At 40.4% G+C, this 72089-nt stretch overlaps 1 protein-coding gene across 1 annotated transcript; it reads right to left on the bottom strand.

The window, feature by feature from the left end:
* Positions 1–13568: 13568 nt before the first annotated feature.
* LOC134368961 (heat shock transcription factor, Y-linked-like) lies at positions 13569–60679 on the bottom strand. Its single transcript, XM_063085198.1, has 4 exons — positions 60669–60679; positions 60303–60570; positions 59188–59834; positions 13569–13659 (listed from the first exon to the last, which is right to left on the bottom strand). The coding sequence occupies exons 1-4, from the start codon at positions 60677–60679 to the stop codon at positions 13569–13571; spliced, it is 1017 nt and encodes a 338-aa protein (XP_062941268.1).
* Positions 60680–72089: the final 11410 nt, after the last annotated feature.

Raw genomic sequence — 72089 nt, 5'->3', positions numbered from 1 at the left:
GTAGAAGCTTACTGGGAGAAGGCCATGAGAGCAAGGCATTGGGAAGGGAATGGGGCTTGGGAGTGACTGCTGTTTCAAAGAGGGTGAAATGGAAAGCCTCTTTTAAAAGAACAGAAAGAGGTAAGAGAATGCACCACTGGAGGTGTTCGGGGGGATAATGTTTCCAAAAGGTCTGTCTGCCTGTTAGGATGGGTGAGGATTCGGGGGGAGGCTTTTGCAAATCATATTGTACAGTCCCTGTCCTGAATGACTGACCCTCTCTGTATTCCTTCATGTTTGAACTCGCATATGAATGTAGAGCTGAATACAGCATCAAAAGGGGGCGAAGGTGCCACAGCCTGGTGGTCTCCTTTGCCTCTTGAGCTCCCCACTTAAGAGTGGACTTCCTGGGCCCAGAGCTGGGAACAGAGGAAGGGCTTTGTCAACAAAGTGTGCTGAGTTCCACATGAGAAAAGACTTAAATGACAGTACATCAAGTTACCTTTAAATAATTAAACTAATTAGTTAAAAGTTACCCTTAAATAGTTAAGCAGCATTTAAAATTAATTGTTCTGAAGGATAAAGTAACTGAGTTTTGCATCGAGCCCAAGTTACTGATTCAATAGCAAAGGGTTCGAAGAAGTTGGGTGAGGAATCCTGCAGGCACTTGAACTGAACCTTTTAGAAAGGGCAGGATTTCAAGATGAGGACAGTGTGCCCAGGGGCATGGATTCCTACCAACGAAGTTGGAGGTTTCATGGGAGGCAAGGGTCCTGCAAGGAAGAGACTGTGCCTGGCATAGTTGAGCTTAGGTGGTGTGGTCAGACTGGGAGAGACTGGTGAGTGGTTGAAGCCGAACAAAAGGCTGGGCCCTCTGAGGCAGAGAGGAGGGAGCTGATGTGAAGAAGGAGCTTTGTGAGAACCAAGATGCTTAAAATGCCAATGGTTTTCTGAGCAGGAATAAATGTGAGGTGTCTGTAAAACATGACATCCAGCCCTGAGGGTCCACATAGGAGAGATTTAGTAACTCAACTCATTTGATGGATTATTTGGTCTCTTCTTGGCACAGTTTGAACTCCAGGCAGTAGAAATCTGTGTTTCTTGTCCATTTTTTGTTCTTGTTTTTGAGATAGCTTAGGATACCCATTGTTTGGAGTGTTGCATTTGTGACCTGTCTCTGTCTCTTTCTGATTCATGTACTACTTCTGCTACTGCCATGTAGTGTCTGACCACTCTGGGCAGGCCACTGTTTCCTCACTTTTTAAATTGGATGAGAAGGCATCCTTTTTAAGAAGATTTGATGTGAGGCTATCACTCATTCTTGTGGGCTTCACTCCCTTTATGCCACTGTGAGCAAGTGGGGTTAATGACTGTTTATCTTTTTAAGAGGGGAAAAGTTGAGAAGGGTCTCTAGAAGGAGCATAAGAATGGTCTCCATTAAAAAGGATTTCTGTATGATATGGAGCTTGAGACCATTGGGGTATAAAGTTTACCTTAGCACAGCCCCAGACATTGAGTAGCTGCAGGCTTTCTACAAGCAATATAACACAGAGACTGGGAGAATATAGGATTAGTTGTAGTGTGAACCTGATGATACTTGAGCTCACAGGCAGTCAAGAAAGGAAGAAAGAAGCACAGTGGGTGTTGTTGGGGTGGTCTAGCAACATTGACAGGGCTTGTGTGGAACTTTGAAGACTGCAATAGTGAGGGAGTGCTAGCATCCACCATGGAAGGCTGTGGATATAGCAAGCCACAACCAAGATGTGGTGTGGGGTGTGGTGGAGAGTTGAAGGAAAACTCAAAAGTTCTGAGGAGGTGGTAGAAGTGACAGTGGTGCATGAGGCAGGGCAAACTGGAGGGAGATGTGGGTTTTGAGGCAGAATTACGGGGATAGGGGTCACAAAGTGGGATTTCCATCATTGGGGGCTCTGGACTATGGAGGATACTAACATTCATAAAGGAAATGTATTTCACAGGGCCTAACTTATAGCATAGTAGGACCACAGTCTTTAGTTTTTAGAAGGGCCAAAGCCCTTTAGGTTAAGGTATAGACTAACTTTTTAGTATTGCCCACAGAAATGCTAAGCTTGGGAAAAACAAAACTTTCCCAGGACTAAAGTCTCTGTTTAGATTTAAAAAATGTTAACACAGTAAAAATGCTTGCTATTATGGCAGTTATCCTTGGTGCAGCTAAACCTAATGATTGTTGCCAGGATGAATATCTCATTCTTTTTTAACCACTTATGCTCCTTTTCTGTAACTTTCTTGCCTGGAGAATAAAAACAGAGAGAAAACCTAATTCGGGGTTGTTTCATAGGAATTCTTCTTGCTTGAAAGAATTGCCTGGGATTAACCCCTTCTGGGCCTCTCAGTGCTCCAGAGAAATGAGTTTTGAGTAATCCTTTGCATCTCCATCACCTTGGGAGAGGTAACAAATGGTGTCCTGTTTGAGGAATTTATGACTCCAGGATCAGAGACTGACCTGCCAAATATTGGGGAAGAAAAGGATGTCCGACATGTATATTTATGCATCCTGTCAAGGGAAAGTCTCAGCAAGGGAAATCCCAGCAAGGGACATGAATCCTGGTAAGGGAATCACAGGCGGCTCTTGATTAATGGTCCATACCTGTGGCAGGACAATTTACGTCTTTTCAGCCCAAAGGTTTTTGTTTCTCTTGCTTTCACTTTTAAAATATGGGAGACTCAACATAACCTATAACTCCAATGTCTTCTTAAGGCAGCCAGTTTTAAAGTAACTGAACAGCAGCTTGTGAAACTGTCAGTGGTTATTAAACAACAATGTCCTTGGTACCACAGGGAAGGAAGCCTTGACATAAAAGTTTTGGAAACTGATTGATCACTGGCTAAAAAATGCAATGGGTCGTGTCAAGGCTTCCCACCTAAGAGTTTGGAATCTATTTCAAGTCACTCTGAGACCTCTTGTAGACCTTCACAAAAAACAAAGACATGCTTATGTCACCGAAAAAGGATAAAACTTAATCTTTGCCAGTGACTGAAAGAACTTTAAACTGGACAAACTAAAGTAAAAGAAGTTAATATTTCTTTGCAACATTGATTTTGTTTGAGCATATTTTCTTTTTCTTAACTGCATGTGCTTCTCTTCTTTGCCAGGGACTCTGAGGCTTTATGAGAAACACAGCCCTGGTGCCAACTGTATCTCCTTTTTGGTCTGCTGCCTTTCTCTTGAAACCCCAAAAGTCTATGGCCTTATCTCTATCTGCTCTTTGGCTCAGCCTTAACCTCTGTAACCCATTTGAAAAACAAAAAACCTGACTAAAATCAATCTGTTTTGTTACCTTTTTTCTCTAAAACAGGGTGTGGCCTCACAGATAAATTTTGACTTTTTTAAAAAAAGAAAACAATTTAAATCTGATTGTCCTTTTATACTAGTGAGTTATCTATTTTATCTGTCTGTTTATGTCTACATATATATGAATATAAATGTATGGTATGTCTATATGTTCATCTATATTGTCTACATGGTACCAAATTAGCTTATAATTAATGTGTACTCATTAAATAAATATGTATACTTTTCAAGTTCATGTGACTTTAGTTTTCTAAAGTTTTGGTAAAATAAATGTGTTTTCAAAATTTGATTGAACCTTCTGCCTAAAATTGCCTTCAAGTCAACACATTTTGTGGTATGTTTGGTACTTGTTTAATTTTTGTTTAAGGACTAAAACTATAAAAGAATTTGTCTGCTGTGTTTCTCCCAAAGCCCCACACATGCCTTGCTGTTAGCTTGTGTTTGCTTTACTAATCAAACAGGATTATATATGTCTTTGCTAGATGCTTTTAAGTTATGAACCCAACCTATAACAAAATGATCTTTAATTACAAAATTTTTAGGTAAATGAGGTTAATTTAATATTGTTGATGAGAAAGGAATCAATAAGTAAAATAAGAGATGTGAAAAAAAGGCTGTGGATGTAAAGATGTAGCTGTTGTTAGAAAGTCTAAGAGAGAGAAGATTTTTTATATGAGAAGTCATCTGGTACAATGTATTTTGTCCTCGAGTAAAATAGACAGCTATTTAAAAAGTAGGAAGTATGGGATAAAAACAGAATGTCTGAGTAAGTCATAACAACGTCATGTGAAAGGTAACTTTATGAAAGAACTTTGTGTGTGTGATTAAGTTGGCTATAATTTAAAAGGAATTTGTTGTCTTTCTAAGGATTGAACTTTGAGATTAAAAAAGATTCTGAAACAGAACTGAATTTCCCTCATGTCAGAACAAGGTTTTCTTAAGTATAGATCAGATTCTTAATAAAATTGCAAAACTTTTGATATTTCTCAAAAGGCATCTGCAATCAGATTCATGGAAAAGACTCTGATTACTCTTAAACACGTTTCATGTAACTTCAATGGACAGAATAAAAGTTTTTCAAAACTCTAAGAAGAAATCTAATGAGTTTATAGAACTACTAATTAAGATCAAGTAAAGCCAAAATTAATTACATAAAGTTAAATAACTGATAAAAATGTGTTGTAACTTTCATTGTTGTTTCTTTACTTAAATGTTTTGTTATCCAGATTTGAGAAAACTTTGTCTCTAAGCTATCTATCTCACAGCAATTGGGCAAAATGTACTTTATCAACATAGATGGAAATATTTGCTTTTTTTCCTCTTTGATTCCTCCAAAATTTGAAAACTGTTTGTGAGTATCCTTTTTATGGCAATATTGTTATTTAAATAAATGTAATAAGAATTTGCCCTCTCTTTATAACAAGATACCATTGGAAAGATTGATTATAAAATAGCATGTCTCTTCCAAGTTCCTCACCCCTCTTTGTGTTGCACTAATTTGGCCTAACTGCTGTTTCATCTTTCCTCCAACATGGGACATGACAATCTGGCAATGAGCCTTCCCAGTGCCGAGGGATCAGAACAAAGCCAGATTCCAGTAATCTTTTCTATCTGTTCTTGTTGGTAGGCATAGAGGCCTACCAAAACTGGTATGAGATGTTGACTTTTCCACAGAAGGCTGTTTCTGGACAGAGCACTAATTAATTCATTCACTGTCTGAGGGACAAGCTGTCTGTACTGGAATAGGTTATATGTGGTCTTGGAATCATGAAGGCCTGAGTAGAAATCCTAACTCCATAATTCATTAATTGTGTGATCTTACTCAAAAGTATAGAAATGTTCTTGTGCCTCTGTTTTCTCTACAAATATTGATAATATGCTTTCTTGCCAGGCAGTGCTGCCTGGCACTCACTAGACATAGAAGATCCCTGACTTCCTGCCTCAGCACCCCAAACCCCCTACTGTACACCGAATAGCCAAAGTTGATGCTCTCATCAACTTTGAGTTTTCTTTATGTGTAGACATCACTTTTCTTTCTTCTGTGTAGGGAACACCTGTGTGGAAACCTGGATTTCCCATGAATCATAATTTCCTCTTTTCCCTAGGTTAAACGTCTTGGCTTGACTTACCTCTTCTCATTTTACGTATAACCTCATCACCTTTACAGTGACCAAATGACATCTAAATATGACATGCATTCTGTGGGTGAGTTTCAATATATCCCATCAGAAATTGCTTACAGTTTACTCAACTAGTTTGTTTTGCTTTTCTATCAGCAGTTCATTTCTTTGGGAGAAAATACATTGGAGTCTGTTTTAATCTGTTTTCTGTTGCTATAACAGAATGCCTGAGACTAGGTAATTTATAAAGAAGAGTTTTATTTTGGCTCTTAGTTCTGGAGCCTAGTCAGAAGTTTGAGATCTGGCAGCTCCATCTGGTTGGCCTCTGGTAAGGGCCCAGCACTGCACCATCACAGCTGAGAAGCAGAAGGAGCAGAACAGGAGAGGCAGCCTCACTTGCAATTACCTACTCTGGTGAGAACTCACACACTCCTGGGAGAAATTAACCCCATCCCTCGAGAGTGCCACTGTTCCCTCTTCATGACCTAATCACCTTTTGAAGGCCTAGCTTTCCATACCACCACACAGGTGGACCAAATTTCCATGCTCAAACCATACCAGAATCCTTAGAGGAGTTCACAAGTATTATTTTCATATCTGGGTAATCACTCAATTGGTTCATTGGTTGTTTTTAACTCTCTTGGTAGCGTCCTTCCAAGCAGGGTCCATTCTGTTTTTGTATGGCTCTCATGAGGAAACAGTTTGTTTCAGATGGCAAGGACTAGGCCCAGAATCCTGCAGGGTGTTTAGTTGCCCAGGATTTGAATCCTGTTGGGCCTAAAACTTAAAAGGCACAAGAGGAATCTCAATTCTGATGACTGGTGTCCTGCTTTTATAAAGAGTATGGGTCTTTGTTCTTTCTTTCCTTGTTTCTTATTTTTGGCAGCTTACCTGTACAGGGATGGAATGCTGGACCTTGGAGTTATCAGCATCACACTCTTGAGATAACTATCCAGCCCTACAGTGTGAATCTTAAAAGACAACACAGATTGGAAGTCCCTGTAAATTTCTAAAGAGGGGGGAGATGATGAGGGAGAAGGAGAGATGGAAGAGTTGTGTTTACCCACTGGCCCTATGGAATTGGCCAGCTGCTACATGAGAACTTGCATCTGGTGGAATATGTACGAGTAGCAGAAGTACCAAAGCTGAGAAATTCGGGGAGCTGATGGTTGAGGTTGTTCATTGTCTGGTTGTTTTTGAGGCAGTTGGCAGCTGAGCATTCCCTATCATTACCCTCACCCACCTTGGCTTCAGTGAAGGGTTAAATGGCGTGGAAACTGTGGAGCCAAAACTGCAGGCTTCTGGGACCTCAAGGGTGTCTGGAGCACACAAGGGAGCTTTTTCATGCACACTGTTAGTCCACTAGGTTGCATAGCTTAGTGGAGGAGGCAGAACATCTGATGAACTATCTAAAGAAAAAAAAGGAAAAGAAAAACCAGAAAGGGGTATTTTTGGGAAAACTAAGCCTGATGGCTTTAAAATATAACTTTTGGGCCGGCCCCGTGGCTCACTCGGGAGAGTGTGGCGCTGGGAGTTCAGCGGCGCTCCCGCAGCGGGTTCGGATCCTATATAGGGATGGCTGGGGCGCTCACTGGTTGAGTGTCATGCAAGCGACACCAACCCAAGGGTTGCGATCCCCTTACTGGTCACAAAAAATAAATAAATAAATAAATAAAAATAAAAAAAAATAAAATGAAATATAACTTTCTCCTTTTACAACTCTGTATGAATTGAAGACCAAGGAAGTGGAAGTCATTTGATCTGAGACTAGGAGATCAGGTCTTTCTGGGATTGCGGGTACAGCAGATGGGAGAAAAGGAGAAAATTTGGAAGAGCACATGATGAGCCTAAGGCAGTACTTGTTCCCATTGGGAATGGGGGGTGGGAGGCAGAAATAGCAAGCAAACAAGGCAAGGAGTTTCGATTACAAAGGGAATGTTGCTGAAGTTGGTGGAAGCAAATGGAGGACAGGATGTTTGAGTATTTGGTGGTGAGGTGAGGTGGTAATTACAGATCTTGAACCACATGGATGCTTGAGAGAGCAGTGGGAGGATGATGCCTTCATGTTTTGGGTTCAGCTTGTTTTGGTGGGTCTTTCAGGCAGATAGGCAGTTATAAAGAAGTATCTGGTGATTGGAATAGGTGACTGAAGCAGTGCTGAAAGGGACTATCGTAGAGGCTGTGTGTGAATAATTGGCACAGAATCGTCATGGGTTTGTGTTCAGTGATGGGCGTGCATGGGGAGAGGGAGCTTTCCTAGTGAATAGGGTTCTTGAACAGTGGGTCTAGACAGTGCAGATTCAGTTCACTGGAAAGTACAAAATGCTGGCTAAAGAGATGAAAAAGGTGAACTCAGAGAGTATCTAACCAAAAGGAGAGATGTAAGTGTTCAAGATCACAATTCTTGAACATTAAGAAAACTCAACGTTTTAAGGTGGCATTTCTCCCCAGAGAAGAAGAGATAGGGCAGCGACTAGAAAGAGGTAGCTTGGTGAACCAGGTAGTTTCTTTTGGTAGTGAACCACATAAGGGGCAATGTTTGCTCATTCGTTTTAGAGAATTGGAGGTTGGTGCAAAAGGAGGTGATGGAGATCATGAGTGTAGAGAATGCTTTCTGGTAGGCAAGGAGGAAGAGGCAGGAGGAGGGGACAGGTTGCTGAAGTTAAGTTCCAGAAAAGATGGAACCTGGGCAGTTAGGTTTGTTTCTGAGGGAGGTCAGCAGGCAAAAGTTTTGAGTTTACTTGTGTAAGCAGCATACAAAGGGCAGTGGGAACTTACAGAGAAGAGTTTCTCAGGCTGTGGGGTATAAGATGCATTTTGGAGAACAAGAAAGGCCCTCACCTGGCAGTGAAGGTGGAGGCATTACAGAAAAGGTGTTCAAGACAGGAAGAATGCTCACAGTGTGTGCACAAAAGGAGTCTCTAGCACGACCAGGACGGTATTTGGAAGGAGCTCTGGTGATAAAAATGTGGGTGGGGATAGGTACAACGGTGGGTGCACAAGGAATGGGGGTGGGGGAACCTGTCCCTCACTGGCCAGATGTTGAAGGGTGGTGTTGAAGGGATGTGGGTCAGGCTTGTGAGGTTGCCTAGCCATGTGCTTGGTGCAAGACTTCAGTATTCTTTCCCAGTCTGTCTGTCTGTCTCAAATGCCACAGGTGTAGTAAGCAAAGGCTTCGTATACCAGTTATCCTGTTGGATTTTACATTTGGGGAAGATTACTGTAGTAGTACAAATTTGGATTGGTGATGGGGAGAGGAAGGAAGGTTGACTGAATGGCTGATTGAAGGGGCTGTAGGCAGTGGAGCTGAGCAGAGATGTTGAAGGTCTGCACCTGGAAAGCAGCAGAAAGGTCAGAGAGGAGAAAACAGTTTAGAGACATTGACTGGACTGGATGAAAAGGCTACAGGGCTTGTAGATAGGGAAGGCATGTTGGACATGGTGATGTGATTACAGGTCAGATGTCTTCACTGTCAAGATTTCTGAACAGACAGGTTGCAGAGTTGAGGTTTTATTTTGGCAGGGTGACCCTTGAGAGTAAGAATAAAGTCTTTTATTCTTCCAAATTTACTTATGCTGGGAGTGAGGAGAAATGGACATGTTCTGGAGGCTTTCTTGCCTGAGATTTTTGCTTGAATATCCTTGTTTTATATATACCTAGGTTAAGTTACCTTTTATTTCCCCAACTCCCAGCCCTCTCCTCCATTTGTCTCAGACATTTGACATGCATTCTGTTTTGGACCTTCCAGCTCATGTTCTCTTCTGTTCATCCAGTACTATCCTTGATCTTTTGAGGCCTTGAGTCTGCCTGGGTGCAGGGTGTCGTCCAAACCCCTATCCCTGATCTGGAGCCTTCCCCCACTATGCAGAGGCTGAGCCCCATGGTAGGAGCCAAGGAGTGAACAGAGAGCAATCTCCAGTTGGCAGTGGTTGTTGTGCCTTTTGTACTGGCCAGTTGTGACTTTAGAGAGTTCTAAAGTTTTAGAGGGAGTGGGGGGTGGAAGGAGAGAAGGTGAGGATATTATCTCTTTAAAATGTGGGCCAACTGGTTAAGTGGTTTTCTGCAGATGTTGAGTTTACCCCCGTGGCAGGCTGTTTAGCTCAACAGGAGGTCCTGTGCCATCCTGTTCCTTCCCGTCTTTTTCTGTTTTCCCCACGAAACAGGATCCTTGTGTTGACCGAATCTTGGCAGGCTGGGCCTCTTGTAAATGTGAAGACCCAAGATCTAAATCCTGAGCTGTTTTGGTCACATTACAGTTTGGTGGGCAAGAAAAGTGGCTTGAGGTTGACTTGATGAAAGCCGGCTTAGGCTGGTTTTTGTAGGCACGCTCCTCCTAATAAAGGTGTACTGTTAAAAGATTTTGCTGGCCATGGGCCTGGTCTTGAACGCACAGCAAACCTGGTCATTTGATTCTACATAAAGATTACATCCAGAAATCTTATCGGTTACTGTGGTGAGAGAGCTTACTGGCGTTTCACTCATTTGATGTTTAGTTACCTAGCATTCTCCGTGTTTCACAGTTGAGTGATTCTGTGGATGTTTCAAGGACTACCGTGCATCGTGGGGCTTGGGTTAATGGTTCCAGTGTAGACCTTCTCACAGGGTGATGGGAGGCCATTTAGAACTGGAAGCAGTTTTAAGGAGATAGGTGATGCATTTTCCAGAGGGAGTTTCGTGTGTAATGGGTAACAGTGACTGTTAGGCGGTTATGGGCAAATGACCTTTGTGTCCAAGCCTTCATGTCTGATGCTGTGGTGGAGAAAGAAAGAGATAGTGGTAGTGCTGTCCATATAGAAAAGGTTGGTTAGTGAGAGGATGTGCAAAGGATGTGGGGGAATAAAGTTTTTTTGTTAGTTTTATTTTGTTTTTGCAGTCTCTCTTCTGAGAGGTAGGGCTGAGGTGTGGACAGCCATCCCATAAGTACATGGCAGTAGAGTCTGCTTGGACCTGTCTAGCCTGGGATATATGGAGCTGATGAGCCAGGGTGGAAAGAGGTCAGGATTAGCTTTCTCTGAAGACATTTTAGAGTCTCCCAAGTAGGTTCAGGATGTCACATCCAGAAAGTGTGCCAGACAGTTGGGTGATAGAATTCATTCAGAGAGCAAAAAGAGCTTCAGAAAGAGTTGGAGGGGCAGAGGTAGGGAGGGCCAGGTTTTATTCTGAGTCGGGGGCAGTAATAGAAAAGAGGAACACTCAGTAACTGTGTGGAGCTGTTTTAGAACTAGAGCCTGGCATTTCAGAGCTCTCCTTTCTGGCCATCCAGGACAGAGAGTTTCTTAAATTTAGCACAGAGTGGTGCTGGGGGGATTGAGAATGCCCACTAGTAGCACTGCGTTTGTCAGAATAACACTGCATTTGTAAGTGATCAGTGTATGGAAGCAGTGAGGCACTGTGAAACACAGGGACTGCAGAGATGGGAGGAGGGCGGGAGAGGTACTCAAGACTGGATAAGATTGTTTAAAAGTAAAGTGTAGGCTGCTCTTCTAAATAGGGGTGGGAGAGGGTAGACAAATTGTTTCCAAGAACACTGTTGCTGGATCCAGGTCATGTGCTGCTCTGTTTCCTATGGTTTGGTCCTGGAGCCTCCAGGGGGTACAGGAAAAAATTGTTTCCTCTGTCCATTTACTCCCAGATTTACCTTAACTGGTTGAGTTAGTAAGGCCTAACTAACTGGGTGGTCATTGTTGCCTACCTGGGGTGCTGGGTGGTATTAAACACACTCACGCCTCTGTAATGCCTTGCACAGTGTTGGAGCTATGGCCATGGAAATAATATTAGCTGACATTTATCTTCTTTGCCAAGTCCTTTATGCTGATTTTTCTCATTGTGTGCTCTCATTGAGACTATCAGGTGCAGGAGTGTGCTGTAAAAATTCCTAATTCACACCTCCAAAGCTGAGGGGACAGTATTTGAGGCTGCGGCTGTCTCATAGTAGGGACAGCTCAAGCTCCGGTTGCTTTGCTTACCATGGCCCTCTTTCCCCACCTCCTGTGCAGATCAGAGCAATGCTGGAAGCAAACTGGAAAACCTCAGTCAGAGAGCCTAAAGATAGTGGCGAGAGAGTGGAGGATCTGTAGAGGAAGAAGGCGGGTTGCTCCTGGAGTCCATTTACTGTGTACTTTTAGGAGGTATTCTGTCACTCAGCTGACTCACCCCTTGTCCTTATCATTTTCACATTGACCCAAAATCCTGTCCTGAGACTTCAGAGGAGTTTGTGCTCAATTGAAGGGAGAGTGGAGTTTGCAGTAACTTAAATTTCTGTAAGCTTTTTTTCTCCCTGCAGAGCTGAAAGGAAACCCTGCTTTGTCACTTCTAAGTGCAGGGACACTCAGGGGGGAATCTGACTTACATAGGATGGGCTTTGTTAAACACAAATGGGTTATGTTTGTTTGAGGTTATGTGGCATACCCTTCAAAGCTCCTAAAAATCACTTGTGGAATATCAGATGGGACTTGGGTAACTGTTGGACTGACACAAATACTCGGTGTGAGGCATTCTGAAAAGCTCCTGCTGGTAGATATCTTTTTTTTTTTTTTTTTTTTTTGAGTGGCACCAGAATGTTACATGTTAAAGGGGAGAAATAGGAAGTAGATAACAGGGTGTGCCACATAAAAGCAAGTTGAGGGAGAGGACGATTGTCTACAGAAAGCATCTAGCTGGCTGTGGACAGCTGTTTTACTCAACCTAGTCATAAAAGCATGATGTTCTTAGCACTGGTAGAGTTAAAGTTGTTGCTGGGGCTCTCTGAAGCCGCCTTCCCAGAGTTGCAAGATGTGCACTATTAATTAGACATAACGTCTCTGAGAAGCATAACGTCTCTGGGTCATCTGTGGCTGTCATTCAGATGTATCAAGCAACAGGCTTTTGACCCATGGAAAAGGGCCAGAGGTTAATTCAGCTAGGTACTCCTCTAGCAGCTACCACAAGATTCTGAAATGAAGGTTCTGTCTTGGCCAAGTTTCCCAGATGTCTAAATTAGTAATTCAGTGTAGCTGAGAGGCTGGTTAACGTAGTTTTTCCCCGGACCTTCCTTGTCTAACTCAGGAAATGCTGAAAATAGATGGGATAGTGAACAGTGGTTAGATGTCCACTTTGGCTGGCTGTGCTTTTTAAACTTTAAGTTGGTTGTCCCTGCTGTGTGTTACGGTACAAGCTGTGCAAAGTGAGGAAGATTACTGTGGGTACAAATGGAAACCCACACCTGGTGACTCATGCTACCCAGATCTTCTCATCAAGATGAATGACACAGTTCATATTCATTTAGGGACTAGCAAGATAACAGACTTTATCAAATTTGACATAGGTAAGTCTTTTGTTCCTTGTCCTGTCCGTTTTCCTCCCTCTCTTTCTTTGTCGTTCTTTTCTTTCTTTCTGTCACTCCTATGTTATGTGCACCCTCATCTTCATTAGAAAGAACTGAAACACATTTGGTTCTCTCTACAAACCCAAGACAATCCGCTGCAAATCCCAGAGACCATCTGGCAGCCTTACTGATGAGAGCCAACTGTCTAGCTGTTGTTTCACCACAAGGAACAACGTGAGTGGTGTGACCTCCCACTGGGTTACATCCATCAGACCAATCTCTTTGGTGAATATAAACCATTATTATAGTCCAGCTATAGAAACTGTGTGTCTACAGATTGTCCCGAGAGGGGAACTTCATGTTTCGAGTGTGACAGATTTTAGGTGTGTTCCTTGGGGTGAGATGACCTTAAACTAGGTGGTGAAGAAAAGATTTGCCTATGCATTTGTTTCTCCTTCCCACAACCCACATTCCTCTGACAGAGCCTCTCACCCAGTGTTTGCTAGAATCTGACGTGCCTTAGGGAAGGAAAAATATTTGGCTCAACTTGTTTCAGCAGAAATTTCCAAAAATACAGAAAAGCTGAAAGTATAGGACAGTGACAACAAGCAGTGGCAACTTCATTTCTGGCTACATTCAACACTTGTTCACAGTTTGTTTCTTCTCTGGGTCTCTCTCATTCTGTGTGTGTCTCCCTGCCAGCAACCCGATCCAGGAACCAGCCAAAGTCCTCACACAGTATATACTTCCTTGTGATGTCTCTCTGGACCTTTTTTAACCTAAGAGTCTCCTTGCTGTTGATAAAGTGCCCTGGCTGGTTGTCTTACCCAGTGCTTCACAGCCTCGGGTTGTCTGGTTGTGCTTTGATCACGAGGACCTCGTACCTACACTGCCGGTGCTCCGGGTATTTTCTGTTGACCTGGAAACTGTAGACAAGAATGCTTCATGGGTGTCAAAATCTAAAGGTCTGTCCATTAAGCAAAAATGTTGAGAGGAGATATCAATGTTGAGAGATGGGTCAGGCTTTTTACAGCTAAACCTGTTGATTGATTTTGACATGGCACCACAGAGATAACCAGACAGCATGTGCTGCCATCCAGTGGCCGTTCGCAGTACTGCTCAGGAAGTATTCTTGTCCAAGTATCATCAAACTTGGAGAAAAAGAGAAAGAAAAGCATAGATTTGAAGACACATAGGACACCTGGCAATCACTAACCTTTTAGAGAGGATTACCACAGTATTTCAGGTTCAGACAACTTGACATACGGCATTTGTTTCAGAAGGATGCAGTGCAGGACTGTAGGTAAAGACACGAATCAAGGTTGGGTGGGAGTTGAAAAATGTTGAAGCTGAAGGAATGGGTAGGTCGAGGGTTGCTTATGCTGTTCTCTCAACTTTTTTTTGCATTCTTTTGAGAATAACTTTTAAAATTGAATCACACTTCTCATTTCCAATTAAATGAAATTTTATTATTCATTTATTAAATTAGATTGCTAAGTAAAATTTAACATTACACATTTCTTTCCATCCTACTTTGTTTATTTTAAATGTATGTCTCTTTCTCTTACAGTGCAGCTCTTAGCACTATTTTATTTACTTACTGTGGACATAAAATACTCTCAAAATTTGTCATATAAGTGGAATTCGTACAGTATTTGTCTTTTGGTGACTGACTCATTTTTCTTTGTAAAATGTCCTCAGGGTTCATCCATGCTGTGGCATGTGGCAGATTAATACTCCACTGTCCATGTATTCCACATTTTGTTTTTCCATTCATCTGCAGGTGGACCCCTGCTTCCACCCCTTGGCTGTTGTTGGTAATGCTGCTAGGGACATGGCTATGTGGATATGTCTTCCAGATCCTGCTTTGGACTCTTTTGGATATACACCCAGAAGTGGGATTGCTAGATCACATGGTAATGCTGTTTTCAAGTTCCTGAGGAGCCATAGCCACTGTACTATTTCTCATTCCCAGCCACAGTCCACAAGGGTCGCGATTTCTCTGTGTGCTCGTCAACCCTTTGCCATTTTCTGGTTTTCTTTTGTTTTCTTTTGGATAGTGACCATTCCTGTTGGGTGTGAGTTGGTTTTGATTTGAATTTGCCTGGTGATTAGTGATGTTGAGCATCCTTTCGTGTGCTCGAGTATCATCTTTGGAGAAGCGTTTCTTCAAGGCCTTTGCCCATTTCTTAGTTGGGTCACAGTCACAGGTTGCTTAGCAACACGTTCTGAGAAATGCGCTGTCAGGCAGTTTTGCCACTGTGTGAACATCATAGTGTGTACTTTCAAAAACCTAGATGGTGCTGTCTACTACATACGTAGGCTGAATGGTATATAGTCTGTTGTTCTGACTGCTGTCATATATGAGGTCCAGCATTGACTGAAAGGTCATTTTGCAGTGGGTGACAGTATTTGTTTTTTGGTGTTGTTGAAGTTGTAGGGGTGGTTTAGATATTCTGGATATTAACCCATTCCTTATCAGATGTGGTATTTGCACATATTTTCTCCCATTCCTTGAGTTGCCTTTTCACCCTGATTGATTGTTTCCTTTGACGTGCAGGCATTTTTGAGTTAGATGTAGCCCCACTTGTCCATTTTTGCCTTTGTCGTTTCCTGTGTCTTTGGTGTCATATTGAGGAATTCATTACCAAATGTAGTGTCATGAAGCTTTTGCCCTATGTTTTCATCTGGGGGGGCTTTACAGTTTCAGGCCTTACCCTTAAATCTTTAATCCGTTTTGAGTTGAATTTTGTGTCTGATGTAAGGTAGGTGTCGACGTTCATTCTTTTTATGTGTGGATGCGTACTTTTCCCAACACTGTTGAAGAGACTGTCTGTTCCCCCACTGAGAGGTCTGGGCATCCTGAAAACTGAAGATCATTTCACCATATACTCTTGGGTTATCTCTGGGCTCTCTGTTCTATTCCATTGGTCTATTTGTCTGTCTTTTTGCCAGTACCACACTGTTTGATGACTGTCATTTTTGTAGTACGTTTTGAAGCCAGGAAGTGTGAGTCCTCTGATTTTGTTGTTACTTTTCAAAATTGCTTATGCTGGGGAGGCAGGGGTCCCTTGAGATTCCATTTGAATTTTAGGAAGAACTCTTCCATTTCTGCACAAATTCCCATTGGGATTTTTTTTTTTTTTTTTTCCGTGACTGGCACTCAGCCAGCGAGTGCACCGGTCATTCCTATATAGGATCCGCACCCGTGGCGGGAGCGTCGCCGCTCTCCCAGCGCAGCACTCTACCGAGTGCGCCACGGGCTTGGCCCTGGGATTTTGATAGGGATTACATTGAATCTGTAGGTTGCTTTGGGTAATTTGGACGTGTTAACATCTTAAATCTTTGATATCTGAACACCGGATGTCCTTCCATCAATTTGTCTTTTTATATTTCTTTCAGCAATGTTTGTAGTGTTCAGTGTACTGTATAAGTCTTTCACCTCCTTGGTGGGGTTTTTATTCCCGAGGATTTCATTCTTTTTGATGCTATTGTAAGTACAATTGATTTATTAATTACCTTTCTATGTTCATTGTTCATTGTTAGCATATGGAAGTGCAATAGATTTTTGCATGTTGATTTTGTATACTGCCACTTTGCTGAATTTGTTCATTATTCCTTTTTCTTTGTGGGATTTTTAGGGTTTTCTGTGTATAAGATCATGTCATCTGAGAACAGATAATTTTGCTTCTTGCTTTCCAATCCAGGTGCCTTTTTTCTTGTCTAATTGCTCTGGCTAGGACTTCTAGTCCTACCATGGAAAGAAGGTGGTGAAGGTGGGCATCCTTGCCCAGTGTTCCTGATCTTCGAAGAAAGTCCTTCAGTCTTTCACCCTTAAGTGTGCCATTAGCTGTGGAGTTTTCATACATAGCCTTTATTCTGTTGAGGCAGTTTCCTCCTATACCTAGTTTGTTGCGTGTTTTTATCAGGAATGGGTATTGAATCTTGTCAAGTGCTTTTTCTGCATCAATCACAATGATCTTGTGGGTTTTCTCCATTCTGATAATGTCTCATATGACACTGACTGATTTCCATATGTTCCATTATTTCTTGCATTCCAGAAAAAAATCCCTCTTGAACATGGTGTATAATCCTTTCAATGTGCTGAATTCTCTTTGCTGGTGTTTTGTGTTGTGTTTCTGCCTCTGCGTTCATCAGGAATATTGGCCTGTGGTTTTCATTTCTTGGGCTTTGATAGCGGGTTAACACCGGCCTCTTAGAATGAGCCTCGAAGAGTACCTTCCTCTTTGAGTTTTTTGGAAGAGTTTCAGGAGGCTTGGTGCTAATTATTCTTTAGGTGTTCTCCAGTAACACCATCACCAGGTCCTGGTAGGTTTTTGATGACTGTTTCAGATGGATTCAGATGTCTAGTTACAGGTCTGTTTGGTTATTTTACTTCTTGATGATTTAGTCTTGGCACATTGTGTGTTTTCCACGAATTTGTCTCTTTTAGGTTCTCCAGTTTTGTTGGCTTGTGCTTGTTCGTAGTAGCCCCAGTCTCATCATAACTTTTTATTTCTGTCATCAGTTGTAATGTCAAGGAATCAGAGAAACCAGTAAGAACCCCGAGTAGGTCCTATCCAGTAACATAGCTGCAGAAGCAAAGTAAGAAAAGATCAGGGATATTCCTGGCTTCTGATGGTTGATTCACCAGCAAGCATAAACACAGTATTGGCGGTGGGTTGGGGGGGGGGCTGTAGAAGGCTCCCAAGCTTCTAATTTCCCAGAAAGAACATTAATTGTCAGAAATGTAATAGAGGATGTCCAGCTCAAGGTGGAACATTGAATCCAGTCATGTATTTCTTTCCCCTACTCAACTCTCACTGGAATAATGGAAGGAATAAAAAAGGTATAAGTCCTCGAGGACAAAGAATACTAGAGAGAACAGACCTTTAGACATTGATATTTGGAAGCCCTCACACAAAGGGCTGGTGATCATCAGCTGCTTTCATACTTTAAAGCCCACCAGGCAACAAGCCCCATGCAGGCACACAGGGCTCATAAGACTTCACTTTCAGATAGAGAACAGATGTCATCATGCATTTAAAAAGAGTCTCCCATAGGAGAGATAGTGACCAAAACAAGTAAACAAGAAAAAGAATTCTGAAAAAAACATAAATGAGAAAGGGAGAAGAAAAATGCAAAACACAAACAAACAATGCCTATAATTAAATGTCTTCATAGAGATAAGAGATAATAGTATATGAGGCATTTTCAGTGAGATAAGAGGTGATATAACATGGATTTTAAAATCTGATAAACAATTCCTTGGCAATCTCTAGATGCCATACTTCTTCTCTATCTATTTATCTCTACGACTTTTATCCCTTTTTCCTAATGCCTTTTCCTTCCTCACTTGGTTCTGATTTCCTGGGAGAGATTGGACAGGATTCAACACTGTGCTAAGGTTAGGAGAAACACAGTAGTGCTCTGTAGTGTTGGTTCAGGACGCTGGACAGCAAGCAATCACTTACCCCTATGGGAACTGTTGTTCCCAGATGCTCTGGGTAAGCCCAGAGAAACCCTGTTTGCACTGCAGCTTGTATCCCCTTAGCCACAGCTGATTGGGACAGAGATGGTACCTTGCCCAAGATGGGACAGTCATTCCCTCCTCCAGGAATTTGGAATTAAACTTGAGGGATAACCAGTTATTTAGTTCCCTTGTGTAGCTGAAACATGGTGACTCAGGAACTGAGGGTTATGCAGTTTGTCCCATGAGCTGAGGATCAGGAAATGCCAGTCTGCAGAGACAGGACAGTGAAGCAGATGTGCAGAGAGAATCAGAGAAAACAAATGGACTCAAAATCATGATGGCTTTCTAGTTCCACCTTCCATTTCTTTCTTGAGAAAGGCTGCAATCTTCCTCTTGGATTCTGCAAGACAGTTCAGTGGCAGTAAAATCAGTAAATCTCTCTCCCCTTTGTCTGGTTAAGCTAGATTGAGTGGGCTTCAGTTATTTGCAAGCATGAGAATACTAATGGGTATGACTTAATCTCTAGAATAGCATGATTCACTGGCACGTAGGACTGTTTATGTCTTCAGGGAGTGGGGAACACAAGAACCAGAAGTCCTGGGCAATGAGGAAGGTTTAATGGGTACTCAGAGGGGTTCTGTGTGGGTGAATTACACTAGACTTGGTGACTATGATAAGAAACTCCCCGACATAACAAGTATCCTTTGAAAGCGAGCCTGATAAAACTAGCTAAATGTTATTTTCCTTCAAGTTTTGGTTTTAGTGTTTGAAATACAGCCGATAGTTTAAAAGCCTAAATGAGTTCAGCTGGTATTTAACTGTAGTAAGGGGAGACACCTTTTTTGATGAAGATTTTTCTTTCTGGTCTTCAGACTGTGCAGTGTGGAATACATTTTAGGAAGCTCCTGTCTGTACTAATTTTTTCTTATGCTCGGTATTTTTCTTCTTTCTTTCTGCTCTGTCTTTCCTGATATGATGTCATCTGGGCTGTGTTAAACATTTTTTTTTTTTTTTGAAAAAGAGTGAACATTATACATTTCATCCCAAAAATGCTATCTCTAGGTCTACAATTCCTCTCGGCCACGGCATTTTCCTGGTTCCTAAAGGACTCCGATACAGCCCTACCCTCTCTACCGCCTCCCTTTCACCTTGGATTAAGCACTAAAAAATGTAGAAGACGTTAATAAGGCAGGAGGTGCTTTATGCCACACTGTATAGATGATACTATTGGAAATGAGGAATCTTCTTCCTGAATGTTGTCAGTTTGTTACTTTTCTGAGTCTGCAGGTGGCAGCTCAGCATGGGGCCCGGTTATCTCCCAGCCCAAGCAGGTGGCTTTGAGCGCAAGTCTGGACTCAGAGAGATTGATTCAGGGCCCCGGTGGGGCATTTCACGATTTTCTTTTCCTTGAGAAACTTTAAAAAGCCATCAAGACTCCACTACCTGTGGAGCTTCTACCATGTGACTCAGTTCAGAAAATGCAGCAGCCAGATTCCCTGCTGTGGGGGAGGGTGAAACATGGCTTTTAGCCATAGCTGTGCTGTGGGCTGGTGTCCGGGACCCACTGGGTGCAGTGGGGCTGGGACTCAGGCCAATTTGGCTGAACAAACACTTATTTGACACCTGCTGTGTGTGAGCAATTATGCAAAGCCTGAGGGCACAGAGGTCAGTACAATGTGATCTATGCCCTCAAAGAGCTCAAGGTTCAATGCTGAAGATGGAAAAATAAGAAATAATATATAATGGGTGAAATGCAGGGAGAGAAGGAAATACAGGAGCAAGAGAAAGGGGCATCTAGAGTTGAAGAGTGTGGAAGGGTGAGAAATGGATTGTGGAGGCAAGTGGTCATCCAATCAGAGTCTCAAAGAAGAAGTTGGACTAACCAGGAGTAAAAGTGGGGGGAAAGCATTTGAGGCACAGAAGCAAAACATGGAGGTGTAAAATGGATTGACCTATTTGAGAGACAAGTAGCTTGCTGGAGTGCTCAGAAGAAGGGGGTAGTAAAAGACAAGTCTGGAGAGCTAAGTGGGGTCAGGCAGCTGTGTAACATGTTGCAGGGGAGGGGGATAGGACTTTCTCCTGTAGGTGCTGGGGAGCCAGCAAAGCAAATGGTATACCTGGCATAGGCCAAGGAGCTGCACATCAGGAGTAGCCTGAGTGGGGAGGCTCAGGTTCAGAATCCCTGAACTGAAGGGCTGGTAGCAGGGGAGCCTGACACCTTCAAGGGCTGAGAGTCTAAGTGGAACCAGGGCAGTAGGGGACACCCAGGTGTGCAGATAGGCAAGGAAGAACCAAGCTGGATACACAGGCCTAGAAGGCCTTGAGTCTGAAGTCAGCACTGTGAGGTCAAGCTCAAAGGTTGGGACAGCTACAGAGGGTCAGGATAAACCTGAATAGGGCAGAAGTCAGAGGCCAACTTAGCAGCTGGCTCAGGAAGGACCTGTCAGGAGTTATGACCGCTGCCTCTTTACCACCTACCCCTAACGACCCCATCCTGTTTAGCCAGTGTTAGGCAATGACAAGTTTCTACTTGCAAGTTCATACCCAGTGTGCTGGAGGGGATCAGACCTGGTTAGCAGACAGCTCAGGAGGTACCTGTTAATAGATGTGTCGCTTGGAACAGGTGGTGGCAGCGGAGGTAGAAAAAGGTGGACAGTTTAAGATGTCCTTTATAAGCTGAGACACAGACTTGGTTATGGGTTGAATGTGGGAATGAACATGGTGTCTCAGGATTGACTTTGAGATTTCTGGCTTTTAGGTACTAGAGGTTGGTGAGGTGGTACCAATTGTTTATATGGTACATTAGTTTGTGAGGGCTGCTTTAGCAGAGTACCACAAACTGGATGGCTTAAACAATAGAAATTAATTTTCTCACAGTTCTGGAGAGCAGAAGTCTGAGATCAAGGTGTTGACAGGGTTGGTGTCTTCTAAGGGTCAGAATGGAAGCATCTGTTCCATACCTCTGTCCTCGCCTTGGAGAGGGCTGGCTTCTCCCTGTGTCTTCACATTGTCTTCCTTCTGTGTGTGTCAGTGTTCAAATGTCCTCTTCTCATGAGCATACCAGTCAACCTAATTCTTTAAAGACTCTTTCTCCAAATAAGGCCACACTCTGAAGTTCTAGAGGTTAGTGTTAGGTTTGAATCTTGAAGGTTTTAGTCTCAAGCCAGAGCAAAGAAAACCAGGAGGCAGGCAATAAATTTAGGGTAGGCTTTAATGGGGGCACTCCCAGGCGAGTTTCCACAGCCCGCAAGGGAGTGAGGCCAGGGAAGTCCTGCGCTCAGGGTGGCCACAAGCGGGTATTTATAGAGGAGGGCTGTTGGTGAGATTTTTGCCCATATATGGTGAGGAATTGAGCAGGGTTCAGTTTCCAGTCCCCACCTTCCAGGGAAGGGGTGGGGGAGAGGGAAGGGGAGTGGAGTTAACAAGATGGAGGCTCCATCACTACTTTGTTGCCGCTTTCAGGTCCTCCTGATCCCACCGGCCCAGGAGTTAGGACTTCTACATATGAGTTCTGGAGAAACACAATTCAGCCATAATAATGGAGTTGATCAAGAGAGGGAACAGTTCTGTGAAGAAACTCAGGAGTTTATTATTGAACGTATTAATTTTGAGATGCCTTTCATATGTCAAGTGAAAGAGTCAGGCAAGCAGTTGCATACACAGAATCTCGATCTCTGAGGAGAAGTCTGGGTGGAAATACAAATTGAGGAATTGTTGATGGATTTAAATTTTATTTAATGCCACAGGAATTGGCCCTGAGTGTGTGTGTGGGGGGAAGAGGACTAATATACAAGGAACCAAGAATCAAAGTTGTATCCCATGGAAGTCCACAGACGGTCTTTCCACCACCTAGAAGACTGGGGCCCATGTCCTCAGGCCTGTCACACAATTGCTCTGTGGGTCATTTACAATGTAGAAATGACTGAGATGAGGCTTGTGGAGTGCCAAGCAGAGAACCCCTCCATTGCAAATACATATTTATTTTGAAAAAGGAATCCTGACCGTTTATCTTTATAAATATAACACATGCCTGTTATAAACCGTTCCGGCAAATTAAAAAGTTTGATATAAGAAAGTGAAAAAAATCACTCCATGCTGGACACTTCATAGTCTCTCTGTCTCAGCCCTTATTCCAGATGGCTGTGGCAGATGGTTTTGCACAGACTTTGACCTCCCTCCATTGGCAACATCTTGGCTCAAGCCGTGTACACCCGACACCATGGCATGGGATGTCAGTGGAGCCTCCTTGACATTCACATGTGTGCCACCTTGGAATGCGGCAACCCTCAACCAATGGGGATGAGAGCCAGCAGGTAAATACTTCTCCATGTTGATCCCCAGCGGAGGGGGATAATGCTGAGATACCTCTGCATATTTCCTGAGGAGAATGTGGCCAGTTACACTACCAATTGCTTATGGTAATGCCCAAATAGATAGCATCTTTACATTAACTTTCCCTCCTTGACATTTCATTTTCCTTGGTCTCTAGAAATCACTTCCCAAATAAACGATCTGATCATTGCCCTTGTCTCAGGGAACGTAAGCCAGGCTACACCTCAACCGCTTAATCCAGAAATAACCATCCTCAATATAAATACCATTCAAGAATCTCTCTATGCACATACACAGGACTGGTGCAAGGTTGAAATAAGTTTATAAAAATGAGATAATTTTATACATCCTTGAATAGTACTTTTTAAGGAGATCCTTAAGGGAATCCAGAGCTGGGACTAGGAAGAGGTGACTGAGACTGGTAGGATGCCAAATTAAGGAGGCACTCATTCTCAGGCTGATACGTGCCAGGTCAGCCTCTCTGGTCTCACCCCACCTCCCAGCCCTAGGAAATTCAGTGGGGTCTCTTGATGACTATGGTCCCAAAGCTTGCATGGGACAGGGCACAATGCTTGTTGAGTGGGGGAGACCTTTGGAGGCAGAGCAAAGGTCCTCCTGTAGCACTCACAATGGTGAGTGAAGACAGCAGTTTCTAAGTTTCAAAGAGCAGAAGCTTTGGGACCAGATGGGCTGGACTTAAATCCAGCTAGTTACCCATCTAGTTAGTTACTAGGTGGGTATTGCCAGGCACCTACATGAGATTCAGCTGTTGGAGAGTGATGGGCAAAGCATGCCACATTGTTGGGAGGGAGTCTGCACCACTGGAGATGTGATTGTGCTTACTCATGAGATGGGTACTCTGGGAATCCCAGGACAGTGAAAATCACTTCTGCCTTGGGGAATTGGAGAAAAACATAGTGAAGGAGAGGACCACTAAGTCCATCTCAATTCAATAAATAATGACCACGGACTTGCTATGTACAAGGAATTGTGTTGAACTGTAGAGGACACAAGGATGGAGGGGCGGCTAAGGTAATACACACCCTTAAGTTCTCCTGTTGGGGGCTGTGCCTGGTCTGGCTGGTGTGATCTGCAGAGGCAGCTGGCCAGGGAGTCTGTCCCTTATCTGGAGTTGGTTTGGTTGCTGACCTTAAGAATGTGTTTCAGAATTGGCGATGCAGCAAAGAGACGAACTAAAAAATGGAGTTTGAATGGGTAAAAAATAAAATAAAATAAATGAGGAGGGTGGGAGGCATCTGCTGGAGCCAGGGAGAATATTGCTGGTGGACAAGAGTAGGGGATGGATCAAGGGAATAAAGGTGAAGATGGTCGTTCTGAATACTTGGGACAGAAGCTGCTCACCCAAGCTTGTTTTCACCTTCATGGCATGGCTTGTGGCAAAGTGCTGGGGCAGCTGCCTGTCACCTAATGTGGGAGTATTTTCCTGCTTCCTTCCTTCCCCCAGACTTGAGTGCTCCTGAGGAGGCATGACTATATTTTCTAGGGACCATAGAGACCCATTGTGTGGAGGCAGTAGCCTGAAAATTAAGTGTTCGTTTTCCTGCAAACTAGCATGGTTTGGGCATCAAGCCAAGTTCCTGTCCTCTGTTGCCCCAAATTATCTCATTACACTTAACTTTGCTGTGGCTGTGGTCTGTTGGTCAGGGAGTTTCAGCCATAAACAAGTATGTGAGCTTGTTTAGCAGAAATGTTAGCCAAGGCTGCTCATTGCCACCCCCCAGGAAATCATACTCAGTTTTACCAGATATTTAAAATAAAATACCCTTGACCCATTCTATCTACCTTTCTCTCTATTCCTTCTAAGCTCTTTGAGCATAGTTTGCTTTTGCTATCTCCATTTTCTCTTTTCCTCCTTTCCCTTACATGCATGCAACACTGGTTTTCACCACCATCACCCCATAGACACTTTCCCACCAAGATCTCCTCTAGATTGCTACATCCGATGGGCCTCTTTCAGTGTTTGCCTGAAGTCCTCACTGTTCATCACTGGATACTGCTGACCATTCGTCTCTTCTTGGTTTTCTCCTTTGGCTTCTGTATTACTGCTATCTCCTGTGTCTTTCTCCCTCTGTCTGACTGTCCTTGGTGGATTTCTTTTGTTTTTCCTGCCCTCAGATGTTGCTGTTTCTTAAAGTTTTGTCCTGGTCCTCTTCTTTCCTCTTTCACCCTGAGTGACTTTGACCATTCCTATAATTTTGACTATAAGCTATTAGTGGTTGCCTCCCACTCTATAGTTCAGATCTTGCTCCTGAGATTTCATGAGGCATATTTAACTGCTTACAGGATGTCCCAGAAATACTTCAAACATAGTGTGCTCCAAATTGGACTCATTCTTTCTTAGTAAGCCTGATCTGCATCCAGTATTACCTTTCCAAGTAAGTGTTAACCCTGTTTATTGAGCTGCCAGGGTCTTGGGAATCATCTTAGGTACCTCCCTCTTTTTTATCCGTCACATGAAACTGCTAACCAAATCCTGTTTTTTCTGCTTTCTTGGCATCTCTCCTGTTTATTTCCTCTTCTCTACGATCTAATTGATTTCCTTGACTCCTGTCTCACCACACCCAATGTATTCTTCACACTCCTGTTGGTGTGATCCTTATGAAAGACAAATCTGATCATTTCACTCTGTGGCTTAAAAGTAGCCAGAAGCTTCCCACCACCTAAAGAATAAAGCCTAAACATTTTAGCCTGGCCGCCCTGAGCCTCCATAGTCCAGCTTCTGTCCATCTTGCCACCCTTGTCTTTAGCAGAGCTCTCTTCACATACTGAGCTTAGTGAGTGAATCCATTGACTCCATCATACAAATCACTAATTAACACAAGTGTACCAAGCAGTTCAAGATCTGCCCCTGTAAAAGCCTACTCACCATATTGATAAGCCTATAGGATGTCCTGAATTAAAAGTTTTGAAATTATGGGCAAGATTTGTCCTTTGTGACTCTACAGGACAGTAGCATGGAATTTCAGAGAGATAGCTTTCAACTCAGCATCACTTTATAACAGTGACAGCTGGCCATAGGGGGATGGATTTCCCTAATGTAGTGAGATCTCTGCATCTAGAGATGACCAAACAGGCACAGCATGACTGTGGCTGGCAAGTTGGAGGAGGGGCCCCTACACTGTATGGAGTATTGGACTACAGGATCTTTCATCTTCCCTCTGTGAGAGGGAGAAGAGGAAGGGGAGAGAACTAATATTTACTTAGCACCTACTATGAGGGTACTTTAAAAAGTTCGAGGAAAAATAGAATTGAAAGATAATACAAATCTTTCCATGATCTTCATATGTGCCTGATGCTTTATATACAATAGTTCACTGTTCCTCTTAATCACCCTAGGGGAAATTGCTATTACTATCTCCATTTTATTGCTGAGGATCTAATGGTCAGGAAGGTGAAGTCACTTCCACAAGGCCACTCAAAAAGTAAATGATAGAGCTGGCCTTAGAGTGCTTTTTGGAAGTGGGTGAATTATAAGTCACACTTGAGTAAAAATACTTAATCAGCCGTCAAATACATCAACTATCACGTAAATCCCTTCCCTGTCCAGTTCCTGCTGTCACCCCTCTGTCGGAGGATTTTATCCCAGAAATGTTTATCTGAAGTATTTTCTCAGTAGCATTCTCTACCCACTGCCTGTCTTTTCGAGTCCAGTCTTCCCTGCATTTCACTACGTGGAGAGCACAGACACATTATCAACCCACGACTAAGTTATGTTTCTGAATGCCTTTTAGGTTTGTCTGGGGGTTCAGAGGTAGGGAGTCAGGGTTCTCACAAAATACCACTCCTTTGTTCTTTCTGATGTCTTGAACTGCATAGATACATCCACACACTGATCCTGGTCTTTGCTTCTGGGCCTACACAGCCCCAGGACCTGGCTTTCCATGGTCCCTGGTATGGGGGTCCTGATCTCTCCCACACTGGAGCCTTCCTGAGGCCTGGGGCCTTTGTGTTCAACCTTGTGTGAAGGTCTAGTTCCCCCTACTTAATGTGTGTACCAGGAGTGGTGGCAGAGCAGAAATGGCTGGAAGCTATGCGGGACAGCTTAGGAGACGCTGGGTGAGCCCTCTTGCTTCTGGCTACCTCTGCGAGGGAGGGTCAGGTGAGGAGCATCTGGCAAAGGTGGAAAGACTTCAGACAGGACGGGTATTGCCCCCAGCATAGCTGGCTGCTTTCTTACTGCTTCACAGCCAGGTTGGTCATTGGGTGCCCTGACTCAGCTGTGAAAACTTTCCCGGGGATGGAGGTCTGGACCGTGGCTCAGTCTGGGCTGAGGGTTCATGGAGAGTGAGGGAAGGGACACGAGGTAAGACTCAGGATGTACTGGATACCATGACATCCTCTCATGCCCGCATCCCTTCTGTCCCCACCACAGCCCTGGATGGTGTGCACACCCACTTTAGCTCAGAGAGGTGAATGATTGGTGTGGCCACACTCAGGCCTAGGTCTGACTAGCTAAAGCCCCCTTCTTGCTCAGGGACAGTTTCAGAGGAGTGAGGACTCCTCCTCTGGCCTTCACAGGCTCCTGAGTACCCAGATGACTTGTATGAGAATTGGGGCTAGCAATATCTCCCACACATTCCAGAAGAGGGCAAGATAAAGCAAGGGAGGGACCACTCTCTGAAAAGCTCTGGGGGAACCACTGTCTGCAAAGCTGTGAGCATCCCAGAAAGCCCCTGGCTCACTTCCTGCCTCAAGTGAAGTCACGACACCCAAGGCAGGTGGATTCCTTGGCCTAAGGCTTCTGTGTTTTCAGTGGTGAATTAGGCCAGGGTATTCTGCTGCCCTAGGTCGAAACACATATGGCTGAAACCAGCCAGCCTCATAGGCATCTCTTCTGGTGCAGCTTAAAAGAAACACTTGCCTTTCATTTTATTTTATTTTATTTAAAAAAATTTTTAAAAATTTTTATTGAATCAAAATTGACTAGACATATTTTGGGGGTTCAACATTGAGATATGTTGATCAAATCAATATTACTAGCATATATATTGGGACAAATCGTACTTATTCTTTATGCCCGTTGTCCAATCTCTCCTCATCCCCTCCCTCCCCCGCCCCCCTCTGATAACCCTAGATTTCTTCTCATCGTCTGAAAGACTAATGGTTACTCTGTTGATTTATTGCCTAGATGATCTGTCGAATGCTGAGAGGTGTGATCAGGTCCCCCATTATTATCATAAAGCAGATGCTTCTTCTATCATTCTGGAATGAGCTTTGTGGAGAGAGACATCCTATTCTTTTCTCTGGTTTCTGCTGGTAACTTTCCTTGTGTCAATGCACTCCAGTGGCTGGCGGACTATCTGCATGGTGGTTGTGGCGTCTAGCTGATTTCATGGCAGCCATGGTTATAGTGGTGGCTGTGGTGGGCCACCCATGTGGAGATGATGTCTTTGGCATGCTCCTTGGCATTGGTGGTGTGCCTGGTTGTGGGGAGTGTCTGGTCCCCAGATCCGTGCCTTGGTCCCTGGGCAGACACCGAGGCACTGGTGTGGTATGCCTGGTTGTGGGGGGAGGTGTCCAGTCCCCTTCTCTATGCCTCGGGTCCCTGGGCAGGTCTTGTGGTGCTGGCATGGTATGCCTGATTGTGGGAGGGTGGTCTGTTCCCATCTCCATACCTTGGGTCCCTGAGCAGGCCCTGAGGCACTGGCATGCTGTGCCTGGTTGTGGGAGGGGGGTCCAGTCCACTTCTCCGTGCCTCAGTTCCCAGACAGGCCCAGAGGCACTGGTGCAGTTTGCCAAGTTGTGGGAGGGAGTTCTGATCCCCGGTTCCATACCTCTGGTCCCTGGGTGGGCTCTGAGGTGCTGGTGCCGTGTGCCTGGTTGTGGGAAATAGGTCTGGTCCACTTCTCCATGTGTCAATTCCCTGGGCAGGCCCCAAGGTGCTGGCATGGTGTGCCTGGTTGTGGGATGGGGTCTGGTGCCCTTCTCCATGCCTTGGGTTCCTAGGCAGGCCCCAAGGTACTTGTGTGGTGTGCCTAGATGTGGGAGTGGGGTCTGATGTCTGGTTTCATGCCTCATGTCCCCTGGTGGGCCCCAAGGTGCTGGTGGTGTGCCTGAGCTGGAACTAATTTTTTGTCCTTTGCTTACTTCTTAAACAGGGGAACTTCCTTTGAGAACCAGCACTTGAGCTCTGTGGTTGAGCTAAATTGCTGTCTTGTTGCTGTTTTCCCTAGGGAAAGCTTTTTGTGCAGCTCAGGGCTTAATGGTTGACCTTATAGGTACTTCCAGCTCTCCAGAGACCTGATGCACCTGGGCTGTAGGAACTCTGATCTGGGCCTGAGTTTTTTCATCAAACTGCACCCCTTGCAATTCTGCATTCTTGACCAGTATCCTCTGGTTCTGCACTGATTGGGGGGTGGATTGGCTGTCCTTGCTGTGTCCCAGTGTTCCCCCAGTGGGCCTGTCTCCTCTACCGCCCATGCTGCAAACACTTCCCATGGGATGGGCCCTGCCCCGGTCCCTTGTGATGACTCTGCGGCCTCTGGATGACTCCTTTTTTTCAGCTGTTCTGGCTCCTTGCTCCTGCATGGGTCCACAGGAACCCTATTAGTAATCTTGCTGTCCTGGGGGCCACCAAAGTCCTCTTCTCCCCTTCGGCCTGCAAGTAATTCCATCAGAAGGGCACAGCTGTGGCTTCTGCTGGCTCCTGCTCCATGTGCTCAGGAGCTCCAGCCTTAAAGTGGCTGCAGCTTAAAACACTCAGAGCAGTTTTTAGTTTCTCTATCATGGTTTCTCCCACCTTCATGAACTCCATAGGTCTCTCCTCTTCCCCTAAGCTTCCGTGGCCCCAGCTTGGCTGATGTTACATTTTTATAGTTGTAAATTTGTTGATTTGTGGGAGAAAATGACACTGAGGACCATCTATTCTGCCATCTTGACGGTAACTAGTGCCTTCCATTTTAGAGTAGGGTTGAAATAATGCTGTAGAAATAAAGTCACACTAAAGTGTGAATGATGGATATAGGCCATTCCATCCTTTGGCAAGAGTTTATTGAAAGTTGACTGGGTAGAGTCAGAGGCTCCATCCTGGGCAATTTACTCACCTTCTTGTTTTTCTATATTGTGAGAAGTCAGAAAATGTGGATCAAGAGCCTGGCACATAGTAGAACCTCCTTGTATTTTACTTACCCATCTTTTTACACATTATGAAACGCAAAGAAAATAATACAATTATTTGCACATTGGGATTAAAATGGGGTAACTATATGGGCTTAGCAGAAGAATTCATCGTATTACCTTTCTATGTACATTAATTATAATGAAAAATAAAAAGTATTAAAGGAAAGACATTAAATCTGGACTTGATATGGAACATTAAAATAAAGTTTCTTCAAAAAAAAAAAAAAAAGGACTGAAAACTGACCATCCACAGCTCAGCGACAAACCAGCACAAACCACACTCATCCACTACAGAGCAAGAACAGCTTGGGTCCACGTGTATGTTCATGCGGCCAGTCCAAATACTTTATCCCAGCCCTAAAAGAGAGAGGGAGAGAAAAAAGAAAAGGGAGGAAGGTAGGAAATAAGGCATATTAGCCAGGGTTCTGCAGAAAGGTAGAATCAACAGGATATGTTATAAATATATGAGCAAGGATTTGTTAGGGGAATTAACTCCCATGATTGTGAAGAGAACTCCCACGAGAGGCTATCTGCAGACTGGATGCTGGTAGCGAGGCTCAGTCCAGGTCCAAAGGCCTCAAAACCAAGGAAGCCCATCATGTCCTGGGTGTACGTCCTGGAACCAAGAGGCCGAAGGTCTTGAGCTCTGATGTCCAAGGATGGGAGAGAAGAATGGATCCCAGCTCCAGCAGACAGAGAGAGAGATTTGCCCTTTTTCTCCATTTTTTGTTCTCTCTTGGACCCCAGTGGACTGGATGTTTCCCACTCATACTGAGGGCGGATCTTTCCCACTCAATCCTCTCAGGCTCTCATGCTAACCTCTTCTGGAAATAGCCTCATGGACACACCCAAAAAGGTAGCTTGACCAGGCTTCTTGGCCTTTCTTAATCTAATCAAGTTGACACCTGGAGTTAACCCTTGTATAAGGGAATCGGTAGTGTTCAGAAGTACAACTCAACTACACACAGAAATTTATACTTAAAAGCTAAACTTTATCATTTATTTGTTCTTGCAACAAATTTGTTCTGAGCACCTACTGTGTGGCAAGTACTGAACAGGACAGTCAGGAACACTGGCTTCTTGAAGCTGAAACTGTGGTACGGGAAATAGGCAAAAGTAACTTTTAAAAAGTCAACAGTCGTAAGCAAGGTTGTGTCAGTGACAAGCCCGTGAAAAAATAAAACAGAGCTGGGATAGAGGGCTCAAGGGCCTCTTTACATAGGCCATCCTGAAGGCCTCTGGGTGGTGACATTTGGACTGAATGTCAGCAGAATGAAGAACAGTTGGCCAAGGCTGCATCCAAGTCAACAGTGAGTTGACAGTTTTCCTCAATAAAAATGGGTGGGCACATGTTTCCCCTTCGTGTTAGTTGGTTAGGGCTGCCAAAACAAAGCACCACAAAATGGGTGGCTTACAAGGCAGAAATTTATTGTCTCACACTTCTGGAGGTGAGAAATCTAAAATCATCATGTCAGTAGGGCCACACACTCTGAAGACACCAGCAAAAAATATACAGAGCTGATAAACTTGCAGTTACAAAATCAGCATACAAAAATCAGTAGCACTTCAATACACTAACAACAAACTATCTGAAAAAGAAACCAAGAAAACAAACTCATTTACAAAAGCATCAAAACCCCAAAATACTTAGGAGTAAATCTAACCAGGAAGATGAAAGATCTCTATAATGAAAACTGTAAAACATTGATGAAAGAAATTGAAGATGACAAACAAATGTAAACGTATCTCATGTTCATAAACTGGAAGAATCAATGTTTTTTAAATGTCCACAGTATTTGAAGCAATTTACAGATTCATGCATTCCTTATCAAAATTCCAAATTATTTGTTCACAGGAGAGAATAAATATCCTAAAACTTGTGTGGAAACACAGAAGACCTTGAGTAGCCAGAGCAATCTTGAGCGAAAAGAACAAAGCTAGAGGCATCGCACTACCTCACTTCAAACTATATTACAAAGCTATGGTAATTAACACAGCATTGTGGTGGCTTAAAAACAGACACGTTGGCCAACTGAATAGGATAGAGAGCCCAGAAATAAATCCACTCATCTACAGCCAATGGATTTTTGACAAAGGTGCCAAGAACATGCAATGGGGAAAAAGATAGTCTCTTCAATAAATGGTATTGGAAAAGTTAGCTATGCACAGGCAGAATACAGAAACTGGACCCTTAATTCACCCCTTATTCAAGAAACAACTCAAAAGGGATTAAAGACTTAAATGTAAGACCTGAAACTGTAAAGTTACTAGAAGAAAACAGAGGAGAAAAGCAACACAAAGTCTGGACAATGATTTCTTGCATATGACCCCAAGAGCACAGGCAAGAGTAGGAAAAAAAAAAAAAATGACAAATGGATTGCATCAAACTAAAGTTTCTGCACAGCAAAGGGTGAATTTAACAGAGTACAAAGACAACCCATGGGTTGGTAGAAAATATTTCAAATTGTACATCAGGTATGGGGTGTCTATTCAAGATATGCAAGGAACTCAAACCACTTGATAGCAAGAAAACCAACACCTAAAATAGGGGCAGAACACATGAACAAGATATTTATCAGATGAATGCATATAAAAACAAGCCAACAGATACCTGAAAAAATACTAAACATCGGTAATCATCAGGGAAATGGAAAATAAAAACCACGGGACATCACTTCACATCTGTTAGAATGGCTGTTATTACAAAGCTGAAAGATTAACAAGTCCTGGCAAGGCTGTGGATAAAAGGAACCCTTACATGCTATTTTTGTTGGAAATGTAAATTAGTATAGCCATTTTGAGAGACAGTACGGAGATTTCAGAAAACTAAAAGTAGAACTATCGTATGATCCAGCAAACCCAATTCTGGGTATGTATCGAAAGGAAGGGAAATCAGCATGTCAAAGAGGTGCCTGCAGACCCACGTCCATTGCAGCACTATTCACAATAGCCAGGATATGGAAACAAGCAAAGTGTCCACCAATAGATGAATAGATATAAAAATGTGGTGTGTTTACACAATGGAATACTACTCAGCCTGACATGAATGAATCTAGAGGACATGCTATGCTAAGTGAAATAAGGAAGGCACAGAAAGACAAATGTCCCATGATCTCACTTATATGTGGGATCTAAAAATTCAGGCTCATAGAAGTAAAGAATAGAGTGGTCATTACCCGAGTCTGAGGGTTGGGGATGGGCAGGGAAAGGAGAAATTTTGGCCAAAGGGCACAATGCTTCAGTTAGGTAGGAGGGGTAAATTCTGTTGATCACCAGAAATCTGGTGATTACCACTCAGCAAGGTAACCATACTTAATAATGGTGTATTGTATATTTCCAAATTGCTAAAAGAGTAGATTTGAAATGTTACCACCACAAAGAAATGACAGGCAAGTGAGATGATGGTTGCGTTTTTTAGCCTGAATTGCTCATTTCACATTGTGTCCTCTACATATGCACAATTATTAGTGGTCAATATAAATAAAAATTTACAGAATAAGCAATTATAAGCAATTATGGCAAGGATAAATGGTGAATATACAAAAATACGCTGTTTTTTTTATATACCAGAAATGAACAAATGGAATTTGAAATTAAAACATTCTATTTACATTAAGACACGCACACATGAAGTACTTAGGTATAAATCTACCGAAACATACACAAAAAGTGGATGCAGCAAAACTCTAATGGAAGAAATAAATATTAAATAAGTGGGGAGATATTCTATATTGCAGGATAGGAAGACTCAGTATTGCCAAGGTGTCATTCTTCCCTATGTGAACTGTTGATTCAGGCAATCCCTGTCAAAAATCTCAGCAAGATATTTGGTGGGTGATGAAGAGCAAATCACAACACTGATGCTAACTTACTTAATGCTATGGTAATCAAGGCAGTGTGGTATTGGTAAAAGAGTAAACAAATAGGCCAATGAAACCAGAGATCCCAGAAGTAGATCCATGTAAATAGAGTCAACTGATCTTTGACACAGGAGCAAAGGCAATACAATGGAGCAAAGACAGTCTTTTCAAGTAATGGTACTGAAACAACTGGATGTCCACATGCAAAAAAACAAACAACAAAAATAGAAAACCAAAACCCAGAAATGATCTGGACACAGACCTTAAACTGTTCACAGAAATTATCTCAGAATGGATCACAGACCTAAATGTAAAACATAAAACTATAAAGGCTTCTAGAAGATAACGTAGGAGAAAACCTAGAACATCCTGGGTCTGGGGATCACTTTTTAGATACATTACCAAAAGAATGATCCTTGAAATATGGAATTCACAAGCTGGATTTTACTAAAATAAATTTTTGTTGTTGTTGTTCTTCCAAAGGCACTGTCAAGAGAAAGAGAACACAAGCCACTACTGAGAGAAAATATTGGCAAAAGACTTAAATGGACTGTTATCCAAAATATGCTGGTAACTCTTAAAACTTGATATTAAAAAGGTGAACAATTCCATTAAAAAATGTGCCAAAGACAACTCACCAAAGAACATACAGAAAGCAAACAAGTATATGAAAATGGTTCCACATATTACGTCATCAGGGAAACCAAGTGGGAGTGGTGTGATATGGGGAATGATCTTGACTGGAATGGTAGCCAAGTATTTTCAGGTTTATGAATGTTTGTGCAGTATTGTATGTTTGTGGCTGCCTGGCTCATCACAGCCACAAATGCCCGTCAAGGACCTTATGGCCACAGGAATTCCTGAGGGACCAGAAGTCCTCATAGGTATTGTGTGAGAACAGATAAAGTGCACAGTGGGGGATTTTTGCTGCTTTCTCCCCCTTTATGTTTCAGATTTAGTGCAGTCTTGGGAAAGGGATAGAAAAATTCTTGTCTCAACTGATGCACTTTTTTTTTTTTCCTTCCTAGGTATGTATAGGTTTATTGTAAACCAAGAGTATCACTTTGAAGGGTTTGCAGATGAACTTTATGCCTTAAGGTGTTTTCTAAACTTCCACACTTGACAGAATTTGTAAAGGTGATTTATAATTAATTGATTTTGTGCTATTTTAAAAACACTGTAAAATTATTTTGAGCTCTTTGGAACATTGTGAAGCAGTGGGACAGTAGTTTCTATAAAAACTGAAACGTAGAAAAAAACCCTGAAAAGTAACGCAAGCATCAATATTTTTCTTTCTTCTTTGCTTTCTTTCTTTCTTTCTTTCTTTTTTCTTTTCCTTTTTCTGTGGCTGGCTAGCACTGTAGTCAAATCCTGGACCTTGCACCATTCTCTTACCAACTGAACTAAACCAGACATGCATTTATTCTTCATAGAAACATATATGGTACTTGGACAAGAGGATTCCCATGGGGGCGGGGAAGTATGTATTGTAAATACTTGTATGACTTACAGGTATACTCATTTACATTAAAGAAAAATAATTTTTATCTCCTTTGTTAAAATGAAGGGATTCCTCGAAAGGCTGCTGTAGCCCATACATTACATGCCTACCCTATCTGGCTACACCCATTTAAACAAAGTATCATTGTGATGACACCATCTGCCTTATTTTCTTACACTTTTGATATTTAGTGGATTGAATTATGACCCACCAAAACTATTGAAACTTAAATTGTGTCCCCCAAGTTTCATATATTAGAAACTTAGCCCCCACTGTGACTGTTAAGAGGGTGGGAAATCCTATTATGGTAATCAAAAGCTGGTGCCTTTGAAGAGGTGATTGGATTGCAGGACCATGCAGTAGTGAATGGATTAAAAACGGTGGTCAGGGGCGTGGTTCTGAGGGCTTTAAAAGAAGAGGAGAGTCTGTCTCCCTCTCTCTGCTCTCTCCGCTTCCACCATCTTGCAATGTGAGGACCCCTGGGTCACTGTCACCACCATCAGATGGACTTTGGACTTCCCAACCTTAGAAACTGTAAGTAAATAAATTTCATTTTCTTTATAAATTACCCAGTTCCACGTATTTTCTCATAACGACACAAACAGATTAATACCAGTGAATATTATTCCTCTTATAAAGGAAGTTGAATTGTGGGTATATTTGACTGTAACAGTGTGGACCTTGCTTTACTTTTAGGCCTCAGCAGTAGCCCGGTAGACGTGATCCGTGGAAGTAGACAAAATACAGCATCTGCTCTTAAATCTGCAGGAGAAGAAAATAGAGTAGGCTAGTGAGAACTATAGCAGGCCTCATTTCACTCCCCACACAGTGTGTTAATTAATTTCCTAGGGTTCCCATAATACACTGTCATATATCAGTGACATAAACCAACATAAATTTATTCTTCGCAAAGTTCTAAGTCTAGAAGCCTGAAATCAAGATGTTGTCAGGGCCATGCTCCTTCTGAGACTAGAGAGGAAGCCCTCCTTGCCTTCTTCCTGACTTTCTCTGGTGGTTTCCTGCAATCCATGATGTTCTTTGGCTTCTAGCTACATCACTTCAGTTTCTGCCTCTGTCTTCACATGGCCTTTTCCCCTGCACAAATGAGTATGTCTGCAAATCTCCTTCACTTTGTAAGGACAGCAGTGATTGGATTAAGGGCTAACACTAATCCAGTATGACCTCATCTTGATTACATCTGCAAATACCTGTTTGCCAAATTCACAGGTGTTAGGATTAGGCCCTAAATATATGCCCCCACCCTGGGGACACAATGCAGCCCATTATATACATACACGTGGTGGCTTCTGTTTTTGTCCAGGATGTTACTTGCATATGAGGGAAAAATAGATTACTCATGAGCCCTTATAAAAACTTAGCATTAGTGTAGACCAAAGATTTTTCAGTAGACATTTCTACTTGGGAAGTCTTAAGGGGCACCTGTGTACAGATTGGGCAAACACCAGCTCTACGTCTCCAACTATTATCTGCTGATGTGAGACTCTTGGCTGGTAGAATGGGAGATAAATGTGTGGCATTTCTGTTTTTTAAGTGCTTCTTCTGTTACTGCTATATCCAAAACCTTTAAAAGGCTTTTGAAGCAATTCCAGATGTGGAAAAAAACCACTATATCTTTTTGTTCTTCCCTGAACTGTCTGTTTATAACATTATCATGAACACCACATTAAGACTTTTTAGCATTGTATTCCCTGTGGTGTAACATATATATGTGTGTATACAGAGCAATTTCTTTTTCAGAAGAATACTTATCTTTCTGGCATTTGCTCTTTCAACTCCCATGTCTCTCCTGAGTGTCATCAAGGTCTTTGGCCAGCAAGTGTTGAACCACATTTCTCTTGGCCATTCTTGACGGAAATCACATCAGCATCATTCTTTATCATGCTATCAGATGTTTGCAAGCAGTCTGTTAGCAGTAATTCTTCAGAATTCTCTCACTTCAGAGTGATCATTTGTCAGTATTCACAACTTATTCATATTCTCTCACTTCAGAATGATCATTTGTCAGTATTCACAACTTATTCATACTGTCTTCCACAGCACCTGTGCCATTTCACATTCCTACCAACAATGCACAAGGCATCCAATTTCTTGACATTCTCATCAAGCTTATTTTCTTTTTCTCTCTTTCTTCCTCCCTCTCTCCCTTTTCCTCATTTCCTTTCTTTCTCTGTTTCATTTCTTTTTGGTAATATCCACCTTACTGGATGGTATCTATCTCATTTGATTTTGATTTTCATTTCTCTAATGGTTAGTGGTGTTGAGCATGTTTTCATGTACTTATTGGCATTAACAAGTTTCTCTTTGGAGAAATACCTATTCAGGTACTTTGCTTTTTTTGATTTTTTAAAAATTCTTATTGAGTTGTACACATTCTTCATGTATTCTAGACCTTGATCTCTTAAACTCTTAACCAGTAAGCAATTTACAAATATTTTTTCTCATTCCATAGGCTGCATTTTACTCTGTTGATAGTGTTCTTTAATGGATAAAATTTTTAACATTTGACATAGTCTAAATTGTCTATTTTTTTTCTGTGTTGCCTGTGCTTCTGGTGTAATAGCCACTATAACATTGCCAAATCTAATGTTACAAAGATTTTCACCAGGTTTTCTTAGGATTTTGCATTCGATCCATTTTGAGTTAATTCTTGTATATGGGTTAAGTTTAAGGTCCAACTTCATTCTCTTGCTTGTGAATATCCATTTTTGCTAGCACCATTTCTTGAAAAGACAGTCTTTTCCCCCATTGAATGGGCCTTGGCAATGCCAAGAATCATTTGACTGTATATGGGAGGGTGTATTTCTTGGTCCCTCAATCTGTTTCATTGCTCTGTATATCTGTCTGTATGCCAGTTCCATGGTTTTGATTATTGTAGAATTGTCACAAGTTTGAAAATCAGCAGTGGGACTTTGGATTTTGTTCTATGTTTCAAGATTGCTTTGGCTATTCAGGGTCCTTTGAGATTCCATATTATTTGGGGATGGATTTTTCTACATCTGCAAAAATGCCATTGTGGCTGGCAAGTGGTCTCAGTAGGTTAGAATGCACTGTTGATCACACCAAGGTCAAGGGTTCAGATCCTAGTACTGGCCAGCCATCGGTTGGTTACAACAGTGTGTTATAACACCATGGTCAAGGATTCCAATCCCCATACCAACTGCACTCCCCACCCCACAGAAAAAAAGAATGAGAAAAGTAGTGGCAGCAGTGGGTATCCTGGTCTTGTTCCTGATCTTAGAGAAGCCTTTTAGTGTTTCACCACTGAGTTTGAGGTGTGGGTTTTACATATATGTCCTATGTAGTCTTGAAATAGTTTCCTTTATTTCTTGTTTGTTTAGTGTTTTCTGTTTTTTAAGTGTGGTTAAAATTATTTTTATTTATTTATTATTTATTTGTTTGTTTGTTTGTTTATTTATTTTGCATATTCATGAGATATAAGGCTGATTGTCCACCCTCCTGTCCTTGATGTGGGGGCCAGATTCATACTGGGGACATATCCATTACCAGAAATTACTTTTGTACCCTTTGTCCCCTCCCATTTATCCCCCAACCTTCCTCCCCTCCTCCATCCCCTCCACTCCAATTTGTAGCCCTAGGAATTTTCCCTCCCTCTATTGCATCACGGCACCACTGTGGTCTTTCTTTCCTGCCTTCCTTTCTGTCTTAGCTCACACATATGAGTGAGCACCTGTGGTATTTATTCTTCTGTGCTTTGCTTGTTTCACTCAACTTAAGTTTCTCCAGGTTCATCAACGTTGTTGTAAATGGGAGTATTACATTCTTTTTTATGGCAGAGTAGTATTCCATAGTGTATACAGACCACAGTTTCCTTATTGAATCAGCTATTGATGGACATTTAGGTTGGTTCCATATCTTGGCTATTGTAAACAGAGGTGCAATAAACATGGGAGTGCAGGTATCCCTTTCACATGATGATTTCTATTCTTCTGGATATATACCCAGAAGAGGGATTGCTGGATCATATGGAAGATCTATCTGTAGTTGTTTGAGAAATCTCCAAATTGTTTCCCAAAGTGGTTGTACTAATTTACAGTGCCACCACACCAACAGTGCAGTAGTGTTGCCTTCTCTCCACACCCTCGCCAGCATTTGTTATTCACCGTCTTTTTGATCATAGCCAGTCTAAGTGGAGTGAGGTGGTATCTCACTGTGGTATTAATTTGCGTTTCGCTAATGACTAGTGATGTTGAGCATTCGTTCATGTATCTGTTAGCCATTTGTATGTCTTTTGAAAAATGTCTATTTGGCTCCTTTGCTCGTTTTTTAATTGGGTCATTTATTTTTTTACTGTATAATTGCTTGAGTTCTGTGTGTATTCCGGGTATTAGTCCCTAGTCGGATGCATAGTTGGCAAAAATTTTCTCCCACTCTATAGGTTGTCTTATGACTCTGTTGATTGTTTCTTTTGCTGTGCAGAAACTTTTTAGTTTGATATAGTCCCATATGTTTATTTTTTCTTTGGCTGCTTGTGCTTTCGGGCTCATTTGCATAAAGCCTGTGTCCAGACCTACCTGCTGAAGTGTTTCACCTATTTTTTCCCTTAGTAATTTTACAGTTTTGGTTCTTATACTTAGGTCTTTAATCCACTTTAACTTGATTTTAGTGTGTGGTGAGAGATGCATATCTAGTTTCATTCTTCTGCATATGGATATCCAGTTTTCCCAGCACCACTTGTTAAAGAGGCTATCTTTTCACCAATGTAGATGTTTGTTGCCTTTGTCTAATGTTAGGTAGAGATAAGCCTGAGGAGTGATTTCTGGGTTTCCAATTCTACTCCGCTGGTCTGAATGTCTATTTTTATACCAGTACTATTCTGTTTTGGTTACAACAGCTTCGTAGTATAATTTGGACTTAGGCAGAGTTATGCCTCTGGCTTTGTTTTTTTGCTCAGGATTGCTTTGGCTATTTGGGGTCTTTTGTTTTTCCATAAGAAGGGCAAGATTGTTTGTCCATTTCTGTGAAGAATGTCACTGGTATTTTGGTGGGGATTGCATTGAATCTGTACATAACTTTGGGTAGAATAGACATTTTCACAAAGTTAATCCTTCCAACCCAAAAGCATGGAATATCTTTCCATCTTTTTGAGTCTTCTTTAATTTCTTTCAGAAGTGGTTTGTAATTCTCATTGTAGGGGTCTTTCACCTCCTTGGTCAAATGGGACCCTAGGTATTGTATTTTTTAGTGACAATTGTAAATGGGCTTATTTTCTTTATTTCTCTTTCTGTTAATTCATTATTTGAGTATATAAATGCTACTGGTTGTTATTATTATTATTATTATTATTATTATTATTATTATTATTATTATTTTGGCATTTATTTTGTATCCTGCAACATTACTGAAGTTATTAACCAGCTCTAGGAGTTTTTTGATAGAGTCTTTAGGGTTTTCTATACATAGTATCACGTCATCTGCAAATAGGGAATGTTTGACTTCATCTTTTCCAATCTGGATTCCCTTTATTCCTTTCTCGTGCCTGATTGCTCTAGCTAGTACATCCTGTACTGTGTTGAATAGAAGTGGTGAGAGTGGATGTCTTGTTCCTGTCCTTAAGGGGAAGGCCTTCAATTTTTCCCCATCCAGAATGATACTGGCAGTGAACTTGTCATAAATGGCTTTTATTGTGTTGACATACTTTCCTTCTATACCTTATTTGTTGAGTCTTTATCACGAAGGAATGTTGAATTTTGTCAAATGCTTTTTCAGCATTTATTGAGATAATCTTATGGTCTTTGTCTTTGAGCTTGTTGATGTGATGTATCACATTTATTGACTTTTGTATGTTGAACCATCCTTGCATCCCTGGGATGAATCCCACTTGATCTTAGTGCATAATTTTTTTTTATATGTTGCTGTATTCTAATTGCTAATATTTTGTTGAGGATTTTAGCATGTAGGTTCATCAAGGATATTGGCCTGTAATTTTCTTTTTTTGTTGTGTCTTTTTCTGGTTTTGGTATCAGAGTTATGTTGTCCTCATAGAATGAGTTTGGGAGACAGCATCTGTTTCAGTTGTTTGGTATTAACTCCTCTTTAAATGTTTGATAGAATTCAGCTGTAAAGCCATCTGGACCTGGACTTTTTGTTGTTGGAAGTTTGCTAATTACTGCTTCAATCTCCTTGCTTGTTATTGGTCTGTTCAGATTTTCTGTCTCTTCTTGGTTTAGTCTTGGTAATTTATATGTGTCTAAAAACTTATCCATATCTTCCAGATTTTCATATTTGTTGTCATACAGTTGTTTATAAAAGTCTCTAATGATTATTTGTATTTCTGTGGTATCAGTTGTAATGTCTCCCTTTTCGTTTCTGATTTTTGTTATTTGGGTCTTCTCTCTCCTTTTTTTTGTCAGTCTAGCTAATGGTGTATGTATTTTGTTTATCTTCTCGAAAAACCAAGTTTTAGTTTTGTTGATCTTTCTATTGTTTTTTGGGTCTCTATTTCATTTAGTTCTGCTCTGATCTTGATTATTTCTTTCCATCTGCTGCCTTCAGGTTTGGATTGTTGTTTTTCAAGTTCTTTGAGGTGTAGCATTATGTCGTTTATTTGGAGTCTTTCCATTTTTTTGATATAAGCATTTATTGCAATAAATTTGCATCTTGGTACTGCTTTTGAGGTATCACACTAGTCTTAGTATGATGTATCTTTATTTTCATTAGTTTCTAGAAACTTTTTGATTTTTTGCTTAGTTTCTTCTTGAACTCATAGGTCATTCATTTATTTTCCATGTATTTGTATAGCTTCCAGCAATTTGCTTATTGTTTATCTCCAGTTTCAGTCCATTGTGGCCTGAAAAGTTTGTTGGAATGATTTCAATTTTTTAAAATTTGCTGAAACTAGATTTGTGACATAATATGTGATCTATCCTGGAGAATGTAGTATGAGCTGATGAGAAGAAAGTGTATTCTTTAGCTGTTTGGTGAAATGTTCTGTATATATCTGCTAAGTCCAGTTGCTCTAGGGTGCAGATTAAATCCAGTAAGTGTGTAGGTTGATTTCTGGATTCTCTATTCTATTCCATTGTTCAGTGTGTCTGTTTTTATGCCAGTACCATACTGTTTTGGTTATTATAGCTTTGTAGTATAGTTTAAAGTCAGGTAGTGTTATGCCTCCAGCTTTATTTTTTTTGCTCAGCATTGCTTTGGCTATGCGTGGTCTTTTATTGTTCCATATAAATGACTGGATAGTTTTTTCCATTTCTGAGAAAAATGTCTTTGGAATTTTGATGGGGATTGCATTGAATTTGTATATCACTTTGGGTAGTATGGACATTTTCACTATGTTGATTCTTCCAATCCAAGAGCATGGGATATCTTTCCATCTTCTTGTATCCTCTCTAATTTCTCTCAGCAGTGGTTTGTAGTTCTCATTATAGAGATTTTTCACCTCCTTGGTTAACTCAATTCCTAAGTATTTTATTTTTTTGGTGGCTATTGTAAATGGGCAGGCTTTCTTGATTTCTCATTCTGCATGTTCACTATTGGAGAATAGAAATGCTACTGATTTTTGTGTGTTGATTTTGTATGCTGCTACTGTGCTGAAATCATTTATCAATTCCAAGAGTTTTTTTGTAGAGGTTTTAGGCTGTTCGATATATAGGATCATGTCATCTGCAACAGGGACAGTTTGACTTCATCTTTTCCAATCTGGATGCCCTTTATTTCCTTCTCTTCTCTGATTGCTCTGGCTAGGACTTCCAACACTATTGGTTTTGTGTTTAATTAATTTTTTTCCGTTGTTCTATCTTGACACCTTTCTTATTGCTTCCATATATTTTATGTCTTTTAAAAAAATTACTGGTTATGCAAGGTATTACAATGAACAACCTTGTAAGAACAAGGTGTAAATAAGTACCAGCACAGTGTCCATAGTACATAACAGCTCTTCTCATCTACACATGTACTTCCTTTTTATGTTGTTGCTGTCACAAATTACATTTTTATAACATTATGTGCCCTTTAACATATATTCTTCTTTGTCTTGTGACTTTATCTTTTCAGTCAAACAGCAGGTTTTAAAAACAGGCCTTACAAACAAAAATAGATTCACACTGACTGTTGTATTTACCCCTGTAATTACTTTAACTTCTGTTCTACTTTACTTTATACAGTTCAAGTTACTTTCAGGTTCCATTTAATTCATCCTGAGCATTTCCTTTAGCATTTTTATGTGGCAGGTCTAAGTTATGAACTCAGATTATATTTTTCTGGAGATGTCTTAATTTCTTCTTCTTCTTCTTCTTCTTCTTCTTCTTCTTCTTCTTCTTCTTCTTCTTCTTCTTCTTCTTCTTCTTCTTCTTCTTCTTCTTCTTCTTCTTCTTCTTCCTCTTCCTCTTCCTCTTCCTCTTCCTCTTCCTCTTCTCCTTCTCCTTCTCCTTCTCCTTCTCCTTCTCCTTTCCTTTTTTTTTTTTTTTTTGTCTTTTTCGTGACCGGCACTCAGCCAGTGAGTGCACCGGCCATTTCTATATAGGATCTGAACCCATGGCAGGAGCGTCGCTGAGCTCCCAGCCCACACTCTCCCGAGTGCGCCACGGGCTCGGCTCTCTTCTTTTCATTATAGCATAAATTTGCCTAAAATTATTGGTTAAAATTTTATTTCTGCCAACACCTTAAAGATTTTCTTCCATTGCCTTTGGTCCTCAATGACTGCTGATGAGAAATTGGCTGTCAATCTGACTAAAAACACTTGCATGTGTACAATCGCTTCTCTTTTGCTGCTTTCTGTATTCTTTCTCTGTTTTGACAATTTGGTTATAATATGTCTTGTGGATAGCTCTAAGTTTATTGGAATTGGATTTCATTGAATTTCTTGGATGCATAGCCTTTTATAAAATTTGAGATGTTTTGACCATTATGTCTTCGAGTAGTCTTCCTGAACTTTTTTCTCTCCCGTCTTCTTCTGAGACTCCCCTTATTCCTATGTTGGGTATCCCGTAGGTATTTTAGAGTCTGTTCACTTTTCTACATTACTATTATTTATTTCTTTATTTTCCTGTTCTGCAGATGATAATTTCAACTGAGCTATCAGTGAGTTTGCAGATTCACTCTTCTGACTGCTCCAATATGCTGATGAATTCCCTCCCCAGCACTGAAAATTTAATTTCACTATTTGTACTTTTCAGCTCCACAATTTCTATTTTGTTTAATTTCATGTTAATCTCCTTGTTTATTTCTTCTACCTTTTGAGATATCATCCTCCTGGTTATTTTTAGTTGTTTTTCCGAGGCTTGTCTTAGTTCTTTGAGCATAGTGAAAACAGTTGATTTAGAACCTTTTTCTTTTTCTTTTTCTTTTGACTGGTAAGGGGATCGCAACCCTCGGCACGGTGTGGTCCGCACCGCTCAACCAGTGAGCGCACCGGCCATCCCTATATAGGATCCGAACCCACGGCCTCGGCGCTACCAGCACCGCACTCTCCCGGGTGAGCCACGGGCCGGCCCAGAACCTTTTTCTTAAAGACTGATATCAGAATAAGAGGATTAGGACTGTCCCTTCACTTACAGATGTGTGAAATAAAGAGCTGCCCATGGATCAATTCCCGTGTGAGTGAAATCCACAAACTAGTCGAGACACTCCTGTATACGGGGCAACTGAGAAAATACGCACATGTAGGTAAACAGGAAAAGCTGAGATATACTGTTACTGTAAACCCCAGGTACAGCACAGCACCATACAATTGGGAGGAAATCCTCATCATTTAGGTTCTCATGAGCAGCAACTGGTAAAGTGGCTCCTAAATTGCCTGTCGCTGTAAGCCAATGTGGCTTGGCATTCATTAGTCCCCCAGAATCAGAAGAAATAATGAGGTGGTGTTAAGTAGGCATGCGAACACCACCTGTATCTCTTCTACTCAGTGCCCAGCAAGCATGCAACAAACTTCAGCTCTCAGCTTCTCACTGGAAAGAGTTAGGATGCACAATCTGATGCTTCAACTTTTTCAACTACTGTTTTTGCAGCTGGCTCCTAAATTGCATTTCTCTGGGCCCTAAGAGTATACAGCATTTACTAATCCCTCAGGGTTGATAGAAAACAAAGCAGCAGTTTTTAATTTCATCTTTATTTTAGTGTAATTGACAAATAAATCTATATATTCAAGATGTACCACATGATGGGATATATGTATGCATTGTAACGTGATGACTGCAATGAGGCTAAGTAACATGTCTATCACCTCACTTAGTTACATATTTCTGTGGTGGTATTACTTAAGATAAAACTCTCAGAAAATTTCAGGTATACAATACAGCATTGTTAACTATATTCACCAGGCTGTACATTAGATCTCCAGCTTTTATTCATCCTATAACTATAAGTTTGTACCCTCTCATCATTTCCCATACGGCCTAACCCTTTGTAACAACCATTCTATCTTGCTTCTATAGTTTGATTTTTTTAGATTAGGCATCATCAGTGTGATCATGCAGTATGAGGGTACTTCAGAAAGTTCATGGAAAAAGGGAATTAATACAATCTTACCATGAACTACTTGAAGGCCTCTTGCATTTGTCTTTCCATGCCTGGCTAATTTCACTAAGCTGATGTTCTTCTGGCTTATTGACATATTTGTAAATGGCAGAATTTTCTACTTTTTTACATGCCAAATAACACTCTGCCTCTGTGTGTGTGTGTGTGTGTGTATCACATTTTAAAAAATCCATTCATCTGCCAATAGACACATTGATTTCATACAGTGGCTACTGTGAATAATGCTGAAATGAACATGGGGATGATGATATGTCTTTGAGATATTGATTTCATTTCCTTTGGATTTATATCCAAAGTGAGATTGTTGAATCATATAGTACTTCTACTTTTAATTTTTTGAGGCACCTCCGTTCTGTTTCCCATAATGGCTGCACCAATTTACACCTCTGACAAAAATGTATAGATTTCTTAATTCTCTACATCCTCAGTAACACATGCTATCTTTTGCATTTTTGATAATAGCCGTCTTCATATACCTGTAGGCCATTTGTATGAATTCCTTTGAAAAGATGTATTTTCAGCTCTGTTGCCCATTTTAAAATTGTGTTATTCAATTTCTTGCTGTTGAGCTGTATGAGTTTCTCATATATTCTGGTTATTAACCCCTTATCTTATTTTTCATTCTATGTATTGCCGTTTTCTTTTGTGCAGAAAGCTTTGTAACTTGAGGTCGTCCCACTTGTTTATTTTTGCTTCTTGAAAATTATTAGTCTTTAAATTGACATGTAATTGTAAATATTTATAGGGCACAGTTGGTATTTCAGTATGTATATGCAATGCATAATGATCAAATCAGAGTAATTAGCATACCGATTATCTCAAATATGTATCATCTCTTTGTATTGGAAACATTCAATATTCTCTCTCCTAGCTATTTTAAAATATAAATATGTTATTTTAATAAAATAGGTTATTTTTAACTGTAGTCACCCTGCAGTGCTATGGAACACCAGAACTTCTTTGTCCCAGTGAGCAGTAATCTCGTATTTAGTAACCAAACTCTCCCTGTCTCTTCTCCTCCTCCCCCTCAGATTTCCAGCCTCGAATAGTAGTCATTATTCTATTTGGTACTTCTGTAAGATCAACCTTTTCTAGCTGTTTGACTGCAGTGTGCCTCAGAGAGGACTTTTTGAGTTAAGTCTATTTGGGGACCTGCGAGCTTCCCAGATCTGCATGTGCATATCCCTCCCAAGGCTTGGGGGGAAGGTTGGCTATCATTTAATTAAATACGTTTTTCTACACCTTTTCCTATCGCTCCTCTTTCTGGAACTCCCATAATGTGAATACTTGTTAGTTGAATGATGCTCCACCAGTCTTGTAGGCTTTCTTCATTTTTTAAAAGTTGTTGTTTTGTGTTTGTTTTTTCTTTCTTGTCTGAATGGGTTATTCCAAAAGACTTGTCTTTAGGTTTAGAAATCCTTTATTCTGCTTGAGCTAGTCTGTTTTTGAAGCTCTTTGTTGTACTTTAAAATTATATTCATTGAATTTGCAGCTGCAAGGGTTCTGTTTGGTTCTTTTTTATGATATCTCTTTGCTGAATTTCTCATTCAGATCATAACTTGCATTTCTGATTTTATTAAGCAGTCTCTCTGTGTCTCTTGTATCATCCCCCCCCTTTCTTTTATTGAATCATAATTGATTGTACATATTTTAAGGGGCTCAATGTTGACATATGTTGATCAAATTAATATTATTAGTGGATATATTATTACAGACTGTACTTATTCTTTATGCCCCTTATCCAGTCTTTCCCCATCCCCTCTCACCCCCCCACCTCTGATAACCCTAGATTTCTTCTCTCCTTCTGAAAGGGTAATGGTTACTCTGTTGATTTGTTGCCTAGATGATCTGTCCAGTACTGTCAGGTCTCCCACTGTTATCGTAGAACAGGTGCTTCTTCTGTCACTTGGAATGGGCTTTGTGGAGAGAGACATCCTCTTCTTTTCTTTGGTCTCTTTGGTGACTCTCTTTGTGTCAATGCACTCAAGAGGCTGGAGGGCCATCTGCAGAGTGGTTGTGGCATATCGCTGCTGTTGTGGCATATCGCTGCTATTGTAGCAGCCGTGGTGGGTCACCCACATGAAAGTGGTGTTCTTGGCATGCTCCTTGTCTGGTCATGGGACGAGGGGCATTCCCTGGCTCCATACAGCAGGACCCTGGGTGGGCCCCATGGCATTGGTGGCATGCCTGGTTGTGGGAGGAGGGCTCACTGAGTTTTCTTGAGGTTATAATTTTGAATTTCTTTTCAGGCATACGATAGATTTCCTTTTCTTTGTGGTCTGTTACTGGAAACTTACTGCATTTCTTGGAGATGTCACGTTGCCTTGCTTTTTCAAGTTTCTTGCAATCCTACATTGAAATCTGCACATCTGATTGAACAGTCACCTCTTCCATAAAGCTCCATAAAACTGGAGTTGCTTTTGTAGAATAAAATATTAATGAACATTTTCAATTAATAAATTTAAATAAATTAATAAATTAAATTGAATTTTAAAATTATTTTTAATTGCTAAATATAAATATTTTTGTAGAATAAAATATGTTATGGAGTAGTTCTCTACAGAAATATGCTTGGTTTAATAATTTTTTGCTATGTGTATCAAACTACTTTCTTCTGTAAATGTGTTCTATAGTATCAGTTCAATAGAGTGCTTTGGCTGTAGTGTCAGTGGTGTCTGCAAGTGCCTCACTTGCCTAGAACACAAGTGTTTATAGAGGCAGTGACATGGCTTTGCAGGGAGTGGGAGCAGCCCTGTGGGCTGGTTCTCCGGCCCTGAGAGGGGCATGCACTGGGCATGGCGGCTCTGCCTGTCACAGGGGCAGCATTATGGTGGTGTCAGGCAGGCAGGCTCTTGGCTCCTGGGAAGCATGCACAGTGGTCTTTGGTTGAGGAACAGGAATACCAGCAGTGGTGGGTACCAAGCAGGCTGGTGTCCCTGGGGAGTGCACACTTTGACTCCAGATGTGGCCTCCTTGTTTATCTTGGACTGCCTGCTTTGGGAAGTATAAGGTATCACATTAGCTTGGATCCTTGGGTCATGGCCATACTGCTGGGTTTATTTGGGGCCATGGCGCTGCAGCTTTTTGTGTGCATTTGGAGGGATTATGGTAGGGCTTCATGGGTGTGGATATGCAGGGGCTGTTGGGCCGAAAGGCACGATATACTCCAGCAGTGGCTTTGTTCTCAAAATAGTGTGGTGCCATAGCACCTTGGGTCTTGGGGTCTTGGAGGACCCAGTGGTGAGTCTCTTTTCTAGTGCAATATGGTTGCATGATCTCCAGGTTGCTCCCTACACTGGGTGCAGGGCCTGTAAGGACTGTGGAACTCTCACAGCTAGAATTTCAGGTATCTGTGGTGGTAATGAAGATTGCTGAGATCTCTGCTTACCTTTTTTCTGTAATGAGGAGTTGCTCATGGCTCCAAACAAAATCACAGCTGGTACTTTTCTTCCCTCTCTATGCTGCCATCCTGAGTTTCTGTGCTTCAGAGGGTTTCTGTCACTGTTATGTAAAATTCCAGTGTTGTTTCTTAAGACATTGCACTCTAAGTGAACTTATGTGTTTGTTATTTTGATTCTTCTTTGAAGAGGAGATGAGCCTCGGGAACCTCTAGTGAGCCATCTTGATGATGTCCCTCATAACAGATTTCTTTGTTCGTTTGTATGTTCAATCTTTTAAGTAATTGTCCTAGGAAACAAAGATACTGTGTTCTATCAAAATACTTTTCTGTGCTTTATATTGTCTTCATTAGGTTTTTAATTACTTAAAACAATTTTCTCTGTCAAAAGAGCCAAGGTTCTTTTATGCAACTATGTGAATCTCTGCGTTTGTCTTTCATGTCTTTTAATTATCACTCTTGTTAAGTGACTAAGTACTGTTTCACAGTAACCTGTGATCTTATTATTATTATTTTTTTTAAAGATGACTGGTAAGAGGATCTTAACCCTTGACTGTGTGTTGTCAGCACCATGCTCTTCCAAGTGAGCTAACCAGCCATCCCTGTATAGGGATCCAAACCTAGGGCCTTGGTGTTATCAGCACCACACTCTCCAAAGTGAGTCACGATCTGGCCCCTGTGATCTTATTCTAATTGTTTTAAAGCTTTTGATATTTTTGACAATTTCCCCAAATCCAAACTATAAATTAAGACATTTTGACCTTGAGCTAACTTTGGGGATTTCTAGATGAGCACCTGGACTACCTTGAAAGAGTGTATTCTTTTTCCTTATAAAAAGAGAGATATTAAACTAATTAGGCTTACTTGGTATATTAAATTGAATAAATAGCATGTGGACATTATTCTTATATGTTTCAAAATTCATATGAATTTTTAAGAAAAGCCTGGTGGTCTTGACCTAACACGGTATAAGAAAATTTTGATATTTCTACAGCACTTTAGTATAGCAACTAAGAAAAGTGGCTGATCATGTTATAACAGACACACCTTGAGAAATATAGCAAAATCTCGCATAGATATGGAATACAAAAAGTTAAGTGCATAAAAACAGAGGATAAAAATAGTGGTTTTCAGGTATGAAGAGGGAGGAAGTTGGGGAGACATTGGTCAAAGGGAAAATATATGCAGCTATGTAGAATGAATAAGTCTAGAGGTCTAATGTATAACATAAGTATAATTAATAATATTATGGAGTGTGTGCCGACCAGAGAGGTGCCCCACCAGAGAGGCCTGAGTCCTACAGAGACCACGCACCCTGGGGCACCAGTGCACAACCAAGCATGTAGGACTGGCTGCCACCGGACCCCATCCCCAGCTCAGCCGAGTGTTTGCCAACCAGAGAGGCGCTGCGCTGGAGAGGCCCAAGTCCCACAGAGAACATGCTCCCCCCTTGGCGCCAGTGCCAGACCCTTCCCCAGCCTGGCTGAGTGCATGCCAACCAGAGAGGAGCCTCTGTGGAGAGGCCTGAGATCCATGGAGACCACGTGCCCCTCAGTGCCAGTGCATGACCAAGCAGGTAGGCCTCACTGACACTGGACCCAATTCCCAGCCTGGCTGAGTGCACTCTGACCAGAGAGGTGCCCCCCCGGAGAGGCCCAAGTTCCATGGAGACCATGCGCCCTGTGGCACCAGCACACAACCCAGCAGGAAGGCCTTTCTGTGGCTGGACCCCATCCCCAGGCCGGCCTAGTGCACACCACCAGAGTAGCACCTCCCTGGAGAGGCCCAAGACCCAAGGTGACCACACACCTGAGGTGCCAGCGGGCAACCAAGCGGACACTGAGGCAGCCATGTCAAATTGGCAGACCCAGCAACATCCTCACCAGACAATAGTGTCAAACCAGGGACTGTGAAATCCCTTGCCACAATGACTAAACACCAAATGAAAGATACCAGAACTATGAAAAATCAAGAAAGTACACCACCAAAGGGTAATAACTCTCAAGCTCTAGTTCTTATAGAACAAGAAGCCCTTCAAATGTCTGATGAGGAATTTAAAGTGATAATTGTAAGGAAACTAAATAAGATACAAGAAAACTCAGCTAGACAACATGGTGAAATGAGCAAAAGTATACAGGACGTGAAAGAAGAAGTGTACAAGGAAATCAATGCCCTGAAAAGAATGTAGCAGAGCTTGCCAAGCTGAAGAATTCATTCAATGAAATAAAAAACACAACAGAGAGTTTACCAGTGGGCTTGCAGAAGTAGAAGAGAGAACTTCTGACCTTGAAGAGGGGCTGTTTGAAATAACACAGGCACACACCAGACAAGAAGAAAGAATTTAAAACATTGAAGAAAATTGAAGAGAGATATCAGACAACCTATAGCACTCAAATATCCGAGTCATGGGTATTCCAGAAGGGGAGGAAGAAGGAGATTGCATTGAAAACATATTCAACAAAATAGTGGCAGAAAACTTCCCAGGTATAGGAAAAGACACAGATCTTCAGATTCAGGAAGCTCAAAGATCCCCAAACGTATTCAACCCAAAAAGGTCTTCTCCAAGACATGTTATAGTCAAATTGGCAGAACTCAAAGACAAAGAGAGAATCTTAAAAGCTGCAAGAGAGAAGCATCAAATCACCTATAAGGGAGCCCCAATCAGACTAACATCAGACTTTTCATCACAAACCCTAAAAGCCAGAAAGGAAGTGGATGATATATTCAAAATACTAAAAGACAGAGATTGCCAGCCAAAAATGCTCTACCCCGCAAAGCTATCCTTCCAAAATGAAGGGCAAATAGCATATTTCTCAGACAAATAAAAACTGCAGGAGTTCACTACCACACGACCACACTTACAAGAAATTCTCAAGGGAGTACTGGGTTTGATATCTGAAAAATCACTACCACTGCCATAAAAACTCAAGAAGAATCAAAGCACACTAGTAAAATAAAAATGCCAACAATGAAGAGAGAGAGAGAGAGAAAAAGTTTATCTACAACCCAAGGAACCAACAAATGCAGAAGACAAACAGTAAATCAGAAAGAAAGGTACAAAAGGCACTTAAGACATCCAAACAAAAATCAATAAAATGCTAGGAGTAAATCAGTACTTTTCAGTAACAACTCAATGTAAAAAGATTAAATTTTCCAATCAAAAGACACAGACTGGCTGACTGGATTAAAAAGGAGGACCCAACTTTATGCTGCCTTCAAGAGACCCACCTCACCTATAAAGATTCACATAGACTAAGAGTGAAATGATGGAAAAAGATTTACCATGCAAACAGAAGTGAAAATGAGCTGGAGTCACTATTCTTATATCTGATAAAATAGACTTTAAACTAAAAGCCATAAAAAGAGGTAATGAGGGCCACTACATAATGATAAAAGGATTCATCTATCAAGGAGACAAAACAATCATAAATATATACACACCCAATGTGAGAGGAGCCAGATTTATAAAGCAAACTCTATTAGACCTAAAGAGGAAATAGACACTAATACCATAGTAGCATGGGACCTGAACACCCTACTATCAATATTGGACAGATCGTCTAGGCAAAGAATCAGCAGAGAAACACAAGATCTAAACAGCACTCCAGACCAATTGGACTTGGCAGATATCTACAGAACATTTCATCCAACAACCTCAGAATATTCATTCTTCTCATCAGAACGTGGATCATTCTCCAGTGTAGATCACGTGTTATGTCACAAATCAAGTCTCAACAAATTCAAAAAAATTGGCATTATGCCATGTATTTTTTCAGACCACAAAGGATTAAAATTAGAAATCCATAACAAATGAAATTTTGGAAATTATACAAACACATGGAAATTTAACAACATTCTACTTAACGACATATGGGTCCAAGACGAAATCAAGCTGGAAATCAAAAAACTTATTGAAACTAATGAAAACAGTGATACATCATCCCCAAACCCATGGGATACTGTAAAAGCAGTACTAAGGGAGAAATTTATCGTATTAAATGCTTACTTCAGAAGAATGGAAAGATGGCAAGTGAACAACCCAATACTTCACCTTAAAGAACTAGAAAAACAAGAAGAATCCAATCCCAAAGTTAGTAGATGGAAAGAAATCATTAAGATCAGAGCAGAACTTAATGAAATTGAAACCCAAAAAATGATACAAAAGATCAATGAATCAAAAAGTTGGTTTTTTAAAAGATAGATAAAATTGACACACCATTAGCATGGCTAACTCGAAAAAGAAGAGAGAAGACCAAATAACAAAATTAGAAATGAAAAAGTTCATATTACAACTGATATCTCTGAAATACAAGGAATCATTAGAGACTACTATAAACAACTATTTGCCAACAGATTTGAAAATATTGAGGCAATGGATAAATTTCTGGATACACACAAGCTACCAAAACTGAGCCAGGAAGATACAGAAAATCTGAACAGACCAATAACAATAAAAGTGATTGACGTTATTATCAGAAGGTTTGCAACAAAGAAAAGCCCAGGACCAGATGGATTCACAGCAGAATTCTACCAAACTCTACAATTCTACCAAATTCTATGGAGCCCACATCACCCTGATACCAAAACCAGTTAAAGTTACAACAAAAAAGAAAACTACAGGCCGATGTCCTTGATGAATATAGATGCAGAAATCCTGAGTAAAGTACTAGCTAACAGAGTACAGCAACACATACACAAAATTATACACCACAGTCAAATGGGATTTATCCCAGGGATATAAGTCTGGTTCAACATATGCAAGTCAATAAATGTGATACACCATATCAATAAAATCAAACACAAGGACTATGTGATCATCTCTATAGATGCTGAAAAAGCAAGTAACACTCATTCATGATCAAGACTCTCTGCAAGTTAGGAATAGATGGAAAGTATCCTAACATAATTAAGGCCATAAATGATAAACCAACTGGCAATATCATCCTGAATGGGGAAAAGCTTTCACCTTTTCCCTTTTAAAACAGGAACTAGATGCCCACTCTCACCACTACGTGCCCACTCTCACCACTCCTATTCAACAGAGTGTTGGAAGTACTGGCCAGAGCAGTCAGGGAAGAGAAGGAAATAAAGGACATCTAGATTGAAAAGACAAAGTCAAACTGTCCCTGTTTGCAGATGACATGATCCTATATATTGAACAGAGTAATTAAAGCCTCCACAAAAAAACTCCCAGAGTTGATACATGATTTCAGCAAAGTTGCAGGATACAAAATCACCAAACGAAAATCAGTAGCATTTCTATTCTCCAGTAGTGAACATGCAGAAAGAGAAATCAAGAAAGCTTGCCCATTTACAATAGCCACCAAAAAAATAAAATACTTAGGAGTTGAGTTAGCCAAGGACGTGAAAAATCTGTATAATGAGAACTACAAACCAGTGCTGAGAGAAATTAAAGAGGACACAAGAAGATGGAAAGATATCCCATGGTCTTGGATTGGAAGAATCAACATTGTGAAAATGTCCATACTACCCAAAGCGATATAGAAATTCAATGCAATCCCCATCAAAATTCCAATGACATTTTTCTCAGAAATGGAAAAAACTATCCAGACATTTAAATGGAATAACAAAAGACCATGCATAGCCAAAGCAATCCTGAGCAAAAAAAAAAAAATAAAGCTGGAGGCATAACACTACCTGACTTTAAAACTATTTTATAAAACTGTAATAACCAAAGCAGCATGGTACTGGCATAAAAAAAGACACACAGATCAATGGGATAGAATAGAGAATCCAGAAATCAACCCACGCACCTACAGCCATCTGATCTTTGACAAAGGCATCAAGCCTATACACTAGGGAAGAGAGTGCCTCTTCAGCAAATGGTGCTGGGATAACTGGATCTCCATATGCAAGAGAATGAAGCTAGACCCACACCTCTCACCATATACTAAAATCAACTCAAAATGGATTAAAGAATTAGATATACACCCTGAAACAATAAAACTTCTTTAAAAAAACATAGGAGAAACACTTCAGGAAGGCGGACTGGACATCGACTTCATGAATACAACCCCAAAAGCATGGGCAACCAAAGGAAAAATAAACAAATGTGATTATATCAAACTAAAAAGCTTCTGCACAGCAAAAGAAACAATTAGCACAGTTAAAAGACAACCAACAGAGTGGGAGAAAATATTTGCAGAATATACATCTGACAAAGGATTAATATCCAAAATATACAAGGCACTGAAAAACTTTACAACAGAAAAACAAGTAACCCAGTTAAAAAATGGGCAAAAGAGCTAAATAGACATTTCTCAAAGGAAGATATATAGGAATGGCCAACAGACACATGAAAAAATGCTCAACCTCACACGGCATTCGGGAAATGCAAATCAAAACCACACTGAGATGCCACCTCAGCACAGTTAGGATGGCTAATATCCAAAAGATTGTGAATGATAAATGCTGGCGAGGTTGCAGAGAAAAAGGAACTCTCATACATTGTTGGTGGGACTGCAAAATGGTGCAGCCTCTATGGAAAATGCTGTGGAGGTTCCTCAGACAATTGCAGATAGATCTACCATACGACCACTGCTGGGAATATACCCAGAGGAATGGAAATCATCAAATCAAAGGGATACCTGTTCTCCAATGTTCATTGCAGCACTCTTTACCATAGCTAAAAGCTGGAACCAGCCCAAATGTCCATCATCAGACGAGTGGATACGCAAAATGTGTTACATCTACACAATAGAATAATACTCTGCTATAAAAAAGATTGAAATACTGCCGTTTGCAACGATATGGAGGGACCTAGAGAGAATTATGTTAAGTGAAACAAGTCAGGCACAGAAAGAGAAATATCACATGTTCTCACTTATTTGTGGGATCTAAAAATAAATAAATAAATACACAAATAAACTGGAGGGCGGGGGGAAGAGGACAGAACAATCACAATTCCTTGAAGTTGATAGGACAAGCAAACAGAAAGGACATTGTTGGGAGGGAGGGGGGAGTGGAAGGAGGGAGGGAGGTTTCGGTAATGGGCCACAATAATCAACCACATTGTATATCGACAAAATAAAATAAAATTAAAAACACTCAATTATAAAAAATATAAAAGAAGAAAAATACAAAAACCAAATGAGAAGTTTCAGCAAACAGAAACCATAAAAATAAACAGACAAACAAACGAAACAATTATAAATTCTGGACCTGAAAAACATGATGACTAAACTTAAAAATGCCAAAGGAAGCTTCAACATCAGACATAAGCTGAGTAATCAGTGAGCTCATAGACAAGGCATTTGAATCTACCCAGTCAGAAGAGAAAAAAGAAGAAGAAGAAAATAGACTGAAGAAGTTCCTATGGTAAGAATGACACCATGATGTATACAAAAATATGTGTAAGAGGATTTCCAGAAGAAACAGGAATAGAGAAAGGGGGAGAAAGCTTATTTAAAATAAAATGATGACAGAGATTTTTTAAATCTGGAGAAGGATATAAACATCCAGATTAATGAACTCACAAGGAACACCAAATAGATTAAACATAAAGAGGTCTTCCAGAGACACATTATTTTATCTTTTTATAAATGTGTATGTGTACATATATATAGTGTGTATATATATTAATCTTTAAAAATTTTAATTGATACATAATAATTGCACTTATTTGTGGGCAATGTGTGATATTTGAATATATCTTATATATGATGTGTAATGATCAAATCAGATCAATGAACATATTCTTCACCTCAAATATTCTTTATTTATTAGGGGAACATTTAAAATTCTTTCTTCTAACTAGTTGAAAGTATACAAAAGATTGTAGTTAATTGTTTTTGATAGTCATACCATAGTGCTCTATAGAGCTAGATCTTATTTGTGCTATCCTACTCCACCTTTCAGGTCTTATGTTTGTTTTCTATTTATCACTCCTGGATTTTAATTTTACTTGTTTGCAGAATGGGACAAAGCACATCCGATCATCTACTTGCAGAACATTTGTGGTATTGTTTTGGGGCCGAACATGGGAAGTTATTTTTGCTATTGAAGCATTTTTTAATTAGTGTGATCCTGAGTAGGAGGAAGAATGCATAAGAAGGCACAGTGTCCTTATTCTGAGTACCAAAGGATGCTAGGATATTCTCAGTTAGATTGCTGTGTGACTTTCATACTAAAATCTTATGTTGCATTTCAGAGCATAAAGAAGTTGGGTAGGCAGTGGATGGATATTCAAGTCATGCTGACCTGTTTTCCTTTTCCATTTGCTCATTCATTCTTCATGTTCTCTCTCTCTCTCTCTCTCTCTCTCTCTCTGACCGTTATCTTATTCTGGTCTTAATCTTACAATAATCTCATTCCCTATTTTAATGCGTGTCATTATGTTCATCATTTTTTTTCTTGCCCTGGTGTTTACCATTCACACGACTTAATCTTTTCACTTTTCATTATTTTAGTCCTCAAACTTTTCTTTGCTTTGAAACATTCTCTCATTTATATACAACATTTAACTATGTTAAATATAGTTCTGAGTAGTAAAGAGAGGTACATGAATTGCCTGTGGACATAGGAAGAATAACTATCATATTGTGTCATGCATGATATTCCAAGGAGAAGGAATCAGGATTTTCTGTACAGATCAATGGTTTCAAAGTCTTTCTACTTAGGCACAATTTGAAACTATATGATAGGATTCCAGCAATAGGTTGCTAGCCTGAGATATCCGGATGTCCAAATTTGTACTTTATCCCACCCCAGCTGTCCCATAAAACTGAGTGATTGAGTTTTGTCAGGGATTTAGCCTGTGAAGGCTGCTTCTAAATGTGCTGTGGGAACACACTGCAATCCATTTCAGTACAATAATAGGGAAAGAGTAGTAAGTATACAGCAAGTTCTTTCAGCAAAGGACCTGCCAGTCAAAACAGAATATGAAAAATTTTTTTGATTCATTTTGATTCATTTGATTCATTTGATTCAAGGCAGGGGATTCATCAGTAGATATCAATGAGATAAAAGGAGAAAGGCCTTTAGGAAGGCATTGCTCAAAGTACACAAATTTCTTTAATGGTCAAAAGACTGGAAACTTAAAAGAGACCAAGGTAGTGGGTATTGAAGTGATAACCAAGTCAATATCATTGCATCTCTTAAGAACATTACTGTGACCAACCCTTTAAAGAAAGTTTGTGGCTAAGAGTGAAGACCAAAAAAGTAATATTTTGAATACTATTGGATGTGGTTGTTTTGGTAATGAAAGTAGGTTTTAATGGGTTTAAGTCAATATTCAGTAAATTTGAATGAAAGGTATATTTGTAAAAGTCATTGTGCTAGGTAGGACAATGCTGGGTGTCCAAGACAGACAAGGAAACTGATGGGGTAGAAAATAAACACCTCCTGGAAGGGATGATGTCTGTACTGAAATGGGTAAAATAGTAGTCCAAGCAGGCAAAAAGGGAGAGAGCCTTTTATCCTCAGAAAAGAAATGGTGGAAAAGTTATGAGTCGTGAATAGGTGTGGATGAAAGTAGTTTGTCTGAATGTAGCTCCAGGGAGTAGTGGAGGAGCAGGAAGACATGCAGTTGCAAAGGTAAATATATGCCAGATTTTGAAGGGAACTGCTCAGACATGCAGAGGGTCTGGGCTCATAATCTACAAGGTGTTAAATGCTAGTGTGAAGAATGAAGTCTGTTTTTGGATGAAGAAAACAACATGATAAAAGTGTTCATTAGAAAACATGAAAGGTGGACTTGGGAGGGTGGTAATTGAAGGCACAAACTACCTGGAAAGCTTTGATGACAGCAAAAAGAGCCCTTGCTAATACCTCTTCCTATTTGTCCTCCTCCTCTTCCTTTTTCTACTCTTTTTCTTCTTTCCTTATCCTTATCCTTTTTCTACCTCCTGTTATTTCTTATTTTTAAAATAATAAATTAGGTATAATTTAGTCACACATTGTCATGTCAACTTTCCTCTCTAATGGTCAAAAAGTTTATATATTAATAAAATAATTGTAGTATAGTTTGACTTTGAAATGAAACACCATGATACTCTTAACTATTTTTAAAAAAAAAAAAAAGGAAAAAGAAACCATAAAGGTGAACACATTTTTATTTTATTGTTCAAATAACAGAATTGCAGGTATTTTTTTTCGGCATTTGTCAACAAAAATTTTAGTCTCTGTTTCCTAGTTTGGTACTCCTTTGGTGGAAGTCAGTTGTAGGTAAGATGATTTTCATGTGATGAAGATGGTTGATGAGCTGACCTTGAAAGAAAGGCATTAGATGTATCAGCTGTCATAGGCCTTGGGATCCATGGGTTGCATGCTGGTAGCAGATTAGAAAAAGGAGCCTCATTGGCTGACACATCAGGACATCTGGTTGGAAAAGTGGAAGGTTCCACCATCAGTTGAAAATAACTATTCTGTAAGGGAGATATGATGTGGAACGGAGAAGCAGAAGTTGAACTTGTAATGTAATTCACAATGTGGCCATTTGCTTCAGTGTAGCTGCTTTGAGAGGACATGTGAAAAGTGGTCAACTGATTTAAACTAGCATGTTGATCGGTTACAGTGCGTTCTGATGATCTAACGATAGTTGATGGAGGAGAAAAATTACTTGCGATTGAGTTGATAGAGTCGGTTGTATCAGCAACTCTCTGGCTGGTAGAAGGCTTCCTTGTTAGAGGCACATTTAAATTTGTAGAGTTTGAAAGTAAACTTTCTCCACTAGTTTTGGCAACTAAACCAGTAATATTATTTTCCACATTACCCTCTGCTCTAAAGTCCTTCTTGTTGAAATCTTGAACTAATGGAGCAGATACAGAAGCATTTTTAACCCTGATTCTTCTTTTCATTCTGACTAAAAGTTGAGGACAGCCTCTCTTAAAGTTTGGATTATGATAGCACTGTAACTAAAACCAAAGGAGAAAGTTATTCAGTGACATTTTAAACCAAAAGGAAAGAAGTAATAACAGATCTACCTAGAAAATCCCAGATTTCAGTTTCATCAGATGAAATTAACATCATCAAATAAACGTGTACATTTGTGATTATTTAAAACATTGTTCTTACTGGGAAACAAACATTTAAATTCAGTCCTCAAGTGAAAATGTGTTGTCACAGTATCTGTGAATATCTATGAATTGCTTCTTTGATGGGATTTAACACCTTCCTTTAGAGTTTACTGAGGACATTCAAAGTTGCTAGCAAAATTTCTTTTAATCATGAGTATTTAGTGCTCGGGGTGTGCTCAAGTTTTTCTGAAAATTTTATTCTTAATATTTCACATAACTCAAAATATGGTATTAACATATTTACTGATGTACAAAATAAAATCATGCATATTCCCTACATAAGTTGTGATTGAAATTTTTGAATACCTTGCTTAAAACAGAGCTTTCTTTTTCTTCTTCCAGAAAATCAGCTAGAGAAGCAGATCTTTGAAAATTCTGTTGCATTTTGGTAAATCCATAGAGATTAAGCTGTCGAACTAAACTTTTCATACTGTCAGTTTCAAATATTCTAAAAGGGGCCTTTCTTTCCAAAACTTCTTTCCTAAAGAGTTCTTCATTAATCACTACAGAAGTTCCATTATCATCCCACCAAATAGACTTAAATTGGTCGCTTTCCACTATTTTCCAAAGTTTTCTGGGAAAGGTCAGAGAAAGAAAATCATTGTCTTCATCTGGTTCAGAGGCACAAAATGTGTAACGTGGTCTCTTTATCAAGGATCCTTCAGACAAAACCTGAAAAGCATTTTCTTCAACCATAGACCATAAGTCTGAGTCCCCAATGAATGTTTGATCCCACAATGGAGTTGAAATGGAGTTTTCTGAACCAGCTGATCCGTCTTTCAGAGAAACATCTTGAATTTCTGAAGAAACGTGTGCCATCTCAAATAAATTTTTCTTCAGCTGCTCTTCTCATCTGCATGGTTTTGAAGCAGCTTCAAATGCTGCTTTGGCAGGCCTGAGAAGATAAACTCATCTGGACATCACAGTGGTTCTCAAGGTGAGTAGCTGTGACATCGCAAGATGACTTTTGTCTCCTAGAAACTGATGTGTAACATTCAGCCAAGAGTGCTTCCTTCCCACTCTGTGAAATTTATCCAGCTAAAATAAAATACAGACAGATTACTTACACAGTATGATCAGCAAAATCTCAATCCCACCAAATCTTTTCAGTAAAGAAGTAACTAAGTAGGTAAATGTCTTTACTTTCTGAAATAAAAATGACTTTCTCTCTTACATACACACTCTTACTACAGTAGGGCCATGAGCATAGAGCCTGGTAATTGGACAATGGAAAAATAAATGAGTGAAAGCAAACAAATGATTAAAACGTTGTCAGTTTTGGATCTGAAATCATTGCAGAACCTGTATCTAAAGAAGGCATAGCTGTAGAAATAGAAAGCAGGTTACTGGTGCCAGGGGCTACGGGAAGGAGAGTAGGAAGTGTTTAATAGTGATGGGACTTTATATTGACAATGTTTAAGAAGTAGATGATTGTACAATACTGTGAGTATACTAAATGATACTTAACTGTACACTTTAAAATGGTTAATTTTATAAAATAAATCTGTATGTGTGTCTAAGGGGAAAATTGCTTTTATTGCCAAAGCCAAAGATTTACATAAAAAGATTCTTTAGGAATAAAATAATTTTCGTGTGCAACAACATAATGGTATTATTATAAAACAGGACTAATATTTTTGAAGTAATCTTAGTACTTGATAGAAAGTTCCCTGTCTTTGAAAAATAACTGCCCAGGTTTTTCAAGATGGCGGCGGCTGCGGCGGCTGGCGCGGAGTAGCTGAGGTGAAAAAGGTGGCCACTGGGCCTCAGGCAGCCAGGAAACTTGTGGACCTTCCTCTCGCCATCTCTTAAGGGAGGACTGCTGCTGCTGACCGGTCGTGGGGGGTGACCGCCACTTTGCCCCCCTGGCAGGAGAGGCTGCCTCATCTACAGGCAACAGCTTTGAAGTGTGGAGCAGGAAAAGAACTGTTTCTTAGCTGCAAAAGCGAGTCTCGAAACAGGGAACACGGCGCCAGAGCTGCTGTGGATGCAGCCAGGATCCCGGAGGCCGGGGCCGCGCTGAAGGCGGCCAGCTGCCCTACTCAGGATTCAAGGTTTCAGGCTGGCATTAAAGAAGATTCCTGGGAGCGCCCGAGCCGCGCAGCGACTGAACAGCCTGAGGCGGCAGCGGCCGAGAACTGGGAAAGGCGGCAAACCAGAGACAGAGAGCGAGCACCTGACCTGGCACAGCACTGTGAGTGATCCCTGGCATAGCCCTGTTCGGGGGGTGCATGCCCATGCGGCTCCCGCCTGCACCACCAGGCCACTCACCGCCCGGTGCTGCCTCCATTTTCCCAGGTGCGGGCAGCTCCGCCCTGCTCGGCCATCACTGAGCCCTCCCACTTGCTTGGCCTGGCGCTGGGCTTTCCGGAGCCTGCAGACCGGCCTCGGCTCCAACTCCCTCCGCGGTTCTCTGGCAGGGCTGGTGGCAGGGGTGTCCCAGGCCAGTGTCGGGAGGGCAAGGAAGTACCCGTCACTCCACCATACCCTGGACTCCGGCCCCAGGTAAACTCCCTGTTACTGGGAGGCAGACACCATCTCTGCGACCACCAGTTTGGAAAAAAGCCAACGAATTTCTGGTTGGGAATAGTGTGGTAGGAGAGTTCCCAGGTCCGCTTGAACCGGCCAGAGACCAGGCTGCAGGTGGGTGCTAGACTCGGTTTATACTGGGGGGATACAAAGGTGAACAAGACCCGAGAAAGATCTACATAGTGCTACAAAGGCACCCAGAGAGACCGGTCGTCTGTGCCCAGCAGAAACCTGGTAGACTTCCTGGGCGAGGCGGTGCCAAGCAGGGTCTTGAAGGCCCAGCTGATAGAAGAGGGGTGCAGAAGACACGCCCCAGCCCAGCACAGTGCGCACAGAGTGGGGAGATGTGAGGCCAGGGAGGCGGAGACTCGACAGAAACCACACACCGGGTGGGGTCACCACTGCACGATCTAACAGCCTGGGCCAGAGCACACGGAACAGGGAGAAGTCCTGCACGGGAAGTGAAAGCTCAACAGAGATCACACACCCTGTGGTACGTGATCCACCAGCCCAGCAGAGTCCAAGCTGACCAGAAAGGTGGCTCCCCAGAGAAGCCCAAGACCCGAGGCAACCACACACACAAGGCACTAGAGGCCAACTGAGCAGTCACGGAGGGAGCCATACGAAATTGGCAACCACAGCAACATCCTAGTTAGTCATTAGTCTTAAACCGGTGAACTGTGAAACCCCCGGCCACAATGAATAAACACCAAAAAAAAGATACCAGAAATACAAAAAATCAAGAAAGTACACCACCAAAAGTTAATAAATCTCAAACTCTAGATCCTATAGAACAAGAAGCCCTTGAAATGACTGACAAGGAATTTCGAGTGATAATTCTAAGGAAACTGAATGAGATACAAGAAAACTCAGCTACACATCATGATGAAATGAGGAAAAGTATACAGGATCTGAAAGAGGAAATGTACAAGGAAATCAATGTCCTGAAAAAAAATGTAGCAGAACTTGCTGAACTGAAGAAGTTATTCAACGAAATAAAAAACACAACGGAGAGTTTAACCAGCAGGCTTGTCGAAGTTGAAGAGAGAACCTCTGAACTTGAAGATGGGCTGTTTGAAATAACACAAGCAGACAAAAAGAAAGAAAAAAGAATCAAGGACATGGAAGAAAATCTGAGAGAGATATCAGACAACCTCAAGCGCTCAAATATCCGAGTCATGGGTATTCCAGAAGGGGAGGAAAATGGAGATTCCATTGAAAACATATTCAACAAAATAGTGGCAGAAAACTTCCCAGGTATAGGAAAAATCACAGATCTTCAGATCCAGGAAGCTCAACGATCTCCAAACGTATTCAACCCAAAAAGGCCTTCTCCAAGACATGTCATAGTCAAATTGGCAAAACTCAGAGACAAAGAGAGAATCTTAAAAGCTGCAAGAGAGAAGCGTCAAATCACCTATAAGGGAGCCCCAATCAGGTTAACATCAGACTTTTCATCACAAACCCTAAAAGCTAGAAAGAATGGGATGATATTTTCAAAATACTAAAAGACAAAGATTGTCAGCCAAGAATACTCTACCCTGCAAGGCTATCCTTCCGAAATGAGGGGCAAATAGTATATTTCTCAGAAAAACAAAAACTGCGGGAGTTCACTACCACAAGACCACCCTTACAAGAAATCCTCAAGGGAGTACTGGGTTTGGTTCCTGAAAAATAACTACCACTGCCATAAAAACCTAAGAAAAATCTAAACCCGCTAGTACAATAAAAATGGCATTCATGAAGAGAAAACAAGCTAACAAAAACACTATCTACAACCCAAGGAACCAACAAACAAAGAAACCAAACAGTAAATCAGAAAGCAAGGAACAAAAGACACCTAAGACAACCAAACAACCAATAAAATGCTAGGAATAAATCAACACCTTTCAATAACAACTCTTAATGTAAAAGGCTTAAATTCCCAATTAAAAGACACAGACTGGCTGACTGGATCAAAAAGCAGGACCCAACTATATGCTGCCTACAAGAGACCCACCTCACCCATAAAGATTCACACAGGCTAAGAGTGAAAGGATGGAAAAAGATTTACCATGCAAACAGAAAAGAAAAACGAGCTGGAGTGGCTATTCTTATATCTGACAAAATAGACTTTAAACTAAAAACCATAAAAAGAGACAATGAGGGACACTACTTAATGATAAAATGACTGATCCATCAAGAAGACATAACAATCATAAATATGTACGCACCCAATGTTGGAGCAGCCAGATTTAGAAAACAAACTCTATTAGACCTAAAGAAGGAAATAGACACGAATACCATAATAGCAGGGGACCTGAACACTCCACTGTCAATATTAGACAGATCATCTAGGCAAAGAATCAGTAGAGAAACACAAGATCTAAACAAGACTCTAGACCAATTGGAATTGGCAGATATCTACAGAACATTCCACCCAACAACCTCAGAATATTCATTCTTCTCATCAGCACATGGATCATTCTCCAGGATAGATCACATATCAGGTCACAAATCAAGTCTCAATAAATTCAAAAAAATTGGAATTATCCCATGTATCTTCTCAGACCACAATGGATTAAAACTAGAAATTAATAACAAACAAAACTCTGGAAACTATACAAACACATGGAAATTAAACAGCATTCTACTTAATGACATATGGGTCCAAGAAGAAATCAAGCAGGAAATCAAAAAGTTTATTGAAACTAATGAAAACAATGATACATCATACCAAAACCTGTGGGATACTGCAAAAGCAGTATTGGGGAGAAAATTTATTGCATTAAATGCTCACTTCAGAAGAATGGAAAGATGGCAAGTGAACAACCTAACACTTCACCTTAAAGAACTAGAAAAACAAGAACAATCCAATCCTAAAGTTAGCAGACGGAAAGAAATCATTAAGATCAGAGCAGAACTGAATGAAATTGAAAACCAAAAAACAATTCAAAAGTTCAACGAATCAAAAAGTTGGTTTTTTGAAAAGATAAATAAAATTGACAAACCATTAGCATGGCTAACAAAAAAAGAAGAGAGAAGACTCAAATAACAAAAATTAGAAATGAAAAAGGCGATATTACAACTGATTCATCTGAAATACAAGGAATCATTCGAGACTACTATAAACAACTATACGCCAACCAATTTGAAAATCTGGAGGAAATGGATAAATTTCTGGACACACACAAGCTCCCAAAACTGAACCGTGAAGACGTAGAAAATTTGAACAGACCAATAACAATCAAGGAGATTGAAGCTGTTATCAGAAGGCTCCCAACAAAGAAAAGCCCAGGACCAGATGGATTCACAGCAGAATTTTACCAAACATTCAAAGAGGAATTGACACCGATTCTTTACAAACTATTCCAAAAGATTGAAACGGACGCAAATCTCCCAAACTCATTCTATGAAGCAAACATCATCCTGATACCAAAACCAGGTAAAGATATAACCAAAAAAGAAAACTACAGGCCAATATCCTTGATGAATATAGATGCAAAAATCCTCACTAAAATACTAGCAAACAGAATACAGCAACACATACGAAAAATTATTCATCACGATCAAGTGGGATTCATCCCAGGGATGCAAGGTTGGTTCAACATACGCAAATCAATAAATGTGATACACCATATTAATAAACTCAAACACAAGGACCATATGATCATCTCTATAGATGCTGAAAAAGCATTTGATAAAGTTCAGCACTCATTCATGACAAAGACCCTCTATAAGTTAGGTATAGAAGGAAAGTATCTCAACATAATTAAAGCCATATATGACAAACCCACTGCCAATATCATCCTGAATGGGGAAAAGCTGAAAGCTTTTCCTTTAAGGACAGGCACTAGACAAGGATGCCCACTCTCACCACTCCTATTCAACATAGTGTTGGAAGTACTAGCCAGAGCAATCAGAGAAGAGAAGGAAATAAAGGGCATCCAGATTGGAAAAGATGAAGTCAAACTGTCCCTGTTTGCAGATGACATGATCCTATATATCGAACAGCCTAAAACCTCTACAAAAAATCTGTTGGAATTGATAAACGATTTCAGCACAGTAGCAGGATACAAAATCAACACACAAAAATCAGTAGCATTTCTTTTCTCCAATAGTGAACATGCAGAAGGAGAAATCAAGAAAGCCTGCCCATTTACAATAGCCACCAAAAAAATAAAATACTTAGGAATTGAGTTAACCAAGGAGGTGAAAAATCTCTATAATGAGAACTACAAACCACTGCTGAGAGAAATTAGAGAGAATACAAGAAGATGGAAAGATATTCCATGCTCTTGGATTGGAAGAATCAACATAGTGAAAATGTCCATACTACCCAAAGTGATATACAAATTCAATGCAATCCCCATAAAAATTCCAAAGACATTTTTCTCAGAAATGGAAAAAACTATTCAGACATTTATATGGAACAATAAAAGACCACGAATAGCCAAAGCAATGCTCAGCAAAAAAAATAAAGCTGGAGGCATAACACTACCTGACTTTAAGGTATACTACAAAGCTATAATAACCAAAACAGTATGGTACTGGCATAAAAACAGACACACTGACCAATGGAATAGAATAGAGAATCCAGAAATCAACCCACACACTTACTGCCATCTGATCTTTGACAAAGGCACCAAGCCTATTCACTGGGGAAGGGATTGCCTCTTCAGCAAGTGGTGCTGGGATAACCGGATATCCATATGCAGGAGAATGAAACTAGATCCATACCTCTCACCGTATACTAAAATCAACTCTAAATGGATTAAGGATTTAAATATACACCCTGAGACAATAAAACTTCTTAAAGAAAACATAGGGGAAACACTTCAGGAAATAGGACTGGGCACAGACTTCATGAATACGACCCCAAAAGCACGGGCAACCAAAGGAAAAATAAACAAATGGGATTATATCAAACTAAAAAGCTTCTGCACAGCAAAATAAACAATTAAAAGAGTTAAAAGACAACCAACAGAGTGGGAGAAAATATTTGCAAAATATACATCTGACAAAGGATTAATATCCAGAATATATAAGGAACTCAAACAACTTTACAAGAAGAAAACAAGCAACCCAATTAAAAAATGGGCAAAAGAGCTAAGTAGGCATTTCTCTAAGGAAGATATACAAATGGCCAACAGACATAAGAAAAAATGCTCAACATCACTCAGCATCCGGGAAATGCAAATCAAAACCACATTGAGATACCATCTAACCCCAGTTAGGATGGCTAAAATCCAAAAGACTATGAACGATAATTGCTGGCGAGGCTGCGGAGAAAAAGGAACTCTCATACATTGTTGGTGGGACTGCAAAATGGTGCAGCCTCTATGGAAAATGGTATGGAGGTTCCTTAAACAATTGCAAATAGATCTACCATACGACCCAGCCATCCCACTGTTGGGAATATACCCAGAGGAATGGAAATCATCAAGTCGAAGGTATACCTGTTCCCCAATGTTCATCGCAGCACTCTTTACAATAGCCAAGAGTTGGAACCAGCCCAAATGCCCATCATCAGATGAGTGGATACGGAAAATGTGGTACATCTACACAATGGAATACTACTCAGCTATAAAAACGAATGAAATACTGCCATTTGCAACAACATGGATGGACCTTGAGAGAATTATATTAAGTGAAACAAGTCAGGCACAGAAAGAGAAATACCACATGTTCTCACTTATTGGAGGGAGCTAAAAATTAATATATAAATTCACACACACACATACACACACACACACACACAAACCGGGGGGGGGAGAAGATATAACAACCACAATTATTTGAAGTTGATACAACAAACAAACAGAAAGGACATTGTTGGGGGGAGGGGGGAGGGAGAAGGGAGGGAGGTTTTGGTGATGGGGAGCATTAATCAGCTACAATGTATATCGACAAAATAAAATTAATAAATAAAAAAATAAAAAAAAATAAAAATAGAATGCTGTAATTTGAAGAGGTCTTTTATAATTGCCTAATTAGCACAAAGAAAATATCTGTAGAATACGCACAAAAGTATATGAGAAGGGTTCAGTGTGTGTCACTGCAAAACGAACAAAGAAAACAAAAACATAAAGGAAGGCAGTAAAAAGGAACGTAGGAAAAAAAGCCCTGCAAGTCCTACAAAAAAACAGTGAACAATATAGGAATCATAAATCCTTTCCTATCACTAATTACTTTAAATGTTAAATATTGAATTCCCCCACCAAAGGACAAAGACTGGTGGATTGTATTAAAAACAAACAAACAAACAAACAAACAAACAAACAAACAAACAAACAAACAAAGATCCAACTATATGCTATCTATAATAGACCTACTTTAGGTCAAGGATACACATAAGCTGAAAGTAAACTGATGGAAAAAGATATTGGATGCCAATGCTAAGCAAAAGAAAGCAGGCGTGACTGTCTATACTAGCATCTCAGACAAAATAGACTCTACATCAAAAACTGTTACAATATACAAGAAAGAATCAAACTATGTAGATGATATAACACTGATTAACTATTTATGCATCAAAACTCAGTGGTCTTAAGTACATAATATTTGACAGAATTGAAGGGACAAATGGACAGCAATACAGAAATGGACTTCAATACTCTATATTCAGTAGTGGATAGAACATGCAGACAGAAGACCAATAAGAAAACAAAAGATGTGAGTAACAGTGTAGACTAATTACAGGTAACTCTACTCAGGAGCAAAATATAAATTCTTCCCAAGTGCATGTGGAAAATTTTCTAGTATTGACAACTTTAGGCCACAAAACACTCAACAAATTTCATAAAATTGAAAATATACAAAGTATTTTTCCTGATCACTATTGAATGAAACTATAAATCAATAGTAGAAGAAAAACTGCAAATTTGTAAATACATGGAAATTAAATAATGATTCTTAATATGTCAAGAAGTCAGAGCCAAATTAAAAGTATCTTAAACAAATGAAAATACCACATACCAGCAGTAAAGGGGTACAGTAAAGCAGTAACTAAAAGGGATATTTGTAGCTATAAATGCATACATTAAAAAAAGGAAGATTACAAATTAATGACCTAACTTTACACCTCAAGAAACTAGAAAAAGAACAAACTAAACCTAAAGCTGGTTGAAGAAAGAAAATAATATAGATTAGAGCACAGATAAATGAAATAGGGGGAAAAAAACCCCAGCAAAGTTGAGAAACACTTAGCTAGATTACCTGAGAAGAGAGAAGACCAAAAATAAAAGAAGAAGTGAAAGAGGACATTAAAACCAATACCACAAAAATAAAAAGGATAGTAAGCGAACACTATAAACAAGGGTATGTCAACAAATTGATAACCTAGAAGAAATAAATAAATCCTTAAAAACACACTGCCTATCAGTACTGAATCATGAAGAAATAAAAAATCTGAACAGGCTTATAACTAGGAAGGAGATTAAATTAATCTAAAACCTCTCAATAAAGAAAAGCCCTGGATGAATGGCTTCACTAGAGAATTCCACTGAACAATTAGAGAAGAATTAATATCAGCCATCGTCATACACTTGTGGAAAACTGAAGTGGAGGGAACACGTATAAGCTTGTTCCGTGAAATCAACATTATCCTGATACTAAACTTATGCAAAGACACTACAAGAAAAGAAGACTGCACATCAGTGTATCTAATGAATACTAATACAAAAATCCTAGATAATATGCTAGCAAACTGAATTTGACAGGACATTGAAAGTATTGTATGTCTTGTTTAAGTGGGATTTACTTCTGGAACTTAAGGATGTTTCAACTTGGGAAAAATCAATGACCCTTTTAAGGATTGAAAACATATGATCTTCTCAGATGATTCAGAAAAAGCATATGACCAACAACCTTTTATACTTAAAAACAGAAAACGGGGATAGAAAACAACTACCTTAGCATCAAAAAGGTCGTATATGAAAGGTCCACATCTAACATTATATTTAACAGTGAAAGACTGAAAGCTTTTTCTCTAAGATCAGGGACCAGTTAGGGTGTTGGGAAAAGTGAACATTTATGTGCTAAAGAATGAAGACAGGCCCTTATATTACACCACATACAAAAAGTAACTTTTAAGGATTAAAGACCTAAATGTAACACCCCTAAACTATAATACTCCTAGAAGAAGACATAGGAGTAAAGATTTATGACACTGAATTTGGCAATGAATGCTTGGATGTGACATCAAAAGCACAAGAAACATGGCAAAAATAGGCAGTTGGAACTATACCAAACTTAAAAACTTTTGTCCATTAAGACACAAAATCAACAGAGTGACATACGGGACTGCCACCACCAGCACCACCAACAGCAAAACAAAACAAACAAAATCAACAGAGTGAAAAGGCAACACATGGAATGGGAGAAAATATTTGCAAGTCACAGAGTTGATAAGGGGTTATTATATTCAGGATATATAAAGAACTCCTACAACTCAACAACAAATAATCAAATAACCTGATGAGAAAATGCACAAAGAACTTGAATAAGCATTTCCCTAGATGTGGTACACAAAAATGCCCAAAAAGCGTATGAAAAGATGCTCAACATCACTAATCAGATAAATGCAAACCAAAACCACAATGATATGTTACCTCACACACAGTCGATGGTTCCTGTGAAACCAAATACACAAACAAAACCAGAATACAAGAAGCATTGGTGAGAATAAGTTGAAAATGGAACCCTTGTACACTTGTTGGTGGGATTGTAAAACGGTGCAGCTGCTGTGGAAAATGGCATGGAGCTTCCTCAAACAATTTAAAGTAGAACTATCATATTACTGATATTATGTACTTTATAAGATGGCTGTGATTTTCCCCCTCAATTCTTGATATGCTTGTCTTGGTAATGCAGGAAATCTGCAGTATAAAGGAAATAACTTAAATGCATAGAACAGGATATAAAAGAGTGATTCTTTAATATCTTTTTGGTTACAGCAAAAATTATTATTTTGGGCAGAGTACTGTCTAACCTTATGATCTCTTTAGCCTGCTATTTCATATTTAACACAATGAAATTAAACTATTAAACTTTTTTTTTTTTTTTTTAAAGAAGGCAAGACGAAGTGGTTGAACTGATGGCAGTAATAGTTCAGAGGCAAATTCAGGCAAACTACATTGCAAGTAAATTACAAGGAAGAGAATTCTATTTGGAATTATTGTTAGGTATAAAAATTGTGAAAACTGAATGAAATCCTAAAATTACTTTTAGGAGTGAGCTGAAATAGTTCCAAAATTGTGGAGATGAAGTATTTAGGGGAATGACCTGGAGAAAAGAACTAAAAGCAAACAAATGAACTTTCAGCATTGTAGCTACGCAAAACAGAATCCCTTGCTCAATAATGCTGGGCATAATAGTTTACGTAGAAAAACCGATTTGGCATTAGAATTGAAACTTTGATGTTGATTTTATATTTTATAGAAAAAATATGTAATAATAAAATAATATGATGGCTCTGATAGATATAAACAGTACTTCTTGACTATGGAATACTGCTTTAGAAGTGTTTTATATAAAAATGAGAATAAAATCAAAGAGTAGTTAACTTGTCTTCTGAAAGTTAAG

This window comes from Cynocephalus volans, chromosome Y (genome assembly GCF_027409185.1).
Source record: "Cynocephalus volans isolate mCynVol1 chromosome Y, mCynVol1.pri, whole genome shotgun sequence".
Lineage (NCBI taxonomy): Eukaryota > Metazoa > Chordata > Mammalia > Dermoptera > Cynocephalidae > Cynocephalus > Cynocephalus volans.
The sequence above is the reverse complement of the archived record's forward strand: the minus strand, read 5'-3'. Positions and strand labels throughout refer to the sequence as shown.

What these genes read in the sequence shown, in the direction of transcription:
- LOC134368961 (XM_063085198.1), bottom strand. An exon ending in AAAGCTCTGTTTTAAGCAAG is followed by an intron (nt 59,835 to 60,302) that starts GTATTCAAAAAT and finishes CTTTGGTTTTAG; the next exon opens with TTACAGTGCTATCATAATCC. An exon ending in TCTAATGCCTTTCTTTCAAG is followed by an intron (nt 13,660 to 59,187) that starts GTCAGCTCATCA and finishes TCTTGTCTACAG; the next exon opens with TTTCCAGGTCAACAGAAAAT.